The 72,089-nt window shown below is 40.8% G+C and overlaps 1 protein-coding gene across 2 annotated transcripts; it reads right to left on the bottom strand.

The window, feature by feature from the left end:
• Positions 1 to 20,509: 20,509 nt before the first annotated feature.
• Positions 20,510 to 69,133, bottom strand: tbx15 (T-box transcription factor 15). Of its 2 annotated transcripts, none has more exons than XM_084363020.1 (8): positions 68,669 to 69,133; positions 60,419 to 60,626; positions 56,027 to 56,128; positions 45,171 to 45,342; positions 35,691 to 35,858; positions 35,029 to 35,093; positions 27,699 to 27,796; positions 20,510 to 22,422 (listed from the first exon to the last, which is right to left on the bottom strand). In XM_084363020.1, the coding sequence occupies exons 1-8, from the start codon at positions 68,853 to 68,855 to the stop codon at positions 21,590 to 21,592; spliced, it is 1,833 nt and encodes a 610-aa protein (XP_084219146.1). In that variant the 5' UTR covers positions 68,856 to 69,133; the 3' UTR covers positions 20,510 to 21,589. The 2 variants fall into 2 exon arrangements, with proteins under 2 accessions (XP_084219146.1, XP_084219147.1); XM_084363021.1 differs by having other exon boundaries at positions 68,976 to 69,133.
• Positions 69,134 to 72,089: the final 2,956 nt, after the last annotated feature.

The raw sequence follows: 72,089 nt of genomic DNA, 5'->3' as shown, positions 1-72,089 counted from the left end.
CACTCCTCTCCTCCTCCTCTCCCCTCACCCTTCTTGTCTTCCCATCAGTAGTTGAACAGCTCGACTGGGTTTGGAATAGCACCAGTGACCCCTGGGGCAAAAGTCTGCAGATCCCGTCACGGCCCCCCAGAGCCGTGCCCCCTGTGATTTATATATCTGCTCTGAATTTACAGCTTGTGAAATAGTCTCCGTTAACAGCAGGACGAGAGAGAATGGGGAACCTGGGTGGTGTGAGCTGGAGGAACAATTGGCCAGTGCACTGTGACACAGATTAGTGCGCCTCTATGTGTGTGTGTGTGTGTGTCTGTGTGTGTGTGTGTGAATGTTTATTTGTATATGCACTTAACAAGGCATATTTTAGGTTGTACATCAGTACAATTATGTGAATTACATACCGTGTACACACAATGGGTGTACGTTGGTGCATGAGCACAAGAAAGTCTATGGTGAAGTGTTTAACATTCATGATGAGGCTGTTCAGATGTGTTTTCATGTGTAGATTCATTCAGTGAATGACATATGTCTGCACTGTAAGCGTATATCTCTGCGTGTGTGTGTGTATGTTTGTGTGTGTGTACATTCCCCAGTCCGAGCACCTGGTGCGGAGGAGAGCTTATAAATTCCCACGATAAGGAGAGGGGAAGTGTCACATAGCTTGGTGTCATTTTTTTAAGATGTGAGGAAATGCCGCCCAGCTTGATTTCCCTTTGAAATACAGAAACACTGATAAGGAGTAAGTTTCCCATGATGCATCATTTAATGATGTCTCAGAAACGTTTCTACTCAACAGAGACTTTGCATGGGTTTTGCTTGCTTATCCCTTGCCCACTGGTTCATATATACAAGAAAACATAGTCACAAAGAGGGGAGTGTATGGCCTGTCTTTTATCTGAACAACAATAAGACATTGTCTAGTCTTTACAACCACACAGTCTGAACCTTCTCTGGTGTTAAAGAGTGTGTTAAGGTTGCAATGATCCTCAGAGCCACTCAACAGATGGACCAACAATGATTCAGAATTTAAAATTTACATTTCAGTAAATCTTTACCACTGAATGATGACAGCAAAGCGTGAATAATAGAGACATAGTTTAATTAACAGTTTTGTAGAAAACTATGATAGTCTGGATCATTGATTGTATAAAACATGGACTCCACTGGTTTCAAAAAGAAGTCTGATTGTATGTAAGCTTACGAGAAAATGACCCTTATTCTCACTTGATTCATTACGACAGTAAATAGTTTCCTAATGAGTTAATGGTCTCGATCACTAGATTCAAGTCTTCTCCAATCCAGCATGATGTTCATTTTGTAAATTTTGGTCTCATTTCGAGTAAAATAAACAATAAAGGAGGATGAGCTCTCCGGCATGGCTTGTTGCTGTCAGCTGTCACTTTTTAATCAAAGTTTGTTTGAATGTGGGAAAAAAAGTTCATATTCAAATTGTTATGACCTGTTTGAATTCTATTTACAGTATAAGTACAGCAGTTCAAAGTAGTTTGTCTTGTGGTCCAGTGCTCGTAACGTTGTGTTGATTTCTACAAAAAAGGAGGAGCAAACTGTCCTGAGCAGACAGTCATTGAATTCTTTGCTTGTCATTTCAAAGTAGATCAAAATTGATTTTGGAAAAATTGACAGCTCTAATAAACACAAGTGTAAGATTATATAAAAGCATGGATGTGTTACATAATGACACAGAGTTGGCCTTTAGGTACATGCACTTTATATTGTAATTCTCATAGTATTGTAAAGATAAAACAAAAAATCGACCTGATGACGTGACATGATGTCTGGCAGGGAGAAACTCTATCATCTCTGCTCCCAGCCTTGACTTTGTATCGTGAAACCAAAAATTTCACAGTTATTTCCCAAATGCTGCTTCCTAAAATAACCCCCCCACCCTACCCTCCCCCTGATGGTCTGTCTGGGGGCCTCCTGTAAAACTGCCTCCCCACATAACTGCACTGCCACACAGCTCTCCTGGTATTGATGACACTCCTATTAAAAGAGATGTCCAACACATAATCTCCTCATTAATTGGTTGTCAGGCAAGATATTTTGTCATTTCATTCCCTGGTCAACTGAGACATTGCTCTACATGTAATCTCTAAATCAGTCTATTCATCAGAGGAGGTTTCCATGTAAATGATAGGTTTAGATGTGTGGGGGATGGGTGGATCAGAGAGATTAGGGGCCACTGAAAAGGCAACCTGGCTCATCATTGGATAATTAGTCTTAGATAATCAACATGGACTGACACGTGCACAGTAATATGCACAGCAATGGGCTCCACACACAGCAAGCAATGTTCATTGTAACAAGGGTGAATGGGTTTATTTTGACGAGTTCCCTTCCTCATGAAACTAGTACAAATTGGCATGTAGTGTGATATTTAAGGGACAATGCCTATATTGGATGATGCTGCACCATAAGATGTGTGTCCAGTGCCCTTATATTGAGAGAAAGCGTGCAAGGGTTGAGGGTGGTGGATGGATGTGTCGCACATTGCCTTTCATACAGGAGACAGAGTTTGCATTCCATCGCAGATGTGTTTTGTCTTTTTGTGAACCATAAACAATCCCTTCTATTACTCTCAGAAATTGTTTGAATTCCCTATCTTGAACCACAAACTAACTTTATTTGCCATATCCTCAAACTGTTTGTAACCCTGCCTACCCATCACTCCCAATCCATCAAATGCCTAAGGTTCAAATAAAGGTGTACAATGTTACATGATTTATAATCACATTACAACCTTAGTGTGACTTTGCAAAATCTCATCTCAAATAATTAATTTCAGCAACAGCATGGGAAAAAGGACTGGATCTCTGAAGACTCTTACTTCTGACTTGTCTGCACACAACGTTGACCAAAACCTGCCTCATAAAGTTCTTCTGCATGTGTGTTATACAATGTTAAAGTCCATCCTGTCCTCCTCTCTACATAAAAGGTTAGAGGTCCTCATATTTTTAGTCATACAAAGATTGAAAAACTATGATTGGCCCCAATTCCAATATAGTGTACAACACCTGGAGACGCTGTCTTCAGTTTGTGGCCCAACAGGTAAATTAAGTCTCCAGCTTAACGTCAGTGAGGGAGTTTTATTATATTATACAAGAGCTTCAAGCATTTATTTTAGATAAATGAGATGTATAAACTTTTAAGTACATCATGAAAAACAAAGATTTCATTGTATGTATGCTAGTGACACAGAGGTTTTCTCATTATCTATTGAGTACAAACATTATGATTGGTTCTGTTGAAGCTCTGTTTATTCTGCGTAATTCAACTTAAGGCCAAAAGTGTAAAATATCCAAACAACATCATCCCAGAAAAGCCATTTAGATTTGTTCAGCTGTTGGCATGGAAACAGTCAGTGGGGATATTTAGCAGAACCAGGCTTCATGTTGATTTTGCTGCTTTACTAATAATGAAAGCTTGTTTTTTATAAGCGAGAAAATACACAATCTGGTTTTAATTAGTGTAGAAATAAAGCAGAAGCTGTTTAACAAAGGCTTTTATTTTCCGAAGAATGGAGTGAGATTAGACTATGTAAACAAATTAGTGTAGATATAAAGTCATGTCAGGGTTGAACTAAACTGACCAACTAAATCTTCAAATGAATTTTTAAATTTCTGTCAATTATATTCTAGCCTTTTTGGGCTCAAACTGATTTGACTATCCACATCTGGTTGGATCGGACATGAGAGAGATCTCCAGCAGTTGGACTTTTTTCAGTGTTTCTGCTGTAACTTTCCCATCGCATGTCTGTGCACTTGACAGTTCAAGTAATTTAACTTAACTTTTCATTTATTTCAAGGAACATTACAGGATACATAACCGTCATCGAAGTTGAAACATAAAACAGAATGTGATGTTTTGATTATTGTTTTTGACACATACTCAACTGAAAACAGTACAAAGACTACATATTTAATGTTTTATCTCATCAACATGATTTGTGTAAGTATTTGCTCATTCTGAGTTTGATCCCATGAACACGTTTCAAACTAGTTGGGACAGGAGCAACTAATGCTCCGCAAACACCTGTGTGGAACATTTCACAGGTAAACAGGTTAATTGGTAACAGATGATGGAAAGGGGCATCCTCGAAGGGCTCAGTTGTTCACAAGCAGGGATGGGGCGAGGTTCAACACCTGATTGTATAAAGGAGATGACTACATGGGCTCAGGAGCACCTCGTTAAACTATTTTCTGAAAACACGGTTCATTTGCAAATGACTGCATTCTGATTTAATTAAATCTATACACAGCGTCCCAACTTTTTTAGAATCAGGGTTGTAAAATATGGTTCTTTCAATCACAAGAAGTTTGCAACAGCTCAGGGCAGACTATGCTGGTCGAGTAGAAGAGTAACGGGTGGTCAATCTACAAATAGGTGCTAAGTGAGAAACAAGACAAACTTCTGCCAGAAGTCCTGAGTAGAGACTAAAGACTAAAAGTGGTTTCATTAAAGTATAAATTGAATTTCTCAACAAGGCAACACACAGCAGCAAGTCTGAGTGGGAATGTTGTAGCATGGTGCGTATTAGCGTTGGTGGGAAATGGATCCTTTGTGATGAAAGTAAGAGGTAAACAAACAAACGATTTTGCCGAATGTCATCATCTCCCCGCTGCGCGTTTGTCGGTGGGGGTCAAAGGGGTAGGAGGGAAAACAGGAGTGGAAATGTCATAAATCAGACGGATTTTAGAATCTGATGACAAACCTAATTCCTGTCTGAAAAGAGCCGAGCCGTCCCCCCCTGACTGTCATCGAAGCTGGCCTATAAACATCGCAGCTGTCACCCAAGCTCGCCTGGACTGCGAAGGACATGCCATCGTGCCTCTCACATGCTCTTTGCGTGGGCCAATTCTGGACTGGAGGGGCCGGCGAATTCCACTTTGCATTTTGTCACATTCGGCCGCAGTGGGGGCTGGCCCAGGACCCTGCCACCCCCACTACCACCACCACCACCTCCACCCACTATCCCCTGTCATGTCTGACCATCTGTTGAAGGGCATTTACTCCTTCAAAATCACTTTATCCTTCTATCACTCCTAAAACAGGTTGTGAAGCCTTAAAAAAGGAAATCTGAATAAGGGGCTGGGGGATAGGCGGGTAAAAAGCACAGGGTGGTGATGGGTGAGAGAGGAGAGTCGGGGGAGGCACACCGTGCTAAATGTTGTCACTGCGAAAGGTGAGTAGAGGAGCTTTGGAGGCCATTTTCCACTCAACAAACGCTCTGCCTGCCCCTCCCCACACACACACCCCCGACCGACCCCCACCACCCCAACACACACAGGCAGTGGTAACTAGATAGCTCCCAGTGTGCCTGCTCTGTAACTTATACAACTAAAGCTTGCAACTCACTCACTAGAGATAAAAAAAAAAAAGAAATATAAAATTACACTGGGACATCCAGGCATCTGAGGAGCACGTCACACTGTTCCAAAACTGTTGCATTAACTTTCACCTACAGCAAGATGAGACACTTTACTGCTTTATAGCACAGGGACATGCAGGATATATTGGCACCGTTGTAGTCTTTGCCAACTCCTCCTGATACATTATCCGATACAAATTTTATATCAATTCATTTCCTCCTGATTTTCACATTTAATCATACATTGAAAGTGCTAATGGTTTGGCTCAGACACAATCTAAGTTTCTGGGCACAGACAAGAAATAAAGCCCATACTTATCCACATATATTTATAATGCATTCAGTACAATTATTTAAGAATCAACAGTCAATTTATAATTTCTCTGCAGCATGTTGGCAGTTGTTGGCTCATACTTTTAGTACTTAACATTCATATGAATAGTTTGCAGCTGTTTACAGGAAACAATTGCTCCGATGAGCCAAATATAAAGTATCTGGGCAAGACTTTTCTACTGAGCGACTGCCAAATCAATAATCCGAGGATAAAAATGTAAAATGTCTCGAGCCTTAGAAATAGCCTTCCATGTAAAATGTGGGATACTGTAGATCAGGCAGCTTAACACCAACAAGCTTTCTGGACACTTTAATTGTATGGTGCTGCCAGTTCTGGACACCTGTTCAGAGATTATCAAATCAAGTAATAACATTTAAGGTGAGTCTGTGAAGGAAACTGGACTTGCTTGAGGTTTTTGAAGACATTTCAGCTTCTGACACGAAAGGCTTCTTCAGGGAAGCTGATGACTGTCTCTACCACCGAGCATCATGGGCTGACTGCACAAACCAAACCAGTTGAGCTCCCTAGAGAGGTGCAGTAGTTGCTGTTGTCAGTGAATGTCAGCTTATTAGCATTAATAGTACCCAGATATTTCTCACACTGAACCTGTTCATGATCTGACACTTAATTACTGTCTAAATGGGCATGTACTGTGATAGTGGGCAGCCTCACCATGACTGAGTCATCTGCAAACTTGAGAATGTGCCTACGAGGATGGGCACCACTGTATTAGTCAGTGTACAGTATGTATAAGATAAGCCACAGGCCACTCTGTATCAATCCAGTGGAGGAAAACGTATCAGACATGGTGCCATTTACCCTGACACAATAAGCGTGCATATACTGGACCCTCAATGTGTAACTGTTTGATGCTGAGCAGGAAGTGTGCAGTCAGTTTTTGGAGCTTTTCTGTTCCTGTAAATGATTCTACGAGAGCGGTGAGAGTGAACCAAAACAGTACATTTACGGACCGACAGCTAGGCCATTAGCTGAGACTGAGCTGAGAGGAGAGAGACCGTTTCCACAATGTAACAGCAGAGTTTTCACATTGTTGTTTGATCCATTGTTAGTATAAAATATCACTTATATCTGTTTGAACAAAGAACAACACAGTTAACAGTGCTCGCAGTACATCACAGCGACGTTGTGCTGACAGCTACAGTCACTTCAGACTGCAGACAATTTATGGTTATTGATTTGCATTGAAGAGATATGTGAAATCAGCAAACACGTTCATTTCCATTGTCTGTTATGTTTAAAGATGTATAGATAAATAGATTATAAAAAGATATATAGTTGATCACCCCAGGAGATGCTGATTGTGATTGGTTTTATATTTGCTCTTTGCTGATACTGTGCACTGACTCTGACAGAGCTTACAACAAACGTGAAAACAAAACAACTTCAAGAGATAACTGATGATTTTAACTAAAGCGTTTAACTAGCAAAACACAAGTTGACTTTTATTATGAAGGAGGCTAGTCGCGGGATATACAATATGTTCAGTGGATCAATGTTAATATATCTAGGAGCAGTTTTATACAGTCTATGTGAGAAATGGAACAAGAAGGAGCTGTTAGATGAGGAGCAGGTGACAGGCTGCACACCTCCAACTTCTCAGTGAGGTAACAAACTCCTTTTCTCTCAATAACATTATCAGTTTCCCAGTTAGCATTTGGTTTAAATCAGAAATATTGCCAAATACAGTAGGTGCTTTTTATTCTCGCTTTGACAAAAACATCCTCCACCAGTATCTTGTTGTCAACTGTCCTTACGTGATAAGTGAAATGTGACTCCTGCGACTCTGCTGCAAGTAGCACACACCTTCACTTTATAACTGTAGCATTGGTCAAAAAGCAAAATGATGGTGGGAGCAGTGGGCAAGTAATGTAATCAGTGTATGCCTGAACACAGTGTAACACCGGTAACACCAGCTACCGCTGCTAGCATAGTCTCAATAATGTTCAGGGAAAATTCAATTCCTTTGTAGGCTGGTCAATTTCTTATATAAGGACACCTCTTAGGGTATTATTGCTAACTTTCTTATACATTGCGCTGTCGAGTTTTCTCTGTTAATGTCTGTATGTACAGTGTATAATGCAATGTATGCATAGCCTCCTCTGCTTTTAATACATAACTCTATAGAGCAGGAAAAATGAATTCACTGTACCTAAAATCTTGACTACATTAAAAGACCTATTCATAAGAAAAATTGATATTTGAGTCTCACTCCCAACTCAGGACACCTTGGGATGGCGGCCGACCCGTCGCACAATCCCAAAGCAGCAGGTTTAACAAGTTGGGAAACCAAGAGCGTCATTATTTGACGAGTTGGGAATGAGACTCAAAAATCAACATTTCTTACAAGTTGTTGTAGTGAGTGTTGTCGTGATTTTAGCTAACTTCCTGTCCATTTTGCAACTAGCAATCCCCTTCCTTTTTGTGTGTTTTTCCTTGATTGGCCTGTTTGGTAGTATAAGCCGTCACTGGGAGTGCTGGTATTGGAAGCTTTCCCTGTTCCACTATTGCCAGTGTGAGTACCAGAACAGCAGGATCCTGCTCTCAGCATGTTTCCCGAGCAGACAGGACAGTCTATTTATGGAGTTCTCTGTCCTGATTGGATAAAGTGGGCAGGGATACCAGAACATCTCTTCTCTCTTTCACTACATGAGCAGGAGGAGGAGAGACATGGGTTTCTGACCAAACACTAATAACAATGATTACTGTTGGCATATAGAGCTAATTAACACTCGTTCTGATAAGAAAATAACGACTGTGCTTTTGTTTTTGTTTGGATAATTAGCCTTTACTGGAACAGAGTGTGTGGTTTGAATTCCTGACTAACTGCTGCCCTTGGTTTTCTCCTCCTGATTGGTTTAGACATAAATGGCCACAACAAATCATAAATAAAAGGAAGAGACTTCCTGTCTGATTAAATCAACATGTCGTACTGTATGTGATGCTGTGTGTGTGCTCACCATATGTATGATGACATACAAACACTGTCTTTGTCCGTCTACTGTACTCCCACATACACACACACACACACACACACACACACACACACACTTAAATATGTTTTATGAATGAACATTAAACAGTTTCCATATCTCTTAATACAAGCCACTGAAGGTTTTATTGACCTCCTTCTATAATTTTGGGAGGAGGCCTCGTGGTTGGTTGCAGTAGGAATAAAAACAAATGCAGAGACATTCTTCAAGATCGAAAAAACAAAATTAACAGCAGGTGCTCGCTGACCAGCGTTTAACAAAGCATGTTAGCAAATCGATTTGTATCAACCAGCAATGAAGGTGTGAACAACCGCGGCGACAGAGGAGGCTACATCTAATAGGATCATACTGGAGCCTCCGGGGTCATAAGCGTGTTGACAGTGTTTGTGTAATTACACTCACTACCAGATGGAGGCGACAAAAGTAAGGCGTAATTTCAGATGAATTTCTCCAGTGGATTTTTTTCGTCACTTTGTCATTTTTGTTGTTGTACATACATTTTAGGTAAATGTAACAATACATTTAAATTATCTGAACATTTTATGTATTCAAAAAGTCTCTATCCAATCACAGGTGTTGCATAAGGGGGACCGTTTATTACATTCACTGTGGCTCAGCAGGTAAAGTAGGTTGTCCACTGATCGTAAACTGTCAGCTCATTGCTTTGCTTGTGCATCATAGCTTTCTGCTGTTTGTGAATGAGAGGCACACTGTAAAGCACTTAGGATAGAACAGCTAAATAAATGCAGCCTATTTACATGGCAGTCCACTAGAATCCCTGTAATATTCAAACTATTACAGGAATGCAGCACATTTTCAGATCATGTCATCTTTCTTGTGCCTTCATAGACCCTATTTCTACCTCAATGGTAAGTATCAGCTTTGCTTTATGAAGTTGTGCTTTGCCTGAAATTGAACTGTCAGAAGTATTTAACTTTGCTCAGTGAAAACAAAATGCTGTCCTATAACAGCAGCTTAACATCAACACAACACTTTCTGATATGTGTTTCAAATGAATTAAAGCGTCAAAGTGTTGCAGGAGTTGATGTGTCTGGCCATCTGCACTTTGACCTTAAAGCAGCCCCACAAAATATTTTCTAAATCTCATTTTCCCAAAGTAGGAACTCATCTGTCAACACCTTTCATCTCTCTGTAGCCAAAACAGTGATTATATCAATAGCCTCTGCTGCAACTAATTTAGATAACAGCAACGCGGCAGAGGGAGAATTAAGCACAGAGCTGCTAGAGACGGACAGAGAGAACCAGAGCTCGTCCTGCTCTCTGGCTCCCTCCACCACAGGCTCCATTGTCATATTCGGGAAGGTGATCACAGCGATAGTGTTGTAATTGGCTTTAAGTGGATTAAGTGCCAGGCAGGGTGGAACATCTCTGGCCAGTGATATGCAGTTCAAACACAACCTGTTGCCTGGACTGTGGCTGAGCGAGAGCTCTCAATCTGGACACCAGACATGGCTCACAGCAGTGTCCAGGTCACTGTTCACTATAAAACATGTTGCTCCAGTCCTCTCTCCTGATTGGCTGAGTCACACTTTTGAAGACTTTGTTAAAAAAGCTAATAAGCCCACACCTGTGACCACAAACTGTTCAGTCCTCATACCAGTACTGAAGTGTCCCACAGCAACCACTTTGTTTAGCTGCTGTTTAGGAACTATATGGAATAAATAATAAAGAAGAATAAAGTTCAGTGTTTGGCAGGAAATAATTTGATTAAATGCCTTCAGTGATTTGAATGCAGCAACATGGCTGCTAAGGGTCATAAGGAAGCAGGTTCAGTCTTGTCAGATGCAATATTTAAGTTTTAAAATGGAACAAGTTATCAGGAAAAACACTTCTACAGTAACTATATTCAGGCTTTTGGGTGACTCTCAATGAGGCTAAGAAGACTATAAATGAGCACTGCAGTAGTACCCAAGCCATGAAATCTTGTATCAGTAGCACACAACAAAATCAATTGCTTTTTTATTGTAAAGTGATAAAAACAGCATCTACAGTACAAACACAAGACTCTTGATTTGTTAGCCATGCAGTCAATGTGATTGATAGCTAATCATGAGCAAGGTCACAAACAAAGAATTGCAAAATCTTTTGACGTACTCGTTGAATTTCTACAATAGAAATAAAAGAAAAAGAAGTAGAGCTGTTAGAGCTGCGGGGCATTCACAGTACTCTGACACTTTATAATGACTTGATTTGAAATGGGTGGGTAAGTCGTTGCAACAAACTACAAACACAACTGTGTTATGCAGTCCCAACGTCACAGAGCGATGCTCAATTAAAATCTTCTTTCCATTGGGTCTTTACTGGTGGCTGTAAATTTAACTTGGCATTCCTTTATGGAGCAGGTGTGAGGGATTAGGCTCAGATGTCTCACAAACCCTACATGTTGTGAGACATCTGAACTTGAACTCTTTCACATACAGACGGACTCACACACTGATCTGTGTGAGCGGCAGAGGAGGCCATACATTCATCGCATTATACACTGTACATACAGACATTAACAGAGGAAACTCGACAGCACAATGGAAATAAGACTAAGTTACACTTGCTCTCTCAGCACCTGCTGTCATCACAGAGAGGACGAGTGCTGCTGGTGTAGACCTGCTGCCTGATCAAATCTTTACAGTTTCCTTTAAAAGGTCTTTGACAATAAAGGGAACGCCTCAGACGGATGCTTCGTATCCGCCAGTCTGAGGATACACATATAATGTGTTTTATAGTTATCACATTAGTATTCATAGTCTTACTTAGTATTTGAATTACACATGATGCAGATAATATTTTGTGTATGCTGTGCTCCATTTTATTGTCCATAACCTCCTCTCATCTCCAGAAAACAGCTGCTCCAGAGATAAGTATATACCATGAGTCATTAGCACAAAAGAAGAAGCTGTGGAAGCAGTATCGGTTGAAGATGTCGATACTGATTCTTTATTCATCGTGCATGATCTGATATCGCTTTGTTGGTGTCGTTACTGCAGCATCATAAGTGGTGTTGCTCCAGGAAGATCACTGCAGCTGACCAATCACAGTTGTGTACTGGCATTGCTTTGCGACTTGAAAAAAAGACACACATGGGAGAAGTTATTCTTTCTAACAGAGCTGACATTGCCTGAACCTAACCAAACTGTGACAGAGAGCTGGAAATAAAACAAAACAAAAAAGAAAATAATAAGTGAACTTAGTGTACAAATAATATGAGAGTACAGTCACAAACAGGACACGAACCAACTCTCCTCGGTCAATCCTACGTTTAACCCATTCAGCCACAGCAGCTTTATCTGAATATGGATTTTTGTTTTTTGGTCAGCGGCAATGATGGTCCTGCACAAACATTAACTGTGATGCTGTAAGAACAACACCAACATGGCAATACCAGATCAACCGTCACACTGTAAATGTAGCCATTTTGCCTGCCAACTTGCAACAATCTTGCCCATATGTTAGTTTGGATTATATTTGGGCAAAATGAATTTAAGAAAATAATTAAGGTCAAGTAATGTTGACCTCAGAACACACCATTGAAACGCCCACAAGCAATGAATTCTGATAGAGTAAGTGAAGAGATCACCCTTAATTCATACAATGAAACACTGAAACAGCTTCCACGTGATCTAATCTTACACCATGTTCTGTTTTTGCTTCTGTGTGTCCATGTTTGTGTATTGTAACTAAAAGCTGCAGCCGGTCCACAGCCAGCCTTTGTCCTCCAGCTGTGCATTGCAGGGACTTAAAAGAAGGTTTGGCAGAGTTGAAGCAGTTGGTCAGTGTGAGTTTTTGACACACAGGTTCCAGGAGCTCACTGAACATGTGCAGCCACTCCAAATTCCACCAGGGGAAAAGAGAGAGGACCCCGGCTTCCTGTTTTCCCGTCTCTGCGCACGTCGCAATGCGACCCCGGCCAAGCTTCTGGGCAGCACAATGAGCGCGGGTGTGATTCAGCTTTCAACAGGCCTGTTACCGGGGATTATCCCAGTGTTGTTTAATAGTGTTATCCGGACCACAATAGAATGTTGTTTTATCAGAGTAATAAGTCAGACACTTAGCTCACTGACGGCTTCAGAAATGTCGCTATGAAATTTCTGTGAATCTGTCCCTGGCGTCCGCCCAGCCAGTGCAGGTGAGGTCCATGAGAGAGCACAGCTGCCACTCTCAAACTCGCATTCAGACACGCACCAGCAGGCATGTATGGCCCCCATAGATAGATTGATGGTGGCTGGGGGGAACCGAGGGCTGTGTGGCTGTCCTGAAATCAGGCCAGCTTTAACACAGCGGACACGCTCTCAAGCCCACAGTCATAGTAACATTTTATGTGACAAGCATTATAAAGGTGATTTATAGAACGCATGTGTGTTGGGCTGAATATGTTCCAGAATATTGAGCCAGGGGTATTAGGTCTGCATTTTCAAATCTGCCTGGTTGTTCGCATCGTCCCGACATCGACCGTTAAACAAACTTCCTGTGAAAATAATGAGCGTGGCGAATGGAAAACTCTGAGTGCCCTCTCAGAAGGCCCGACAAGGACAAGGGAAGCACGCTGTTGCAAGTACACACTTATAAGCATTGTTATTTTTATGGGATGGCCTTTCATGTATGGCACTGACCTCTGGCTTGTTCTCCTTTGTACTCTTTCGTTCAGAGCAGACCTGGGCCGTGGTGCCAGTAGAGCTTGGAAAAGGGTTCACAGCTTTGATGTAAAATGCCTACATGATCAGTGAGTGGAGCTTAGTGGGGACAGTTCAGAAGGCTTGAGTGTCAATCATACCATGGTTTCCTCAATCTACTTTCAAATACTGTTGTTCTTGTTTAAACTTTTTTACATTTCTTGTGTCAGGCAACAATCTTTCTGGTAGTTACGCCAACTCTAGTATATCAGTTTTCTTGAGTTAAAGTTCAGCTTTTTACTTTGTTTTTAAGGACACCTGATGGATTGTTTGAACCTTGATTTTGGAGCTAAAGGCCTCAGAGCACCTGGGCCAAAAACTCTTAAAGGAGCAACTTATAAGAATTGCGCATTTTAGTTTAATACATTAAAAAAATGACATTATCAATATGAGATGAGATGTTTATGGAAGTTAGCATGCTAACGAACTAGCCCCGGCCCATGCTCTCACCCTGTGATCCGAGAGCCCATTCCAGGCAAAACTCGAGGGCCACTGGCTCCACAGTTAAATGAGCAATGAGCTAGTTAGCTAATGGTAGCTAGTTACAGCCAAGGATAGCAAGCAAAGAACAGCAGTTTTTGTTTTTAACCTGGTGATATGCTGCCCATGTTTTACAAATGAAACCTTTAAGAACACACTAATACCGCTGCATTTCTGAGAGGAAACATTTTTTTCACAACTTTTTCTGTCTTACTTTAAAGTGGGACCAACATCATTGCTCCTACCGTTACATGCATAGATGCAGTATTACAGCAAATCTTCCTGCTCCACTCACCATTGTAAGGGTTTCAATCCTTTAAATTCACACCGTATTTCCTAGAGATTCAAAGACCAGTATTCAAGCCATCAAATATCAAAGATCGGGGAAGGAAAAAAGTCATGAAACCTAATAGGACCATCGTTAAATCTGTAGTTTTGACTTTAATATCCCCTTATCAGCATCACAAGCCTTCTCTACTTTACAGAAACATGACTTCCATGTACAAGCTCTGATGAACTGGATGTTTGAAATGAAAGCAGGAAAACAAGACATGAATTTACATTAAAATGTCTGAAACTATTTCTTAGATTCCTAGTTCTGACTAAACAAAGTCACATTGTACAATGTACAGATAGAGGTCACACTGAAAAAGCAGGAAATCCAGAGCTCTCATATTTTATTGCCACCGGTTGACAGTCAGATTATGTCAGAGGGCTGAAAACAAGCCACCATTCCTAATGTTCATTTCCCTGCTCGAGGCCTGAGGACACCTGTTTCACTGTGCGGACCCACAACTCAGCCGGCTCTCTTTGTCCCTCTCTGCCCCATCATCCACTCACCCCACCAGGATATGTGTGCTGTCCCACCCCAACCCATTCTTAGCAATCATTCAGTGTCGGACACAATAATACACTTCATGTGTGCATGTATTTGTTAAATGATGGAAGATGGCACACTTCACTTTCAGTCACTGTTGTGTTGTCATAGATGGAAAGCAGGAATATGTCTTACAATACATCAGCAGAGCAGCTTCAGTCCTCCATCTGTGTGTACACAAGATGCATTCAATGTTAAGTGTAGGTCACCAGCATTTAGGCAGAGTTCAACACATAATCACTATGGTTACAGTATGTGCATGAAATGAAAGAAAATATACATCAGTGATTCAAAACACAAGCCATTAATCAGCCTGTGTGAGCAAAGAGGACTCCACCAACTTACCTTTACTAGTGCAAACCCTTCTCACACTCCACCACTCCAGTTCTCACACTTTAAATCAACCCTCCACGGGGTTCTCAACATCCGGGTCACCTGCCCGGTCAGTCACACTATCCGCTGGATCTCTAAGGACCTGACTGCAAACCGCCACACAGCACCGGACCTCTCTCATTTAAACACCGGGGCTTCCCTGTGGGGCATCTTTGTACTCAGCAGGCACAGCACAATGGGACAGCCTGGGCCGAGGGTTTTATCAGAACCACCTGCCCGAGCGGGTCCACCATATCTCAAACATCTTTTTTCCCTCCTGAGGAAGAAGAAAATAATTTAGAGTGTTTCCTGTTGACCTGCATGCCATCGCTGCAGCTTTTCTGAGAGTGTGAGAATATGTGTTTAATGTCTCCTCTCTAAAATGATGAAAACTGTCTGTGTTTTATTCAGTCCTCTGGGGGGATCAGCAGCCTGGTTGTCAGAGGGGTCTTTCTCCTGTTGGTCAATTCTACTTCTCTCCATGATACTGAAAGGGCAGAAAACAGTATCGGCAGCTTGTGAGAAGTGCAAATAGTAAATTGTAAAAGTGTACAGTACTGGTCAGAGCCAGCCCACATAAATCACACTGGCCCTCTTATAGAGGATAAAGATTGAGGTTTGGCATGTATGGAGTAGTATTATGGTTAAGAGTGAGTGTGAGAATGTAGTCGGAACAAAGACTCTGTAGTGAAACAACAGGCTATAGCTCTTTCTTAGCTTCTCACAAACACACAGGAGGCTCCATCATTACAAGCACATTTTATGAGAACAAGAACTGTTTAAGCGTAAATAAAATTGTAGTCAAGATACAAGGTTTAATCAACAACGTGTGCAAAACATGACTGGCAAGAAGTCCACAATAATCTAATTTTCGAGAGTTTAAGTTTGAAAGAGCCTTTACAAAAGATGTTCAATGTGTTTTATATTTTCGGGCAGTGTGGAATTATTTACAATTGAAGAATCATTTTCATATTACTTAACATGAATTTGTTGTATTAAAAATGTGATCCTTATGGGGAATAAATGTTATGCTATTACGATAAATACTGCTATATACTGTCCCATTATAAGTATAACAGATGATATAATGAGTGTGATCATTCAGTATGTTTGGTAACGCCACCAATAGATAGACGACTGAATAGATTGCCAGTGACTCCTAAAACAACATATATCTCTGTCCTGGAACAACATGACCCTTGCAGAAGAGAGAAAGAAAAGAACATTTCTTGGTTAGGTTTTGGAAAACATTGTGGTTTGGCTTAAAATAGCTTCAGTTACTGTTCAGTTACTCCGCTTCCACTCGCCAGCGGTCTCCTGGGTGAAACTCCTGTGCTTGTTTGACCCAATCATCCGTCCCCAACCTACTCTCTATGCAGTATTGTCACTCTTTATACTAACTTGCCTGACTTCCTCTTTTGATTACCTAATAATCGCCACTAGGGTTCAAATTAAATAAGAAAATATGGCTCATACATAATAAGCTGCTTTCACAGTTGACCTACATTCATCACTTTTCTGATGAGGATGGCCTGGTATAAATGAAACATTTTGTTTAAATGTATGTTATATATGGCTCAACCAGAGAGTGACGGGTGCATGAGATTTCCTGCTTACAAGAAGCTGCAAATCTTTTTCTAAATCCTCCTCCTTTCCTTCTCTCATCTGTCCAGTTCAAATCTGTTGTTAATTTACTTTGCCTCAACCGTCCATCTTTCTTAAATCCAGACAGGAAAAAAAGAGAATCTGACCAACTGTATGTAGAGAAGAACAAAAGTTTCATAGTTGGCCATGGTCTGATTTTCTTTTTTGGTATCAAATGTTTTGTCTGCGCTGACTTGGACAAGAAACTTTTGTTCTTATTCCCGTGTGAATAAGTCTGTGTTAGAGAGGACTTTGTGGCTGACTGATCATGACTGCTGGGTGGCAACATCAACAGCAGCTGAATCTTCCAGTCCAAAATGAAAGGTCAACATCAGCAATGACAAGATGATGGCAGGCATCACAGCAAAATTCAGTATGGAACAAACTGCTCTGCATTGATATACTGAGTCTCTGGCATGAATTTAGCCAGTATTATTAGATTTCAGTGTAAAATAGTCAGCTTCTATACAACTCACATTAACAACAATGCTAAAGACAAGCTTATTACTTTTTGTCAGACGATAAATTATGTTACACTGGTTGTTATTATTGTTTGAAGAGTTGATGCTGCCAAAAACTCTTCAAATAATAATAAGCAATGTGTCAAACACTGCAGCCTGGTTAGTGGCCCTACACTTCTAAGTACGATGCTGTAGGCACCCCTCTAGTGCAGTAGTATAAGGCAAAAATAAAAACGTAATGCATTGCTATCAATTGGTATTGCTAACAATGGCTAACCTGGCTGTTTATCCGACTTGTTGTACTGAAACACCATTGACTCAGGTATGATGTCATTCCCAGCTCCAACTTCCGAGGTAAACACACTGGACCTCTGGAGACTGAGGCTTACATTCAGTATGTGACCAAAATCACGGGATGCATAACCCTAACCCATTTGTTTTTAAGTTATGTTACGTTAATAAGTTTATGCATATAAATGATGTAACTCACGCCACTTACGTAATTGCGAACTGTAAGTTACGAGACAGAACAGATTTTTCCAGAAGTATGAACCTAACCTTGTAGCTTCTGAGCCTAAACCTAACCAACTGTTGATGATACTCAAAAGTCATAATATGTCATGATATGTTAAATGTTTTTCAGCAGGCTTTATTTTGAAGGTATAAAACTGACATAGCATGTAATGCATTATCGCTAACTTGACTGCAGAGCCCGTCACATGCAGAACTGACACTAGAGGAGTAGATAGAGTGTCACAGTTTGAAGCTTAAGGCCACTGACCGAGCTGGGAGAGAGAACATCTTGTTTGGGTATATTCAGTCCTCAGGACCTGTATGGCTGTTAGAAAACTGAATTGTGACATTACAAAAAAGTCTTGGAGCTGGAGCATTTGTTACTTTTTTATAATTTTCATTCTTGCTGTTATCTGTCATGATTAAGAATTCATTGAGATCGCAACATTACAACATTTGAATAAAACAATGATTCTGACAGTGTAATTTTGCCTGTAATAAATAAAAGAGAATTGCTGCCAGAGACTAAAATCCACACGCTGATGATTTGTGTTGAGGTTTCTTCTCTAACCGGCTTTAATTTTAATATTATGAGGGGTCAAAACTGTGAGTCACAAAATAATGTCATGCACATGCAGCACGTGATAAGACGATCTATCAGATTGGGTCATTAACTCGGCTTCAGTACATGTCCTCCTTTACTTTGTGAGTCATCATACCTCAGATAAAGAGTACGACTTTCCTTCGGAGATCTGTGACTGTAAAAACATTGGCCACATCACCAGAGTCGGCATGTTTCTTTTTTTTAAGCCTGACATCTGTATCATGACTTTATCAATCCTAAAATAGTTTCAAGATGTTCCTTGAAGGAGAAAAAGAACACTGGCGTACGGCGACTGAAGGTATGTGAAAGCCCTTTGTGAAACAGTGGTGATTTAGTGCTTCAATACACATGTCAGGCACACTGTAACACCTCAGAAAAGTGGGTCTACGTCCCCTGTCAGCAGTAATTTACTGTGAGGATGAGTCAAGCCAAGGAATCTCAAGCATAAGAGAGGAATAAACACAAGAGGGCAATAGTTTACCAGGAATTTCTGATTGGAGTGTCTGATATCAACTCACACTGTGTCGTATCAAAACCAGACTGTCAGATTCATGAAATGAAAGTTTCTCTCCTCTTTAGCGTATGGTCACTGACCCCCCCTTGGCTGGACTTGCGTCCAGTAAAGTTCCCCAGAGAGCGATTCTGAGTCTGTTAAAATGTCTGAGATGTGTTCTGACTGGAAGATCAATGGCTGCGACAGGAGGATTATGGGATACCCTCCAGTCAGCGGGCTGTCACTCAAAATAGGCTCAAAGCGGCAGATTAGGCACCAGATCCCTCTCATCTCTGTCAGAGGATCTCGTTAAAATACCCGGCCCTGTATCTCCGATTGTTCCAGTTTCATGTTTTACAGCAAGCTTGGCCGCACACTGCCGTTAATCAATCAATGGATCGTTTGCATACTTTATTTCTGATGGAGGACGCCACGATGAAAGGCAGAGAGCGGCTGTTAGTCAAGCTCGGCCATTCTTTTCCACTTAAGGACCTGATGGATAGTTTACGGTATAAAAACAGACCTGCTGTGCATTATGTCATACTGCAGCTCTGTAGACCCATGTGCACTACTCCTCTTTACAAATACATCTCCTAATTTAACAGGCCCTGAGGTAAGTTTGCGGTGAAGACGGGTGGGGGTGACATAAGGGGGGACGCAGTGATTTTGAACGCTGCTGGAACAAGAGAGGGAGTGTATATCAGACAAATAACATGAATAATTATTGGAAATAATGTCCAGATAGGTGGAGTGGAGCCAAATTATGAAATCATGAGCCTCGCTCCGGTACATCATCCTGCTCATTATTTGAAGTCATGCTTGGAAAAACAGGTGTTTCCAATACTGGGTCGCTGTCTCCACGGTCCTGCACCCCCTTCATTTTCTGATCAAGGTTCAGATATGATATTTCATGGCTGGAGCCGTACACATGATAGGAAGTGATTGGGGAGAGCCGCTCAGAAGACATCCGTGTAATGGACGCTGATTGGCCCGGGTTAAATCCCTGGAGTCTGTGCCTGTGTAACACGAGGGGGAACCACAAAGCTAGTAATGATCCTAAATGCTGCAAGTTTCCCCTCTCTTGGAGGTTCAAATGATTAGAGGGGGATTTCTGTGTCTCTTTAAACAGGTGCCATATTTATGTGCATCGAGCACAACAGCAGTGCAGCTGAGTGCAGTTGGCACGAGAGCTTTATTCTTCATTCTCCTAATAAACAGAACCAGCAGGGAGAAAATTTGTCTTTTTTTGGGTCGTTTTCTTCCAGTTTGGTTTATGATCGATGTATTGCGTCAGCGTTTGAAGCTCATGCCTGTGATGTGGTGCAGAGCAGATGTGTGCGTTTTATAAGTAGAGAACTCTCTTGTGTGATTAATAATCATGACATCGGCTGGTATTGTTGCCTACAGGCTTTGATTGACAACAGTTTATGTTTGATTTGTTATAGTTAATAGCTGTGATTTACAAAACATCCCGTGTGTAAAGGTATCATTATTTCTGATGATTACCAACAGTAAACACTACAATTAGTTTTGTTTGTGCGCTCCAAATTATTTTCATGTGCAACTCCTGTTAGTTAGTTAAAAAATGTCTTCGTAGCGAATAGCACAGTTTGAAAAGCTCCCGCTAACAAAGAGACAAAATCAAAACAATGTACATGAATTAAAACGTTTATTGAGCTTTTTACGTGCTTGGCACCTGTATTTACATTTTTTAAAATGCCTCAAAAAAGAATTCCTTTGTTATATCCCTTTTTTCACACATTTTTATAACAGATTGGCCTGTAAAATTGTTATATTGCTCAGCACTTAAATACACATCTCTACAACACACCAAAACATACTTTAATTACTCTGTTTTGCTATTGCTTCTTTAATAACTTTTCACACAACAACTTTGAAGCTTATGTTATTGATTGCATTCGCCATCTTATATAAATGCTTAAAAACATAATCCACCCAAAAATAGTGAAGCCATTCCAGTCTTTGAGGATTGTGGGTTTATGAAGTCCTGAACTCTCCTAAAGCTCCCAGCAGGCGTGTGCTGGGAGCTTCTCTCAGTTAACCCAACCTACAGTTCTTTGACTTACTGCATCCACATGTTGTATTGACCCTGTTTGGCACCTCGACCAGATTCTTCATCTCCTGCATGTCTGTGGAGCAGTGAGTCACTCAGTTGTCCAGTTGTCTCTTTCATTCCTGCCAAAACTTCAGACCATGACGGCAAACCACTGACTCCATGACATTTCTAAAATGAAGTTCTTCTGGATCACAGTGAAGATTCTTTGGCTGCATGATGTCATGACCGGATGGCTTTAAAGTCCCAAAAAATCAAGAATGAGTCCCTTGAAAAGTTGCTACTATTGCACCATAACAGATTCACAACTGATAATCTCTTCTTGAACCAGAGCCTGCGGGCTCCTACCTCTCCTTCTTATTACAATCGGAGGAGTTTGCTGTTTCTTTCCTGTTGGGACAGTAAAAGAAGTCAGGTTGCTGTCCCAATTTTTGCTTTATTAACACAAAGATAATTAAATAATAGTATTGACTCCCTTTTTAAAGCTTTGTAAGTGTCGGAGTGTCTTTTAAAAACAAAAACATGAGATGATATCCTTTGTCTGAAAAGTAAAAACACCGGTTCAACATCGACACCAAACCAGGTTCATAGATTAGAAATTTGCTTTTCAGCTGGAAGACTTTAGAACATGGAGGACTCTGAGGTTCGATGCCAGTTTCTACACCATGTGCATGGACATCTGAGAGGAGGAGCCATACTGACGCCCATCACAGGAGCTGCCTCCCTGCTGGCCGCTGGTGGTGTTGCCGATCATGTGCATAGTGTCCATGCTCCCATTGGACAGGTACTGGCGCTCAGCGAAGGCCCCGGCCGGAGACGAGGAGCACAGCAAACCTCCCTGGGGCTTCTCGGGGCTGGCGGCCAAGCGAGGAGAGGTGGGGAAGTTGTATCCGTACAGGTTGTAAGGGTTGTGCAGGGAGAAAGCGTTGTAGGACCCCTGCTGCACATGGTGGTGGCTCCCGCTGAACATGTGGGCGGAGGAAGGGGAGGATCCGGATGAAGAGGACGAAGCAGAGCTGGAGCCACCTCCGGCCTGCATCACGTACTGAAGCTGCGAGGCTGGGAAGGAACCCAGCTGACCACTGTAGGCATCCATCTTGCCTCCAGAGCCGCCGCCACTCCCGCTGCCGGTCAGGGAGGCATGAGCGCTGCCCTGCATGCCAGCAGCAATCAAGGAGGAAGTCCTCTGTGGTAGGAAGGATTCAGAGGGCTGAGCAGAGGCCACAGCACCTCCTGCAGCCTGGAGGCGCCCGTAGGAACTGTCGGCCAGCCCGCCATAACCCTGCAGGGCCGCCATGTTGCTGCGAGCACAGGCGGGATACTCTGAAAGGCCCAGGTTGCAGAGCTGACTTTCCCTGCAGCCAACATTAAAGGTGTTGGGGGCGAGGTGGAAGGTCGGAGGGGAGCAGGAGGGAGACAGGAGGTGTGCCGCACCAGAAGGGGAGGGTGTGCCCGTGCTGGAGGTGGTGGGAGATGTGCCTGTGCTTCCACCTGGAAAACAAAAAATACAGGGAGAATGAAATACAGTGAAAGGTGCTTTTAGTCAAGAGCACTTTTATATGAAAAACATCAGTTACAAGATGAGATCCAGCTGAGTCTAAGTCAGTCACTCAAATACTTTAGCAAGACAAGAGAGAGGTGGACCTCTGACCTAAAATTTACAACATCAAAGTATGTATTGTTGGACAGATGTAATCCATGGAGGTGTCTGTGCGGTTCAACAGAATCATCCAATAGTTGATGAGGAACAAACAATCCCAGAAAAGCCCTCATGAAGTCAGGACAGCTGTCACCATGATGCATAGCACTGTTCATCTCTCATGAGATTTATTTAATCATTCATTGTAAAAAAAAAAGAAAAAAAAAAGAGTCAATTACATGAAAGCAAACTAATCTTTTTTCTTGATGAATACTTTAAGAGCATCTACCATTTCCTCATGTTGGTAAGATTCTTCCATGCTGAAGCAGTGCTGGGCAGTGATGTGTTCTGGGTATAATAAGTGGTCATGATTGATGGTCATACTTCAAATTGTACGACTTAAGCCACAAGGAACTTTAATTTTTTCGGCTAAATGTGGTCCTGAAGACAGTGTTTATATGTCTGTCTGTCTGCCTGCCTGCCTGCCTGCCTGCCTGCCTGCCTGCCTGCCTGCCTGCCTGTCTGTCTGTCTGTCTGTCTGTCTGTTGACAGCACAATAGTGTCACAACTGTCCAAGCTGCAGCCAAGAAACCTTACAGGTGTGTCATTGAGATCAAATGACGGCCGAGTTTAAAGATAGGCGTGTCATCCTCATGAGTACTGAGTGCTTATGTAGTAACTCAGTAATGACTACAGAGTACTCAATGCAGCTGGTGTGATACCTTTACAAGATGGTTTCTAATTTTGTTGTATCCAACCCGGTGGTGGCAGGCATTAAGAACAGCTATATTATATAGAAAAATTAACTGTCTCCTTGTTGATTATGTAGATGATTATATAGAGGCATCAGTGTTACATTGTTTCATTAAAAGTTAAAAGTGATAAAAAGTTATTTTTAAATCAAAGGTTTATTATAGTAGAGAAAATATAAGTTATATGATCTCCTTTCTTTGTATTAATTACTTTTACATAAAATAGCTAAGAAAAGTTTGTATGGGTGTGCAGCTCTCCCTTATAAGACGATTTGATATGTACATAGAGACATGGGCTACAATACGATTCAGGGACGACTCTTTTTATTATGGAACGATTTGATACGATTCGATTCAGTCTGGTTTGGGTACGATACGATACAACCCGATACAATTCTTTGTTTCATGTAGACATTCATTTTCTATTATAAATTAGAGTGGCATTGCTTACCTTTAAATAGATATTTCATAAGACCAGGAAATCCTATGTATTGTTCTTCCTATTGTGTCTATCTTAATCTTAATCTGCTTATACCTCAGTGTATAAAAAACACACCTGTTCATCCTGGATCTGAGGAACAACTATCCTGTTGTCTGGATCTCCATGAGCAGGGTCTCTCTGAGCTGGATCTCTGCATTGGACCTCTCTGAACTGGATGTCCCTGACTGTCTTTAACCTCTGCTTCCTAATAATCAGTGTATAAAATCACACCTGTGATTAACAATCAGACAAACGTTTATCACTGAAAACCATAGACCTTGCAGAGTTGTGGCTGGAAAAAAAACGTTTAAACTCTGTGTCTTTCTCTTGCGTGCTCTTGCCTTGCTCTTGCCCTGCATTGTTTGCATTGGTTTCACCATATAGTCTCACCAGGTGCGGGCTAATTTGTCGTGCTATTACTGTACTTAAACGCTGTTCTACAGAGCTTACAACCAGTCTGCTTTTTGTCCAACATTCCGTCCGTCTTATAAAATCTAAATCTCTTCCAAGCTTTTGGTTTTAGATTTGACGGTGCATTGTAAATCTTGTTGCCATTGTTGGACATGTTGCTTTTGTTTGATTGGCAACACTACGCCAACGTTTCTGTGCCGCAGAATTTTTACGAAGGTTTGAGGAAGAAGCAGCAGAGCAGCTTCACTCAACCAATTCACAACTTTAAAAATTGGGCCTATCGACCGGTTGACAGTACAGTTAGATCGATCCAGAGGTCCACGTATCGGTGTAGTTGTATCTTTAACTTTAAAACTGATTTGAAAGGGTGAATTTTTACACCCCTAGTTGTTTGACTGCAATATTTTAACATCTGTTAAAAAAGCTTTCTCTTTTTTTTTTTTTTTTTTTTTCAGAAAATGTGATATGATGGGAAAGTGACATGAATCCCTGCCTGCTGGCCTCTGACCTCCTTCCTGTGGAGTGTAGCATGAAACAAACAGTTTTTCCCTGTGGGGAGGTAATAGTACGAGCCTCACAGTGCTGGACCTCCACATCCTCTCTACCCTACGGCAGAGCAGGAGTGAAATGTCCTCCACAACTGGTTGGAATGTATAAACCTATTTTTCAAAATGTTTTCTGCTATGTTGACTGAATGAAGCGAGGACTCTTCTCTTACGAAAAAAACAAACTCTTCATGTCTGGATGTTTCTTCTAAGTTTGAGCATGTGTTGTTTCTCTCTTCATAGGGAGCAGGCAGAAGCAGAATGCAGTAGTAATCCCCACAGGGAGCATTTCCCAGCAGCCCACATGCACTGAGTCAGACTATTAAGCAAGCATTCAGTAACATTATGAATTCACCTGCCACCAATTTAACGTATAAACTTGTTGATCCACATGGACTTTTTCAAACTCCTACCCTCGGACTAATTGCAGGGCCTTACTCTTTCTACTGGATTTGAGATCATGAAGTGCGTCGTAAAATATACTGTATGGCTGGTATGTAGGGATAAATATGGATTTAGTTTTGACTGTGTCTGGTCAACAGAGCCGGCCCACATCCCCAGTCCTCTCGTCAATAACAAGCCACGGACCCTGCCTCTGACATCCACTAAGTCAAGCCTTTCAAAATGAAATGATAGCTGTGGGATATCAATCGCATATTTCTCTATTAATGAGAATTTGGCCTGAGTTCATCTTGCCGTTGGATAAATTCAGTTTGAACCAAGAATGAGGAGGAGGCATAACTAAATAATCCCGGACTTGCTTGGCTGGGGTTCTGATTTTGCACCATATGCATTCGATAATATCGCTGCAGCGCTCTGCTCTGCTCGAGGAGATGAGGGGGGGCTTGAGGGAGGGAGAGAAATAAAGAAAAGGGGGAGAAACAGAGAAAGGAAGGTAGATATATCTGAGGAAAAAGAGAGAGAGAAGGGAAGAGAGGACGATAGTTTGATGATGTCATGTTTTCCTCTGGTAAGAAGGGCTCGAGGTGCTTCAGTGCCGAGGGGGAATAGTTGATTACTTGAAGGGAAAAGGGTGTATGTGCCATAAGGCCAAAGGTGCATACACACTTAACGTCACTTTACACACACACACACACACACGCACACACGCGCACACACACGCACGCACACACACACACACACACACGAGTGTCCTGTCAGAGTGACACAGGGTTCACTGGTGGTGCAGGGACTTTGATTAAATCCTAATCACTTTGGAGCAGTTTAATGATAACAAACACATGTCCGCAGCATCACGTCATGCTGACCCCCAAAGGTAACAGAGATAGGGTCGGTGAGGAGTTGCTTTAAAGCACGGTGACCCTCAATATGAGCCATGACTAAGACCGTGTGCCGGTGCTGGAGCTGAGACAAAGGGAGGTGGCCCGACTGACTCGGACTCGTGTCGCGGAGGCGTCCAAAAGCCACAGGGTTTGTTTGACAATTTTACTTTCAAGGGCTGCGAGTGATGTGAAAAGTTCAGCAGACGCCTGCCGATGTGCCAGAGGAGCGTATGGCCAAGCTCAAATGAAGGACAACTATAGCTGATGCAGAGTGTGGTGATATATGCAGGGAAAATATGCAGAGGGAGAGTTCAGGTCGGGACAGCACATGCACCAAGGTCATGCTAATCATCGCTGTACACTACTCTCAGTTAAATTACCAGTTCTCCTTATTATGAAAATACAGTCATCATCTCCTCACCACCATGCCGATGGAAAGTCAGGTGAAGTGTCCACAAAACATTTCTGGAGCTTCACAGCAAAACAGTTTCGCAGCATTCTGCTAAACAACTGAAGTAGCTGGGGACTTGTTTTAAGTGTTTTTTTTTTATGACCATAGTGAATTTTCATTTTTGGGTGAACTTATCCTTTAACTAAAGTTTACAGTAATCAATTACTTTACCTTGTTCCTGACTGTAATAGTCAAGATTTATTGCTGATTTAGCAGCAAAGTGTACACCACATATTCTGATCTAGTTTTCTCCCCCATGTTTTGGGAGGAAAAAGGCAGGAGGAAGGATTGCCTTGAGGTTGAGAAAGGTAGCTGAAAGATCACTGGTTCAATACCCGGCACCAACAAGAGGGTGTATTCCTGCCCTTGAGCAAGGCACCGAACCCCAAAACTCCTCCAGGGGCCCTGCACTGCAGCAACTTGAGCTCTGAACTCTGATAAAATGTATATGTGTTGGGGACTTTGTGTCTTTAACCAGGAAGGATGTGCAAAAAACACATTACAATTGCATTGTGTGCACACCAGTAACAATGAAGTAAACCATAACGTAAAAAACGATGGCGTCATTGGACAGAAAAGCTGTGTTCTGTCAGTAAACAAGGACATAAAAGCAAAAAGCAGCTAACAAATGTGTCGGGGATCATTTATTTTGTTTGCTGTTGTAAATGGTAGTCATCGGGTGCGAGTCAGATCATCAGCTTTCAGAATAAAACAAGAGAGATTTCAGCCAGTCTTCAACAACGATGCCAAGTAGCGATCCATCAAAGTGGAGACGCAGAGAGCAGTTTTTACTTTGAATGTGAGTGATCTGACCCTGACTTTTAAAGCTTTTCTTTGTTTTCATGACTGAATAAACAATCTGACCTTAAAGGACAACACAGTTTCATACTGTTTTACTTTGTTTATATGTGGCGGACCCTGCCACCTTTCTAGCTACAAACAGTGTTACCTTACTTTCCTCTGAGAACAGCTTGTTTATTCACTTATGGGAAAAAAATATATTTCTGGTTTGGTATTATTAACTCATTATTATTGTAAATATCAGAATTCTGAATTTGAATTTCTACTCCAAAACTACATAGTGCCCCTTTAAAGTTGCAATAATATTCTATATCTTATCTTTTCCCATTTATGTGTACAGAAAACATCTCATAGAAAACCCAGGGATATTGAATTAGAAGGTTTGACATGTTGTATTCACACACCTTGCTGTTTCTGCATGTTGGTGAAGTCTTCAAACGTGAGGGTCCTCACAGGAGGTCTCCAGAAAGCATAGGTCTCCATGATCGCCTCAAGGCCAGTCCTGACAAAGAGACACACAGAGAGAGAAACTTCAGAACGCAGAATATGTATGTGTTGACCAGATGACATGAAAACAAAGAGAGAGAGAGAGAGAGTGTTGGGTGGGGTGATATGGAGGGAGGGCCGTCTTAGAATGTATTTTGGATTTTTGGATTTTGTTGCTAGTTTTTAAGCTTTACATGGTTACATGGCTGTTTATATCTATGATCTGAGACTGAAGCCTTAAGTTCTGTTGGCAGATGGGGTCAACCGGGCCCTTTGCTGTGGAGCTCCCTACCCAAAGATCTTTAACAGGCAGAGGCAGCGCTCTCTGATCTGATCAGAAGCATTTGTTTGGATTATCATCTTGTTTTTATTTTGCGCAATGTGGATCTTATTTATTTAGTAACCGTCTGTCGTCCATATTGTACTTATCCAGTCTAATCTTGATTGACAAGAAAACTGAAACATTGAGAGATGGTGCCCTGTGGTAACTCGCCAGGTGGAGCGTGTGCCCCATGTGTGAAGGCAGCAGGGCGGGTCTGGTTCCAGCCTGTAGCTCGTTGCTGCAGGTCTTCCCATCGCTCTCTCTCCACTTTCCCATAAGTCTCGTAGCTGTCCTATCTCAATAAAGACTAAAAGCCCCAAGATAAAACAACACTTAGGAAATACAATGATACAGTTTTGTATAATTTAAATACATTTATTTGTAATTTGTTGCTTTTTTCTGTTATCCTTGTTTAACTGTATAATGAATCGTTTTAGAAAAGTGCTGTTTGAAAATGCACAGTATGTAATTTCTGCCGCTCTTTGTCTGTCAGTTGAAACAAAACAACAGATGTAAGTAGCTTGGGATCATGGAAATCTATCTGACATGACTCAGTCAAAAAAGTTTACAGGCAAGGTAACGTTTTAAAGTTTTGTTCATCTTATGTTCAGATACACATTGTCCACTTCCTTCTTTATTCTCATAGATACCGCTGACAGAAAAGAAGATTTGGGATAAGTCAACAAAATATTTAACAAAGGTTTAGTAATTTTTTGTTTTCTTTACTGCAGAAATGTTGCATATGATATAATTAAATACAAGTTATTTTATATGAATAGTCATGACATATATTACTCATGCATGCGTGTGTGTGTGTGTGTGTGTGTGTGTGTGTGTGTGTGTGTCTGTAATATCGACTGGAAGGATGGATATGGGTGAGAGACTGACTGGATATTTGAGGGTAAGAGCAAAATATTTAAAAGATTAGTTGAATGGAGGGGGGAAGAGATATTGGTGATATTTGTGTGTGTGTGTGTGTGTGTGTGTGTGTGTGAGTGTGTGTGTGTGAATGAGAGAGAGAGAGAGAGAGGTTGGTGTTAAATGAAGCAGACTGAATAAGAGCGTATGAGAAGGAGAGAGAGAGGGAGGGAGAAACTGGAGTCCTGCTCCGAGGAAACTGGAGCCATTAAAAAGGAGCAGGTTTTTACTGTGCACATAAATCTGGGTGACGTTTCATCTTGAATCTGTACACGGTTCTCCTTCCTGCTTGATTTACATCCCTGCACGCCGCTCGGCCCCGTCCCAGGGAAACCAGCGGCCGTCTCTGCTCCCTGTGTTATTTTAGGGCCACTAACTCCCTGGCCGTGGCAGCTCGTTAGTGCACCATGCTAATCGGCCGGACCATCGCCATCACAGCACTCATTCATAGAGTCACTCTGCTGCGGGACCAAAACCCAACAAATGAGCTGTATCCCTCCGCCCGGCCGTAAAGCCGGGTCACCAGACACAACTGACGACACCACCATAACTCAAAGCAGGGGAGACGTCTATATTAAGACGCTATTAAGAAAGTCGGGAAGAGGAAAACAAGTTGGTGCTTAAATTGAGAATTAGCAGTGCAGGTTTGCCCTTTCTATTAATTTTGAATTTCCCCTCAATGTGGAATTAGTTAGTAATGTTTCACAGCAAACAGGCTGCATTCACACTGCTGCCACTTTACTGCTAAAATCCAATGAGAAGCATGTGAGTTTTTTGATGACTGTTTGTTACTAATATCCGACACTAATATAAACTGAGTACTGCTCAGAAGACACGTGGCAGAGCAACAAAAACAAAAGATGTCACACCTGTTGAGATGTTTGCCTGGTTTTCCAACACTTTAAGCTGCAGCTGCTGCCTTCAACTTTTGCAATTGGCTGAACTGAAAGAGCATTCCTATGAAGCCAAACTGTTTTATTATAGACTATAAATCATTTTATCAACCGGGTAGAAAAGATGTCAAGCAACATTTGCGTTATTTCAAGGTAATTGATCTTGATTACTTTCAATATACAAATAAATGTTTCATTTTTTATTTTGTTAATTGGTTAAAGGTGCTGTCTTCACTGCACAATTTATCTTCTGACACTTTAAACTAGTTGGCATTAAGGCAGATTATTGCACTAGTACTAGTGTTGTAAAAAGTCAAAAGTCATTCTTCAGTAAAAGTAAAGATATTGTGTTAAAATGTACTTAATGTACTTAAATATCTAAAAGTACATTTTTACTCCTTATACTCATTGAATTTTATTGTTTTAATTGTTCTTTCTTTCCATTCCTATGGACCCTCTTGTGAGTCTGAAATAAAGTTAGAATTGACTTCAATTGAATTGAATTGAATTGAAATATTCCAGTAAAGTACAAGTACCTCCAAATTTTACTTCAGTACAGTACTTGAGTAAAGTTACATTCCATCACTGACTTGTACAGTGTACATGTAGATTACACATTAATTTTGCAACTTGAAGCTTACTTTTTGCGTTGTTCAGCCCTGCCTGCTCAGACCAATGACTAGATGAGTTTGTTGTCATGGCAACAACACACTTTTTCAATTCAATGAGCTAACTGTATCTTCTGCATTATTTTTTTTTAAACCTTTTTATGTGTTAACCTTTGATACCACTCCTTACAAGTGATCAAAAAAAATAATCACTGTTCAAACCCACTGAACTGGACTTGAATTTGAGTCAAGAATCAAAGATTTCCAAACACGCCAGATATGTTGACATGCTGCTACAGGAAAATGAAAACGATGCACATCTGATCTAACTGCGCTGCCAAAAAGTCTTGGCCTTAAATTCAGTGGATATGAATGTGATACTTCAGCGCAGTATACAGATAAAGAATGTATCTGACGATGTCAGACAGGATGGAAAGATGTTCTCTCTTCCTTTTTCCTACACTTTTTCATTACACGTTCCCCTCAGTCACATATCTTGGCTCCTATGCGTTCACATATCTTCACGTCTCAAACTATTATCCTATCAGTTTATGATTGGTTATATCTACTGGTCTACACATGACATGATAAAAATGACTACTTGATTCTGTGACCCGGCAGCTGCAACCAGTAACAACAGAACAAAAGGAAGCAGCAGAAAAGTGACAGATGAGAGAGAAGACACAGCACTCGCTCATGGCTCACATCAAAACATCTTGGCGAGGATCCACAGTAGGTTTACAGAACGTGACTGCCTGTCTTTCTGGATGTCTCGCTCATATATGGACTAAAAAAGTGCACATTCCTAATTGACAGGTAAACCGGACACTCGTGTTTTCACAGGTTCAACTACGTGTGAGCTGGAGGAGTCAGAATTCATTTGACAAAGGCAGTGCATCCAACTCACCCCTCCCTTAATAAAATGTAAAAGCGGATAATATCCACCTCTTGCACACAGGAGCCAATCACAAATCAGACCACCCTTTATTAAACGAACAAGCTGCACTGAAGCTGATGCTTACACCCACTGCTGTGCATCAACATGCTCATATTTTTGGCAAACATGTAACATAACCGTTTGCAACTAATGAATGTGAACGCGATCGTCATTAACTCTTGCAAGAGTTAACATCACTTGCAAGTACGACAAGGCATAATGAAATGGACCAGTTGAACATATTTCAACTAATAAAAGTAGCAAGAAAAACAAGATGCACAGGCGTACCGTACCATAAGAAAACAATGGCTTTGCTGGCAACACATTTAAGCCACTTAGCTTCTAATAAAGGCTGTCAGTCAGAAACAACCTCTGATTGGTCAACAGCCACAAGACACCACTGGATATTTCTGGACATGGGACCACTGTGTTTCAAAATCTTTGTCAGCTTGAGACCTCTGGATTCTTTGAAGGAGACCTGAGGGGCTGGGGAACTAAAGCCAGTCACCACCACTGAGCCTCCATCAGTGATGATGTTAGAGGGCTGTGTTGCTTTTATTTCTTATACATTTTATTCTTTTGAATTTATTTTAAAATCTTTTTTTCTTGCTTTGCTTTCAATGCTCTCACTTTTTGCACCATATTTATTTTTGTGTATCTTTTATTTCAAAAAAGTATATATAACTTACATATAAGTTATATGTAACTTTATTGTATAACAATTTTTTTCATTATTAATGCTCATCCCCATATTTCAAGACAGAATCTTAGTAATCATCATCAGCATTGTTTTATTATCCTAGAGCAGTCTGAACTGAAAATGTGCAGGTTTTTATTCATTCAAAATCACATCTGAGCCACATTGAAGAAAAAAAAACTTTCAGCTGTGATGTGAAATCTAATTTAAAAATAATATACACAGTATGTACAAATACATTTTACGATCACTAGACACCCTTATATCCAGAGCGACCTACTGTATGTGAGCAATTTAACTCTTAAATCACCATAATTATGCAAAAGCAGCAGGATGAAGGTCAAAGGTCAGAGCCTCAGCTCTCTAACAATATTCAGGAACGATCAAAGACAAAGAGCCGCTCTAGACACAGAGAATGGATTTTAAAATATTGAGAAAGGGTTTTTAAGGTGACAGAAGCTGAGCTCTGAACAGAACAAATCCTAACAGGGCCGAAAGGAAGGCACCACGAGCGATATGTGAGGATAAATTCATACTCTCTGTCTCGGGACAAATAGCTCATTCTCCCTTATCTTTTCATCTGTAGCTTTTCTGCAATGAAATTCTAATGCCAGTTCATAAATCAAACGGTCTATTGTTTGAAAAACGAAAAAAGATGTCTCAAATATCTGTGTGCCAATAATGCAGACCAGATGATGGGGCTGCTTTCATGTTCGGAGGCGTCTGGTGGTTCAGAACACCCCCTCTCCTTCCTCCTCTCCTCCACCAAAGCTATATGTGATAATTCAGAGACTGACAGAGAGAGAGACGAATCAAGAGAAAGGAGAGACAGAGGGAAGGAAAGAAGGAAGGAGGACAGTATGGAGGAAACTTAAAGAAAGCAACAAGCAAGAAAGGAGAGACAGTGAGGGCTTGTCTTTACACACAAAATCAAACATGTTTAATTATTCTGTTAGCTGTCTCTTAAAGTATGTGATGACCAGTACATGACTTAGCACTCAAAAATGTCAACAGCCAATAGAAGTGCTGTCTCTGGCTGACATCAGCACAGCTGTAATGATAACACAGTTGATGCAACGGCTAACAGAGCGACGAAAGGGTCGGACCAGGCGGGTTGTGTGTGTGCTGTCACACAGTTGGATGGTGACAGCAAAACAGTGCAACACCCTGTCTGTCTCTGTCTGCATGGTGTGTGTGTGTGTATGTGTGTGTGTGGTGTTTGCTAGCCTATATGCATCTTAAAGAATCTTGTTTGAGTCTTATAATGACTGAGAGGTTGTTTTTTGTTTGTTTGTTTTTTCAGGTTTGTTCTTTGGAAGTGTAAACTTCAGACAGAGTGTCAATAATCCTGTGAGCATCTATTTGGTAACTTTTAGCTCAAACTGTAACTTTTAGCTCACTGTCTCATGTCATTGTGGTCCACACGACAGGGTTGAAATTAGAGGGGTTGCCTCCTCACACTTTACACCCTGTCATGAGAACTCACAGGTGTCTGCGTGTGTTTTGAGATTTAAATGGAAAATCATAATTTGTAATTTGTGTTATAATTCAGTGCCATGTAAAGTGTTTTATTTCCAGTGTCCTCAGTTAGGACTGTAGTGGGTATTTTTTCTGTCTAGAACACTGTCTCGTAGCGCAGCATCACATTGCCATTTGTAAAAACTGCCACGACCTCAGATATGAGTAATACGGGTTTTGAATTGCCTGTTGAAAGAATAAACATGTACGAGTCATTACTGATTAAAAGCTGTTTCTGTTGTCCATTTTACAAGAAATTCAGTCAGTCTTTGAGTTTGCTGGGCCGCTAGTGCTGTGATGGCAAGTTTACAAGGAGGACGTATTTTGGTCATTTGGCGAACAAGAGGGAATGGCCCCCCTCCCACGCCCCCCCTAAAATCACCTACCCCCTGTAATAGTGTAGTAATGACTGCTGAGTAGTACTGGGCTGGAACGTCTACATGTTGATGGATCGGCTGGTGTGATCGCATCGCAAGATTGTCTTAAATTTAGTCGGTAGCAGGTCGTAAATATGTGTTGCAGTCATGTATGAAGTTTTATGTATCAGGTGTGTAAAAAAAACATGTATTAGACAGGAACAATGGAGTCACCAGGAAACGCAATGACAATCACAAATTTAAGATCCATGAGCAGCTCACTGTAGATGTTGTGGATGCAGAAAATGTTAAGATAATATTATTCAACCATTAAAGCAAATGTGTCAGCAGTGTGTGTAAAAGTTGGCTAAGATTTAAGCTGGATGTATGCTTGTGTGTTACGGTTTAGCAATGGTACTGTACGTAGAAACATCATGTGCCTACCTGCACATTGTCTAAATGTCACCATGAGTTGGAGCAACCTTGTTGATGTATCTTGTTCTCTTACAAGACTTTGACGCCGGTTGAAAAATGTTGTCAGAGAAACCACATCAAGAAGCTTCGATGCAAACTTTCTGCTGGCTTCAACCATCACATTATACCACACTAAATGAAGTTTCTCTCGAGTCATGTGGTGCCAATACAACAAACAACTGGTGAAATCGGATGCTGATCTAATGAATGAATCCCCACTTCTGGTGTCTACATTTTAATGCATGAACAGTGTTTTCATTTTGAGACTTTATGAACATTTCACGAGATGAATGAGAGAGAGGGAAGGTTTATAAGTGACCCCGTCCACCCTGACTCTCTGTAAGTCTGTGCTGCAGATCTGAATTGTTCCTCCTGAGCAACAGACAAAGCAGCTGTTTTTATATGGAGCAGCATATGGTACTAAGTGCTATCTTCAGAGGATTATTTCCATATTAAAAAAAAGACACATTAAATTGTAACAGGCTGCGGCTGCTCAGTCAGTAGAGTGATGGCGTGGTAATGTACCTGTTTCTGCCAGAGTCCCGGAATCCTTTGGCGAACGGGTTGCGATCGATCTTTAGTCTGGTGATCTGCAGACAAGAAAAACATGGAAAGGAGATGTTTGTGATTAGAGCAGCTTAACGTGAATTTGTTTTGTTTTTATTCAAATCACTCAGTTATGCCAATATGTTGCAATCAATTATGGGGATTCTTAAAGCTGCAAGCCACCCGTTGTTTTCTGGACAACAACATAATTGGTTCCTACCATGTCAATTGCCAATTGGCTCCATAATTCAAATGGTTAGTTTGAAGAATTAAAGTGGTTGCATTCTGGGAAATTTAATAAAAGGAAATTTTACAAGCGCCACCTGAGAGCTGTTCTAGGAAGACGATGCCCTCCTCAATGTAGTTACAAGGCAATCTTGTTGAGACTGAGGCTCTATATTAATTTAACTTTGGCATTCAAAGCTGCTTGTAAAAGTGCTCATGATTTTGATCACACGCACCAAAATCTGTAGTGACTGGTAAAATAATCAGGCATTCTGCAGGAAATTAAAAAAAAAAGATTATGCAAAATGAATTTGGCAAGGGTTGTTTAAATTTGCACCAATTGTTGGGACTACAGGATCCCACATTTGTGGGGACTAATTGATGCTATTCTTCCGTGAGGAAATAAAATAAGAGACCTGTTGGTTCTGGTAGGCGGTGACGGTGGTGAAGACAGTCTCAGGGAAGCTGAAGGTCTTAACTCCCTCCCCACTGGGCACCGCCTTGTTTGGAGACAGTTCGCTGCTGAAGTCCTTCCTGATGACGTGGACTCGAGGCTGATACTTGTGCATGGAGTGGAGGATGATCTGAAAAAATATGAAAGGGCAGAAGGTGAAGTGGAGCTAATATTGTTACTTTATTTGTAATGATGGTGTGATCAGGACATAACATTTTCCAGCCCTCGCGATCTATTTTTAGTGCTTATAAATTTAAAAATACCCAGTGATAACATAGAAAGTGCAGATTCTGATATTTCTTTTATGGCAGGTTGACAAAGAAAGATTTCAAACTTCCAAAGAAAGAAAGTGAATTTGACAAATGAATGCCCTCTTAAGTTTAGTCATTTATTCTAACACATTCTCAGTCTGTGACTATAAGCCTCGAACTATGACACTCTACCATCAGTTCTGTATGTGAATGGCTCCGTGCTTAAGTTAGCAAAAATACGTTACATGCAACATCTGGTTAGACTCAAAATAAAGCTTGCTGACAAAATGTTGCGGTTTGGTTAGGTCTAGGCACAAACAATACTTGGTTAGGTTTAGGAAAAGAGCATACTACAGGTTAACATAATTACATTCAGTCACCTAACCTATCTGGACTCTCTCTTCTCACACACCTGACCCGAGGGGAAAAGTCCTTTGTATGACCCGTCCCACCACCTTGACCACCCCGACTCGCTGTTTATGAGTTTATTATTATTACTTAACATAAAGGTCCTTATAATCAGCATTAGTTAATAGGTAATATAGGATGAGACAATAAAGCATTGTTAGTTGAATAGTTATCTATTAATAAGTGCATTATAAAGGATCTTTTAACCTAACAAGGTGCTGTTCTCACTTGAGATCTGGTAGCTTCAAAAAGCAAAGTTAACTGCTAATAAATGCAATAAAGGCTAATGAATAAAGTATTATTAATTTTAATAAAGCAACAAAATGCTTAGTAAAAGTGTAATCACGTTTAAGTTAGTTAAACTCCATAAATGTGTTTGTAATGCTATCATAAACAATTCTAATAAACTCATAAGGACTTTATAAACACTATTAAGCAGTCAATAAACTGTGCCGATTAATGTCTTATAATATACCAATAAGCATGTGTATTATGCTATAATTAACACTTATATAGTCTTAATAATGTTAATCAGCATCTAATAAGGACTTATAAGGGCCTTATTACTTATTAAGGAACACTTATTAAAAAAGATCTTCATGTGTGACTGTGTCTCAAAACTCTCAGTTTAAGACAAAACACAAAACCTGCAGCCTCAGTTTTCCTCTCTGCAAACACACAATACATACAAGTCCTCAGTAACATCAATTAGACTCATTCTGTCAGGGCGACGTGTCATTAAGAGGAAACGAGTTCACACTGCAGTGATGCTCGCAGGAGGGCCGAGGATTATTTCACAGCAGAGCGGAGGCGTCAGACGGTGTCGGCCCCAGCCTCGCCTCGGGGCCTCGGTCTGCTCTTGATTAATCTGAGAGTGAGAAAACCAACCCAGAGCCAAACACCCCGACCCACCCAACCCCCCGCTCTGCTGAGACTGAGGGGGTCATTTCAAACCAGGGCCGTGGGGGGAACTGTTCTGAGTATCAGAAACATTACATTTAACATTCCAGGCCTCAAGTCACACACACGCACAAACATACACACACACCAACACCATACACCAATAATGACTGGACTGCAGCATGGACACACACAGATGCATGCTGTAATCTACAATCCTTGTTTTTTAAACGTTTTGTCTCCATCTGTGTTGCTCAGCACTAATTTCTGTGATGTTTTCAGCACATTATATCCTGAGATCACCTGTCAATCAAACTTTGTGGGCGGGGCTGTGGTGTCTTTTTTCCCCGGGTGCTCACCAAATGTTAGGCAAAACTGCGTTTTCCCAAAGAAACAAAAGTCTCCTGGCTGCATGTCTTGGCATCAGTTTTACACAAGGGAAGACATACTTTCAAATTTTGTGGCTTGTTTTCCTGCTGCTGCTCTCTCAATTGGTTAAACAGCATTTCAAAAATGGAAATTTCAGAATAAAAGTAGCCTGTCACACATCAAGGTTTCAAAATAATGCAGTGCAGATTTGTCTCTTCGTGTCGACTCTTTGAGGATATGGTTTTTCATTCTAAATCATTCTGTTCAGCCATTGTAGCCTTAAGTGTTCAAGCAGAATCCACTTCTTTTTAAATCTTTCCTAAAACCGTTGCTATAGAGGGAAAAGTGTAACACGTACAGTGTTAGTTGATTTTTGCCAGAAAAGAGCTTAAAAAAAAGAGCTGGATTAGCAAATAGAAAAGTTTTCACGAAGTGGATGCAGGTTGAATCGCTGTCATGTTTTAGTAACAGAAATGTTACACACACACACACACACACACACACACACACACACACACACACACTCTCACACACAGCTGCCTTATGGCCCAGAGGAGTCATGCTTGCAGTCCCTGGTCGGCCTGAGGTGATGTAAAGTCAAAGCGGATCACACATCGACGTGCTGAGCTGAGAGGGCAGCCAGAGGACATCAGCCGACAGTTGTTCACGCTCAAATACAATTAGGCTTAATAAGTGATGTTTTCAGTTTCATGGTTGGTAATGACGTTCTTTTCATCCCCTTTGAAAATCATCTGGACATTCACACCAGAAAGACACCAACACATCCCTCATAACAGATGTTGTGTGTATCTCCATAAAGTCAAATCACACCAGACTTTGTTTACAAAGCACATTTTACACGACAGTGTGGCTGAAATTGATTTTCAAACATAGTTAAAAACACTTTGATGACCATAAAATGTGGTGATCAAAGCAAAGAATCCCACAGGCTGGTTTAAACTGTCAAATTACTGGAGAAACTGCATCCTGTTACAGCCAGCAACAATGAGGACTCGTCACTTTGGGTCATGGCTGGTGACAGTAATGATATCACATCATGTGAAAAACTTGCATCTCTAAACTTCCAGACTCCCTACTGAAGGAAAAACAGGCAAATGTTTAAAGCAGACTGTGTAGAAAATTCTTCAGCGGAGCTCTGAATGAACGGCATTGATACATTACAATGCAACGGATCATTAACAACAAAGCAACTATAAAACAAAAGAAAAGTCACAAAAAAATGTTGGCTATTCCAGCCTGCCTCAGTCTTTTATTAGGTTTTCCCATGGACCAGCGAGGACAGGCAGGAAATAGACGACAGGCCAGAGCGACAGCATGAGGCAGATCTGAACCCACGAGGACCAGAGGCACACGGGTCCGGCGTCACACGGACAAAAACGTTTCAAGTGCCGTTAGTTTACAGTATGACATCCTGTGTGAGACCCCAAATGACGTCAAGCTGCTTGATTTTGTTTCAGCTGATGTACGACACAAAGTCCTGATGCAAATGTTGCCTAAAGCAAAAAAGTTACATCCGTCAGGTGATCTTTGAATTTTTTACTTTAAATTCAACCAGTTTGTGGTGTCAGTGCCACGATGGTAGAGGAAGAATTCTATACAAGAAATTGTGAATTATTATCAGTATCAAGTAATTAACTTTTGTATATACATTTGGGCTGTTAAATTCAGAAGTGTATGTGATGGATGTATGGAAAAATGAATCAGTAATACGTTATAAGATGAAAAGTTTGTTGATATGACAAGATATTTTCACGTTATCACAAACTTTTCTTGTTATTCGATTGTCTTATGTTTTTGTGTTGTTTTGTTTGTTTTTCATCTCTGTAAGTTTTTTATTTCTTCCTAAAATTTAGTGTATTTAATTTCTCTATGAACGTGGTGTATCCCTAGTACTTTATGTAATAAAATTTAATTAAATAAAAAGATTTCCCCAAAGAAACCAAAAAAAATGTCTTGTTATAACAATATACCATTTACTTTGTCATAACATAAAACATTTTACATTTTAACAAAATATTTCCACATTATGTTACCGCGTTTTACCGTCAAACGTGTCATGTAGTAATATGCATCATCCCATTAAAACATGAAACATTTCATGTTATAAGATAACTAGCATATATTACATTGTTATAATGTTAATAATGTTTGTATCATGTGATAATTAGAAAATATATTATAATAATGTAAAAAGCATATTGTAACAATAAACCTTTCACTTTTCTACTATACGCTGCTGTAGTTTGAAACATGTAAATTACAGAAATTGATGATTTTAACAACTGAAGTGCAGAGGTTAAGTGCTTTTTCAATCATCATAAATAAAAGTAATCAGTCAACCAATAATAACTATGTGTTATAATTTATAAACTGATCGTTGGATTAGTGTGTAAAAAACATTTCATCTCCTAAGGAACTTGTGTGTTTACGTCTGGATTGGTGTTGAAGTATAAAGTAGATTTAAATGTAAATACTAAAAAGCTGTCATTCGGGGATTTTTTCAGATTTTTGCTATAAACATACAACTTTCCGCCAAAGTCAGAACAGTTTGTGTTCATGCACTAGAGAGATTTCTGGTTTGAGGTGAGCGGGGGTCAGACCGTGATGTATAACTGTCATGTCCTTTCATACACCAATCTCTGGTTTTAATCAGAATCTGTTGAGTTTGTTCAGAGTTGTTTGTTCAGCGTCAATCAGAACCCACACAGTGTTTTTCAGCGAACACTCACACAGCAGATCAGCTGTGTGAGCTGTGTGTTGGTAAATAATACCAAATGATATTTTCAAGTTTAAATTTAATTGTTGCTTATTTAGTCATGATATTCAGTGTTATTTTTAAGGGTGTTAAGCAGATTACTTTTTCTTTTTTACACCAAAGGAGAGAGAGCAGAGACATGGATTTGCTTACCAACAAATGTTTTACTAAGAAGACCGTTTAAATTTGTAAAAATCTCTAAATGTAATTTTTATGTCGCAGAAGTGCAGTACATAATTAAACCCACAAATCTAATTTCATAAACCAAACCAGTTTATCAGTCTGGATGACACTGTGCCGTCTGAGACATAATAAATATTGTTTTTCCTCACACACTCTGCTCCTGTTGTGCGCTGTGACGTCGTATGATTCATGACATGTACGGTGTCTGTTTCTGATGAGGCAGACATTTCGCGACACCACAAGTCAGAAGGATGAGCGAGAAGTGGTGAGGTTTCCCACACAGGAAGCTCCAAAATTAATTTCCTTTGGCCTCTAAACCCCATCCAGGGAGACAAAGCCCTTAAACTGAACAGTTGGAGAGGAAAGACAACCTCCCCTCACTCTGAGAGAGAGAGCTCTGCATGTGAATTCTCGCCCACTGACACCCATATGTTATTACATTTGTCACCACTGAGCTGATGAGCTCATCTGCAGATCTGTGACAGAGCAGGAACCTGCCCGCACCTCGCTGTGCTGAACTGGACGCCGCCATTTTGTCGTACCACTGGATAAATCGCTACACCATGTTTTTAATCATCGCATTAATGGCGAGCTCTGAGAAGAAATCGATTTGCAGCAGCTCCTCATGCTCTTTTCAACAGTATCTCAGATCATAGCAATCAAAGCAGTCCTCTCTATTATATTTGGACAGTCATGACAGGAGGCACTGTGCCATCTTCTACTGTTTCAACATTCAGATTATGTGATCAAATAAAAATGAGAGCGGATCATCTCCTGCTTTCACCAACTCTCCATCAGCACATGGAGTTCATACAAAGCTGAGACCTGGATTTGCTATTAATTCAACCTGCTTTAATTTCCACAAAAGCCTTAATGAGACTGAAAGTGATGCTCTGAGTAGATTTACACATTTTGTGGAAAACACTATATAAAGGGAGCTTATTTTTCAGATTGTTATGGTGTCTAAATGCTATACTTTGCAAGTTTAATGTTATACTTTGTGACAGTCTTGGGATTTTAAGGTTGTTGTGGTTGACATGTTAGCAAAACAACAGAAATGAAAATGAAAATTTAGTAAGTAGCTCAGGACGCATTTTTAATTAGAAAGAACAACAACAATATATATATATATATATATATACACATATATATACATACATATATATATATATATATACATATATATAAATGACTTCATACAGCTCGGCTGGTGTAATCCAAGTTTCCAACAGCCCAGAGATCCAAAATGTATTTGAAAAGACGTCATGTACACCCTCGACATGTGGTCCAGCATGTGCACCCCCTTCAGACACTTTCATCTTGGCAGCTACAGTGAATATTTTATCTTTTTAGAAAAGGGTGTAAATAATGTTTTTTCAAACATTTTTGGATCTCTGGACTTGTGGCGACTTGGATTACACCGGACGAGCTGTATGAAGCCATTTTACATTTCTTGTTTGTTTTTTTACGTTTTAAAACAAGTTGTTAAGGAGAACGTTGCAGTGCTGTTCTGCTGTGAAGCTCCAGAAAAGTTTTGTGGATGGCGAAAAACTTCACCTAACTTTCCATGGTCATAGGGGTGAGTAGATAATGACTGAATTTTCATTTTTGGGTGAACTTTTCCTTAAAGCTGTTTTTCTTTCCCGCTAATGAATTAAAGTTCAATATACACTTTCCTTTTACACTCTGATGGGGTTTCTACCTATTCCTGACAAAAATAACCTTAGCTTTAGCTTGCTAATGCTCGGCGACATTTCATTACATACTTACAGCCACTTGGTCATTTTTTAAAGGGATTATCAGAGTTTATACACTGGAACTGGTTGACTGTAGGAGCTGCAGTTCTGCTGTATGACCATTATTGTATAGTTTTGTCTTTTCTATAACATTTATTTAAACATTATTTTATAGTTTTTTATATGGTATTTTCTTAGCTTTCATTGCAGGTTTAAACATCAGGGACCAATCAAAAGCTAAGCTGTATTCTTCCAATTAATATTGTCCCTTTCCCATGAAACCCATTTCTAACTATGGACGAGTATAAAGTGCAAATAAGGGACTCACTTTAGCTTGCTGCCCACTTGCTGATTATACATAAGGAAGGCAGTAAATCAAACAAATTGTGGTCTAACTTGTTGCATTACAGTTAAATATTTCACCTATGAAAGCCACATTACACATTTAGAGCAGCCAAGAACCAATAAGAGACTTACTTTAGCTCACCACCTCTGTTAACTGGCTACAAGCAAGGCAGTAAATCAGGCAGATTGTGGTCAGACTCAAATTTTAGCTCAGTGGTGTGGCTGCTGGAGCACACTACAAATCAAATTCAATCATTAAGTGCCTTTAACGAAACCATTTTATTACTAAATGCTTTACAGAGCCATGGAGGAAATGAATATTATATATTAAAACAAGGGCACGGGTTCAAATCCCAGAGCTCTAATATCTCTCCACGCTAATCCTCAAACCTAATAATATTCAGACAGGGTGGACCGTCTTCAAAAGGAAACAGTCAGACTGTGGGAGGGCCGTATGTGGCAGAGCAGTCTGTCACGTATTGCAGAAAATCTAATCTGAACAAGTCTCATGGCTCTGTGGTCCATGAAAGCATGAAGTCCATGAAGGATGGTGTCAACTTTCCCTTCAAGGAAATGCATCAAAAACATCTCAGTCCAAAATCTGCCTCAGAGCTGCCTGCATGTCCACAGCACCATGGAGTTACACGGAGCACAAAAATTAAACTAACGTATAACAACTTTAACATGTAAACCCGAGGTTGAGATAACTATCATCTCTGTTACAGGACGCCATCTATATTCAGTAATTAAAAAACAAATACTGACATCTGATTGGTCTGTCGCTCCAGGGGTTTAACATGTTGAAAAATATGAAAATGTTCAGCATAAAACATATTCAATAAAAGACTATATTGTCTGATGGGGTCATAATTTAACATACTTGTTAAATAATGCATGAACAAGCAACACAGGATGAGGAAATGTGAGTATTAAATAGAGTGGGTGATGTGACCAAAACCTATGTGATCAAACCCAGTATATGTAACTTTATATTGAAGTAATTGTATATTTCACGATACAGTAATGAAGAACATACTGTTCTGTACTTCATCACATTTAATTATTGTCTTACAACTTACATACAAACAAAACCAACTGTCTCACATCAGAGCACACTTGAGTTAAATACAAAAGACTCAAAACTGTGAAACCAACAATCCTTCAAAATGGAAACTTTAAGCCCAGTTCAGACCAAAGATTCATGACGTGAAGAACCCGTTTTAAAACATTGCTGGGGAAAGTTGCAGTGGTATGAACTTGTCCAACTCAGGTTGGCCCGAGCCAGCTGACCAGCCTGTCGAGTCACTATTGGCTGGCTTTAGAACATAATGCATATCGCCTGGTTCAACAGCCAATCAGCGCCTCGTAGCGTTAGCTGATGAAGTCGGTTTTAAACTGTCAGCTGGTCGAAATGGCGCTTTTGGTCGGAGAAACAAAACAAAAATAAAGGACAGCACTCCCATCAAACTGTTTATTCTTGCATCACAGACTTTTTTCAGTTTGTTGGGGTAACAGCTGTTTCTGTATGACACAAGCTTTAGGTTTAAATCTACTGCTTAACTGACGGCTTCACTGCTTTTCCTCCACTGTCACTCTCTGTAGCTCGCTCTCTCTCACTCACCCAAACCACACACTCACTAAGCACACACTTTTCATTTTTGCTGCTTCATCGTTAGTAGAAATGCGACTGTAGCAAGTAACTCACTATCACTGTGCTCATTCATACTTTAAGACGCTACAAATTATATCCAGCTATAAATATTATGAGTTATGAGTTATTGCTCTTGAGATTAAACGTTGCTCTTTTTAGTCGTATTGGTTTTCACAACGCTGCAGACTGGAAAGAATTGCAAGTAGTTGCAAGTTTTAACTCATCTCATCACAAATCTTTCATCGTAACAGAGCTTTAAGTTCCAAATGAGAAAAAATCATTTAAAGAGTTATGTATTTTAAGGACTTCAGTCAGCGCAATATAAAAATCATTAGCATTCATCCACCAACTATCACTCTAACATCACGTGAGATCATGGTAAGCAGCCCGGATCATATTACCGTGTGAGGCAGCTGGACTCTCAAGATCACACAAGAATCCAGCCCTGAACTGCTGATTAACCTGCCCTGAAAATATATATTGAGACACGAAGGGACAGCTCCTGCAGGGCAAACTGTGGTGCCAGATCTCAACTGGGAGACGCATTTCTACTACTGCATTGCATATATTGTCCAGTGATAGCACTACATATGATATAAACCCATACAGGAAATTTTTGTTTTTCATTAGTTATCTTCTGTTGTTTGTGTGTTAATATTTTGTAGGGTGCAACTTAAAGTATTGAATAGTGTTGTCCAGTCAATGCATTCATGAAGCAATGTGTAATTTATCATTCATGTTTCCTTGTCACGATGAAAGATGTAGTAACAGTATGTACAAACATTCACAGTTCTGAAGATAAAGAGAAAAAAAGGTCCCTTACATGTCCCTGGTCGTCCAGCTCGTTGTTGGTGAGTTTGAGCTTGTCGAAGCTGACCACCTGTCTCATCCAGGTGTCTCCTGAGGCCAGAGAGTCCGGGTGGATGTAGGCCCGCGGAGGCACAGGGGAGTCTGCGTTTCCTGCCACCATCCACTTGGAGCTGTGGTACACGTATCTGAAAGACAAGAACAGGGAACCTGGCTTAAGCACTGACACACCTCAAATCAGGTGAAGCAATACATAAGACATCAGATTCTGAGAGTTGGACACCCTGAAAGTAAAATCAAATTTTATGACATCCATCAAATCAGACTGAGAGAAGCTGTAGCGAAAAGAATGCAAATCATTAGCATGCTTTTTTTTTTTTTTTTTCTTTTTCTGCCCAACACTAAAAGTGATCTGGTACCACTTTTAAGTTCTATTGTAAAGATTTTACAAATTAAACTTGAGCCAAAATACATTAGGGTCAGGTAAATCACCACCTGAACCTAGATTAGAAATAGACAGGTAGCACATAACAAGGAGCTGGTTAGCGTCTTCATTTAATAATTGGAGGACAACTGTGAACACAATTTTAAAAAAATAAAGAATAACTTATTTAATCACAAATCAAGAGTTAGAATATTTGAAAAAGTGGAATAAATGGATTGAATTTGTTGAACACAATTAATTAATATTGACGGAGTCAGCAGAGAAGAGTTTGAAGAGTTTTTTTTATTTTTAGTTAATCTTGTATTTGTGTGTATGTATGTGCAGGTGACATGTTCATATGTAAATGTCTGTATGGATACTCTATATGTAACCACCAAACTAACTTACTTTACTTTTCTCAATGTTTTCTCTAATTTACTTCATTATCATTTTGATTATTAGGAGTAGTAATTTAAATATTAGTATGTTTTTTCTTTAATATAAAGGGTATGAATATTGTAAGAATGAACAAAATCATGTTATTAAATGTAAATGCATCCAAAGTATAAAAAAAGATAAAGGTGAACATGATCTGCTCACAAAATAAGCTGAACAACCTCTTTTTTTACATATATATTTTGTTGTATACAGTCATATATCCAAATTACTGTCTTCTGCATTCCCAATCTGTTGAAAACTTTAGTTATATTTCAAATGTTAATACAAACTGAAGAAGCATAATGCCATCCTACGACAAAGTTTTCATTTTTCTCTTATGCATGTACAGTATCACTCCGATGACAACCATGAGGTTACTTCAGGGTTAAATGTGTTATCATACTATAAAAGTCATATGAATTTCAAAAAGGCTGGAGCGCCTCTGCTTTATTCACTCGGCTGGAAAACAAACTCCAAAACACTCGACCATGTTGCCACAACACCGGCTTTTAAGACTCAGCTGTTGTTTTTTCATTGTGCTTGAAATTTCGAACAAGAGAAACATAAAATATTCCATATGTAGTCACACACTCAGCGGCATAGTTTCAATCAAGACCGGCCATAATATTTGATGATGTTATGTGCGAGTTTGGGGTACTTCAGGCCGTCCCGCCCATTAAACAGCAGGGAGAGAGAGAGCGGGGAGAGAGAGAGCGAGAAGGGACTCACACACAGTGTTTTTTTTTAAATATGAAAAGCAAATAAAAGACAAAAGGGAAGAAAGAAATAAAGGAAATAAAAATGCAAAACTGGAAGGAACAAAGAAGAAAATGAAGACGTGCTTGCACAGAGGAAGTCATCAAGATGAAGACAGTCGGACAGAGTCATCGAGAAAGATAAAGGAGAGAATGAGTGAGATCATGTCGATGAACGGAAAGAGAAAAAATGGTGGAATGGGAGACAGAAACACAGAATGCGAGAGCGAGGTTGAGAGTAAGTGGAGGAGAGCAAGTGTGAAGCACAGCTGTTTGCCTTTAGTTCTGGCCCTGCACTCAGTTGAAAGTGTTTTTATCTGTAGCAACTCTGCCAAAGTCATCACTCACTCCTGAAACATGGACAAAACTCTCATTTGGTCCTTTTGTTATTGCCTCCGATGGCTGCACCACCCCATTACATACACACACACTCACACTCACACTCACACTCACACTCACACACTATGTATAATTACATTATAATATAAGCAATAATATGTGTGTGTGTGTGTGTGTGTGTGTGTGTGCATATATGTATATATAGGTAACGTAGTCTCTCTCTGCTACAAAAAAACATACACATTTAAATAGCATCCGGGATGTTGACAGACACCCTGTGGCGGCCATATTGGAGGTAAAGTCTGCTGTATGTGAACAGCTGAGTGTGTTTTTAACATTATTTTTGTAAAAGAATCTACAGTATTAGAGCAGGTATGTTACTGAAAATAGTCTTCAAGCCAGCCCGAAATCCCAAAGACCCAAGAATTAGATTAATCAGGTTTCATGTCTACACTTTTTGCCCAGACTTCAATTTAGAACATAACATTACAAAAACATCACATCAAATCTTGGCTGCGATGTGTTGGAGATGTGGCCTGTCATTTTAAGAGAGTTTGTTCGAGGCTGTGTCACATGTTCACTCCTCCCTATACATTAGAGCCTCAGTAGTTTACAATGAGCAATGACATTTAGAAAACTTGATGAACCATCATCATTATTTTGCATCATCACAAAGAGGCATAGTGTTACACAGTTACACAGAACCATCTGGGATGTCGCCCATAGAAAGTGTTTGGAAAAGGGCAGGCTCTTTCAAAAAATCCTTCGCCTGTGATTGGATCATCCATCTGGCTATCACTGTCCGTCACAGACTCATTTCCACCAATCAGAGACAAGTGACCATTTTCTGAAATTTCTGGCACCTGCAAAAATGCAGCACATTGCATTGTGGGATTAATCGACCTCATGTGCATCTCTGTAGTTTTTATTTGCTTTGTTGCCACAGAAACAAGAAACAACTCTTACGGGGAATATTACACGTCTAAAGAGGTTTTTAATGTTGGTATGGTTAAAACCCAATTGATTTATTTAATGAGAGATTATCACAGGGAGTGTGAGAGGCACACACTGTAAACTGCAGGCAGCATCTGCAAACGGCCTGTTAATGCAACCACACAACCAAGAGCTTTTATTTGGTGTTTCTCTCCTTCTTTTGTTTGTTACACAATATACAGTGTAGTCATCACCTGTACGACCTCTACGATGGCGCTACAGGTGTTCCTGGAGGCTTTGCCACAACCACATGGTGAGTTGTCTTAATAAGCACATTTGGGTTTTTATTCTCACCAGCACAATCTTTTTTGTCTGTCAGTGTATTGTGTCTTACTGTTTTTTTTTTATTTGTTCAAATAAAGATAGCCAATATTGGAAGGCCATAAATATTCAGGAATTTTCTGCTGTCCCACCCCGGCCCTCACTGGTGTGGTGTTTCTGCATCTTTCCCATAATTCACAGTGTAGGTGTTACCAGAGAGGTCTTGTTCTGTGAAATGTATCTTTCTGTCTGTGTGCTCTTTTATTTATTTAAGACATGTTGGCTGTTGCTGCACATGCTGAGTTTATTTCAAATAGACTGGAAATGAGAAACACACACTTCCTGTGTATCAGGAAGGAGCGACCACACAGCAAGTGTTCATTTAAAGCAGGGGTCTGCAGCGTCTGTCAGGCCAAGGGCCCTTTAGCTGATAGAGAGATCAAGCAGAGACCTCCCACTAAATATATTAAATTAGATTATGATGCATACCCTATAATAACGTGCAGCTAACTGGCCAGTATGTTTCAAAAATGCATAGTTAACCACACATTCTCATCCCAAGTTATCAAATAATGACGCCACTTTGTAGCACCCTTCAGTGTCTCAAACAGACACATAATGGACCCAGGAGTGTCTGTGTGCGATGCAAAAGTCTTCCTATCAGGAAACTTTACACCAAGGGACATGACAAAATGTTGATATTCAACAACCAGGGAATGAGACCGGCCTGAGGTAGCTAGCTAGTCTGCTGTTATGGCAGGCACAGAGATTTAGCGTACAGCTAGGTTAGCACGTTCACGTAATTTGCATTTGTAATCATGGGTAGACTATAATCAACGTTGTGTTTATTTTAACAAAAATAATTATTGCTAGTCATATGTTGGATTCATGTTAATGTGTATTTTCATTTTATTTGAAAAAATAAAATCTTTCAAAATGTTTTTGAACAATATTCGGTGGCCCCCCTGCAGTAACTCTGAGGACAACCTGGGGTTTGCGGACCCTCTGTTGAAGACCCAGGATTTTAAAGGAACTGGTCTGTGCAGCATATGACACCCTCCATAATAAGACCCTCAATACAGATAAAGAAAAACTCCCCCTGAAATCCACTTGATTCATATACTAAAGTGGTATATACGTAAATTATATAGAGACGTTAAATAGCCATACACATTTATTTGAAAATGTCTTACACTGTTAAATAGTAAAACATGGGGCAACTAACTACAAAAAGAACACTTAACTACCTGTTCCTCATTTTTACTATAATAATACCAAGCACACACCTCCACACACAGCTCTGACTTTTGACCTTAACACACTCGCATGAATATACAGCCACAAAGGGTACCAGGCGTTTCTGTAATTTCCTGTTTGGAGTGCTGTTTAGGGTTACGCTCAGCGTAGCAGGGAAAGTGTTAAGGAACCAGGAAACTTTAGCCCCAAACAGGACTGGAAATCTGATTAGTCGCCTCGCTTTCATCTTCCATAAATCTGCCATCTGGCACCGGCACGATCAATAAAGACCGGACTTTATGTGACACTCTTACTGGACAGATGGGGGGGGGGATCCCTACTCAGCCAACTGCAAACCACACAGCTGAATAATCCAAACTGCAATGCACACTGTAATAATTCCCTCTTTCTTCCTCTCACATACACACAATTACACCCACTGGGATAAACACACACACCAATCAGAGAGCAAAAACAGGTTGTCAATGTGTGTGTGGATGTGTGTGTTCTCAGCTCATCACACATATACTGTAACACAGGCAGGCATGCACATTAAAACACACACACATTCACACACTTGCCAAACCCAGGCTGTATATTGGGTTACTGTACTGACAGAGTAAATATTGCTATTGAATTACCATTCAGGGTTGACTGGTGTGTGTGTTCAGAGTTTGCGAGAGAAGACCAACAGCTTTGTGTGAGCATGTGTGTGCAATCTTAAATTCTTCTACATATGAGGACCAAATGTCCTCTCACAAAGAGAGATAGATTAGATTGTGCTGGTCCTCATCTCTACAAAGATGCACTTTAAGACAAGGATTAATCTTTATAGGATCAAGGTTAGAACCCTAAAGTTGTCTTAGGGTTAGAGTTCAATGATTGTCCTCACAAGTAGAGAAACATGAATGCCAATGGGTGTGTTTCTGTGTCTTTTATCTGAATTTAAGTGTGTGTTTCTTGTTGGAAGTTGGTCCTTAGGTGTGTGTGTGTGTGTGTGTGTGTGTGTGTGTGTGTGTGTGTGTGTGTGTGTGTGTGTGTGTGTGTGTGTGATCCTTTCATCCGATATTTACAAAGACCAAATGTCTTGAAAAGGTGAAATAGAAAAATTAAATCACATCTCATACTCATTCCTATATGAGTTTATTGGATGAAGGTTGGAATTAGGATTAGGGTGAGGTCAGTGTAAATGTATGTTAAAGGACCAATTTGTAAAAAAGTTGATAGAAAAGTCTAAATTGTTGGTGTCTGGCCCAACCTACCAACCCAAAGCATCAATATTTGACGAGATGGGAATCAGACTCAACAATCTTACATATTGGACATTTAAGAAGTGGGGTTAAGGACAAGATCGGGGTTAGGAGCTGGGGAATGTTTGTCCCCTTTCACGGTGTTCTCAATTGTGTCTGAATACCAGGTGCATGTGCTCTTGTCTTTCTATACTGAATGAGAAATTTTTTCAAAGTGACAAATCAGTGAGTTCCTATTTACACAGAGTCTGTTTCAAATTATGACTTGAGGTCATTGGATCAAGGTTAGAATTAAGATGGCCGCCCACCACTGAGTCCAGTTCTGCTCCAGGTTTCTGCCTGTTAAAAGGCAGTTTGGTCTCGCTACTGTCGCCAAGTGCTCGCTAATGGGGGAAATGTTGGGTCTCTAATCCATTCAAGTTGGGATACCGAGTAAAATATAAAGAAAGTGGAATGTAATGTTCTAATCCTTTTTGGTATAAACTCAATTAAAAACAGGACAAAGACGATAAACTTAATGTTTGATCTTACCAACTTCATTGATTTTTGTGAGTATCAGCTCATTCTGAATTTGAAGCCAGGAATGCAAATTTAAACATGTTGGGACAGGAGCAACAAAAGACTGGGGAAGTTGTGTAATGCTCCAAAAACACCTGTTTGGAACATTTGTCAGGTAAACCGGTTCATTAGTAACAGCTGATAGTATCATGACTGGGTGTGAGAGGGGCATCCTCGAAAGGCTCAGTCGTTCACAAGCAAGGATGGGGTGAGGTTCAACACTTGGTCAAACACGATTGTATGAAGGAGATGACTACATGGGCTCAGGAACACTTTGTAAAACTGTTGAATGTCCTCAAAAAACAGATAAAAAGGAGAAATAAATGAAATTTGATGTAATTTTTCCACTCTTCACTTCTGTAGAGGGCCAGTTCAAGTTCACAACTTGAATTCACTGGATTAAGGTTAGAAGTACAAAACATAACGAAATGCTCGTAAATGTGTTTGTGTGTGTTTATCCCTTTTGACTGTGTGTATGTGTGTGTGTGTGTGTGTGTTAAAGCAGAACGACAACATGCTCTGGCACACAGTTGGAGGAATGAGGTATTTTTGAGGAGCCAGACAGCTCCACGTTCAGCGGCTCGAGCTCGGAGCAAACCGAGCGACTGTCCACATAAAAGAAGTGTAATATATGGAGATTTAATGAGCGCGGTACCAATGAGACGTTCCTAAAGAGGGGCAGGGATCCCAAGTAAAGCAAGTCGATTCCAATAAAGACCGTGTTTCCAGACCCCAAACTCCCGAGGACTGTGAGACACACCAGTGACAGCTCCCAGCTCAGTTTGCAAAGGCCTGTGGTAAATTCCCCAGCCAGGAAGAAAATCCTATTTAATTTTACAAGACCTTCTGGCCTCTAAAAATCCTCCATGATGTCTTGGTTCGCTGGTGGGAGAGCGGGGAGAGGTGGCAGGGCAGAACGTCTGCTGCGCACTGGTGGAAAACTTTACATCAATAAACAACCATATGAAGTGAAGGATGCAGGAGGCTCAACTACATACAAACAAAGCAGAAGTCACTTCATATTTATAAGATGTTTTCATACAGACTTTAATTTCTTTCTGACAAATTTCTTTTTTTTCCTTAATAAATCTGACTTGACTTGACACGAGGGGGAAGAGCCTTTATTCTCCATTTCCTACAGAGATGACAGGGCTTTGTTTTGCTGGAGGAGTGGGGCCGTAGCTGTGGCAGGCTCAGCCTTTAATCTAGTCACTCTCACACAGCAAGGCATGAAAACAAAAAAACTAACTCCCTGTAAACATGTTTTATGTCTTGAACTTTAAAAAACCTTCAAATATGCTCACCAGCTGCCAAGAAAGGCCATGTAGGCCTTTAAAACACACACACACACACACACACACACACAGAACTTGTTGCCCAGTGGTGTTCAAAGACATGCATCCATGTTATTTTCTGGATTTTTCTGGATATGTGTTTTTTGGGATAGTTAATAGGTCTGGTGTTACTCAGCTTCAGTGTGGGTATAGATTTGTATTTAGGGTTTTTGAGAATGTATAAATGTATTCTTCATCAGAGTTTAATTAAAGAGCAAACACAACAATCCTTTAGGGTGGATGACTACAATGAAATCAATGCTATACTGCAAGTAAAAGACCTGCATTCAAATTTTATTTCAAGATGATATCAATAATTTTAAAAGTAAACATTTTGTGTGTTTCCATTCCTTTATGATATAACATAAAGGCTGTCTTCACTGTGGCATTTATCTGTATCACAGGTGTAAACAAGCTATTTAGCTTTAATGTACTAAAACAGCTGTCAATCAAATTGAGTGATATCAGGTTTCGATTCTGTATTTAGAAGCCTTAAATACTCAACAGACTGCCAAATATAAATATAAAGCCCTGATCATACTCCATTATGGACACAGACTTGCACACAGACAGCGGACATGCTTTTATACATCCTACAATTTGGGCTACAACATAGGATAATATAATGAACGAATCAAGTGTTCAGTTTACGTTTGTAATGTGTGTGCAGTTGACACGCTTGTAGTGCAGAAGGTCACCCTGTGTGGACACATGCACCCGGTCATAAATAATGGGGAGCGCACAGACATCTGCACAGGGGTCACCAGGACCCTCCTGGACTCGGGCAAATGTCAACATTTCTTTGAGGCAGACCCTTGCAGCCGCGTGGCAGCAGAACCTTTGGACTGGCCCCAACTTATTGTTGGTCGTTTGTATGGGATGTGTTGACAATAACCACGAGAATTACTGCCAACCAGTCAAGTTGCACTTTCCACCCATATCTGTGCAGACTCATATAATATGTGCACTCTGAAGGAATATAATAAAAGGTATTCACAGTCTTCACTTAGAGACTGTTTTAACAGAGGAGTACAGAGGACTGATAGAAAGCTTCATCACATGGTGCAACGACAGTCACCAAAGATCAATATCAGCAAAACCCGTGAGCTTGTGCTGGATTACTGCTGTAACTGTGACTGTGTAAATTATTGAGAGAAACAAAAACAGTCAAATTCCTTGTATGTGCTCACGTGTTTCACCAATAAAGCATCGCATTTTAAAGTGTGGATGCTTCACATACATGTTCAACCTGGCAGCACAGAAGATCTCTACAATCAGCACAGTTTAAAGGTGCACATCCAAGATTGTTGTCACTTGTTCAGTATCTGACCAAATGTAAAATATGGTCACAATCATGGAGTCATGGTGTTGGATAATGGCCAGAAAAGTGTTTTTACAGAACATTATGATGTCACAGAGAAGCTGACCTTTAACCTTTGGGATATAAAATGTCATAATTTTATCCTGTTAAACACTGGTGTGACATTTTACTATAATTACTGTATGAATTGTGGAATTTAGGGTTGCAGCAGTATACCAGTTTTAAGGTGTACTGTGGTATAAAAACTGGCGGTTATTGAGAGAGTTTTTTATTTACTTTGTCAGGCAGAAAATTCAGTCAGTGAAGATCTTTCTCTTCTGATCAGAATTTATCTCCCAAAACTACAGAGTGCACCTTTAATGTATGACCAAAAACAAATTATAATCAGTTCATTCTTGAGTCCAAGTGGACGTTTTATTGCCAAATTTGAAAAAAAAATCCGTTCAGACTTCACTGACATATGAACTAAAAAAGAAAAGGACAGACAGACGGACAGACAACCCAAAAACATAATGCCTCAAGCCACGGCTGTCGCCTCCATTGAAGCGTAATAAAAGGGTAATTGGAACTTAAATCATTCATTTTAAATTAAAGGGTTTAAAAAAAAAAAACTGCCTACTGGCAGCTTTGATACAAAAACAGCAGCTTCAGGTTTCTCTTTTTTAACTGTAATGAGGCAGCTCTGGGTTATTTGCCACATTATCACTTCATCAGACACAGTAACAGCCTGTATCTGCATCAGCATCTATAAACCCGGATGCAGCCGCTGAATACACAGGTAAACACATTTCTCTCTTCGTCTTAATCTCACTTCCTCATTTCTGTCATGATACCTAAAAGTATTAAACTGAGCCATAAAAGTAACCGCAGTCAAACCCTCCAGCAGCAGGTATATGTGCTGCATCACAAATCTCTCCGTCGCGACTTTGTTTTTTTCCCCGTTTCCGTCATTAGACCTGAATGTTGAGAGTTATCCTATTTGCAGGCAGCCTCTGGCTCTGCTGCTCAGCCTGTGGGATGATGAATACTTTTCAATCTCCTCTCTCTGGCTCTGACTTCAGGGACCAGTACTGTCGGCCAGGATATCAGTCTTATTGCATATCCAGAGAGATCCATCATATACAAGCCTTCCACCAGCACATGCACTCTTTAATCACATTCGCTTCACTTCACTGATGCAAATGATGGGAGTAACTAGGTTTTTTGTGTTGCCAAGAAGAAGAAGAAGAAGAAGAGGAAGAGGAAGAAGAAGAAGAAGACAGGAACACCAGTCATAGTAGTTATGAGAAATCTGAAAAATGAAAGAGGCTGGAGGATCTTTGGTCCAAATCCTGTTACGTACAACTCGAACATGAGAAATGGCATGCAGATGAGAATAATCCAACTAGGTCAATATGTTTATGCTCGAGCCGACATTTGAGATCCATCCAGGAAAACACAGCTTTGTGTCCAGCTGCAGCGGCGGGAGAGTTGGGGGGGGCTTGCTCACACAGATATGGCTGTGCATGTGCATATTATGTACAGCTGTGCATTTATTAAAAGGATTTCTTAGAAGTGCTGTTGTCTCACTGAAGTGGCTGAAAGCTGTTGTTTTGTGCTGGTGTGCAGCATCTGTATATTTGACATTCTTTCATGTACGTGAAAAAACGCAGTTACTCAGCGTTTTCTCCGCGGTTTAATTTTTGTCCTGGCTGAGAGGCAACTGAAACAGCATTTAGGTCATCGCGGGACATTAACCTTCCCACCGAAACCCAAAAGAATGAAATCATTTTGGGTTAGCAGCAGTTTAGTGGAGGAACTCTGGGATGCATCTCTGCATGTGGACGGTCAGTGAATGGTGAGGAACGTAACTAAAATGTGCAAAGAAGTTTTTACACTTTTTTTTTCTGTGACTGCCTTCAGAGAGGAACCTCCGCCAGCACAGCCACTCACTCCCAGTCATACATTAGTGTGAAGGAGGTACCTGTATCTCTTGTTGTCCACGGGCACGATGTCCATGGCGATGTAGTACTGCTGGTGAGGGTCCAGACCGGCGATCTTTACTCGCATGGCAGGAAACATCCTCCTGAAGGGGTGAAAGACAACACACACTGATGAATCCGATCAGCTAAAACTTGTTTCTGTCCCTGTCATTCTGTTCTGTCAATTAAGAATGTCCATAAATAACATTTAAAAAAAACATCTGAAAGTAACTATTGAATTTAAAAAATTAAAATAATCGATTCAGGTGAAACACAGCTGCCAAAAAGTCCTCTGAAACACTGAAACCAGCAGCTGTAAGATGGCAGATTGACCCCCAACACTAATAGTATTTAGAGGCAGTGGTGGAAGAAGAGTTCGGTTCCTTTACATGAGTAAAAGTATTGATACCTACGCTGTGAAAATGTCACACTGCAACTAAGTCCTGCATTCAAAACCTTACTTAAATAAAAGTATGTAAGTAGTATCAGTAAAATACTAAAATACTGGATTAATATTACTGCTGCATTCTTGTGTATGTGTCATTTTACTGCTGTAAATGTTTAATGGTGAGCTCATTTTAACTCCTTTATACTGTTGGTGAGTTTAATCTACAGCGATGCTTCATATTCTATGAGATCATCACATGTTTAGCGTCACTGTGCAGCTGTGGGACGATGCACATTCAGCTAATCCAAGACGGTTTTTAAGTATATGTTTAGCTCAAGAATTAGGGGAATTTTCTTAACATATAAAGGAACATTAATGCTTTTCACTTTAAGAGACTGTTACATAGCCGCATTCAGTTAGTTTAGGAGAATTAAAAAATATGTGTACAATCAACTCAAATCAGATAAAATAAGAGATTTCATGTCAGTTTTCTGCTGTTTTCAAGGAGGAAACTGAGGCCAAAATAAAAATAGTAAAACTAGTATTGTATTGAGGCAAGTGTTTCCCTTCTTGTCACAATAAGAGTTTTGATGATGACAAACACAAAAATGCTGAGAAATAACACGGGAAAAGGAAAACACAGTGAAAAACAACAGTTTACAGGGGAAAAAGAATTATTTCTCTAACTAATGGATGTGAGAGGGGGAAAAGTATATAGTAGTATCGGTCATGTACACGACCTGAATTATCTTTTACATTAAAAAACCTAAAAAACTATCAACATTCAAATTATTTATACTGATTGAAAATACTTTAATTTGTGCCATTTTACACCAGGTCACCCTATCACACACTAAATCACAAGAGAAATTCCTAACTAGCAAAGACCATTACAAGTGTTTCCAGCGGATGAAAAGCCTCTGAGCTGCAGGTCGTCACTCTGAGCGATCATTTATATCAAGGTTTAATACTGTAGATGTCTGCAAGCTACACAGTAGACTGATACATGATCATAACTACTGAAATTACTGGTAAATGACAAACTATGCTGGGATGTAACTGAGTACATTTAGTCAAGTACTGTACTTTTTGATATAATTGTACTTTAAATGAGGATTTCCATTTTATGTTATTATATACCTTTACTACAAGTCAGAGGGAACCAATGTACTTTACTTTTTAACACTTACAGTTACTTTTACTTAAATATGTGATATTCTTATATGATATAATGCAGTACTACACTACCAATCTGCACAGTAGTGAACACAGTATCTAAAATGTGCTGTACATTGAGGAACAACATTAAAATCTCTTCATAAGTGATAAAAAGGAACAACATAATATGCCATAACACTGTGAAAGGTGCGTTCTGCATGATTAGGACTGAAACTTTTGATTCTTTTTCTAAAGTAAATGATCTAAAAACTTCTTCCACCACTGACGACAAAACTATAGCTGTGTCTTCATCACTCGATACACACTTAATGAAAATCAAACTGGTGACATTTCACAACCAGTTATAAAAAACATTTTTAAATATTAGCTGCATTTTTTATCCTTAACGCCAGCACTGAGTCAGGCTTTAATCGCTGACATGAGGAGGGGGCCACGTCGCTCATCTGAACAGCCTCCAGACTGATGTAAACACACTGATGTTTGTGCAGCGCTGAGTGAGCCCATCATACAGACAGCACACACACACACACACACACACACACACACACACACACACACACACGCATTTTTAGTCTGTTCATTGAAAGGGTCCTACTATGGAAATTAAAAAATATACAAATTAGAACATTTAAACCATCATGGAAATTAATTTTCTAGGTGCATTTCTGCGTTTGGTTTGGAGGCAGTTTCACGTTAACGGCGACTGAAATCCAGCCAGACGTTTTGCAGCTTATAAAGTGTAAAGTCTCCTCTCAGTGCGTTAACCACCGTTGAATCAGAGGAGATTCAGCCCTTTCCAACTAGAGTTTGGTATTTTAATATATTACGTATAATGCTTCCACAACAACGTTATCTGACACCGAGCCTTGGTGAGTTCTCTGTCATTACTTAAAAACATTTTATCATGTTGATTTTCTCTTTTCACAGTGTGAAAAATCCTCCCAGTCTCTCGACCCAGCTCATCTTCATCTTCATCATTTCAGCAGAGGGAGATCCTTCGATCCATAATGTCAGGTTGCTGTGACCTCTGACCTTTGCCTTTTGCACAATTAAGTTTTCATCATGTGGTTGTCGAATGTATTTTTATCACAACACTTTAAAACAGTTTAAAGTGTATTTATAGATGTATAAACAAATATATTTTTCTTCTTGAAATATTTTAAGCAGGCAGCTCCTCCCATTCTGAAGCTGCCGGCTGAAACTTTAAGCTCATGCAAACCTCATGAAAATTAAAGTCTAAAAAAAGAGAAAAAAAAACATCTATATTAACGGTGTATATGTGGAGAGGGAGACATTTCAACTTAATTTCTCATTTTGCACTTCAAACGCCGCATTTTTCCCTTTTCATTTAAAGCTCGTAAATCCGGGCCTGCCTAATGAGAAAAGAGGGCTGTGCGCTCGCTCCCCTGCTCCTCTGGATTTATGGGCTTATTATGAGCAGGCCGTGAAATACGCACGGCGACGGTCGTGTCCGCCTCCATTCTGCTTCAGCGCAAACTGATTGTTGCCCTATTTATGAGCTGATTACCAATTTAAACTCAATTCATAAAAAAACAGCCGAGTGTAGTCCAGAAGGAGCGGAGAGCGACATCTGAGCTCATTTCATCAGAGAAGAGACGAGAAACTGAAACACGAGTTTAGTCTCGTTTGAAGCTGCGCACAGAAAAATAAATATTTATTTTATTTATCAAAAAATAAATAAGAATATTTATTTTTGTTGGGTGAGCTGGCCTGAAATACAAAGATCTGCCACATATATTTCATACATCACAAACTAATACAATTAAATGATTGTGTGTTTAGGTCATCAGGTGTCATTTTAGCCATTTTTCGAGACGAAATATTCCGCACATAAAACGCCTCATTGTCCTCCACAGAGACTAAACACACGTTATCAAGCGCCTCCGCTGGATCGTCTTTGTAAATAACTACAAAGTAAACACAAGTGACAACAATCCACAACTGCTTCTTCAGTTTTGTCCTGGAAATATAATAATCCTGAAGAAGTTCAAACACCCCGTGATGATCAAGAAACTTTTGATCCAATAAACTTTTTTTTTTCTAAAAGTAAACTTTAGTTGTAAATGTAAAGATTTATCTCACCTCACTGACGTTTAATAATTTAAGCACTAAAGAATCAACATGATAATAAAGATCCTGTCGCGGTGAACACTGGGCCTGATGTCAGTCTCGCTGACTGCTGTGGACAGAGGAGGGTGTTGGTGGAAATGTGCGGCGCGGGGAGCGGAGCAGGCTGCGGGAAAAGGTCCTTCCTGCGGGATCCGCAGGTCAACTCCTGCGCTCGCTCTGAGGTTGGACTGTTGGCCCGAGAGAGCGAGAAAAATCCGGAACATGTTACAGAAAGATTAATTAGAAGCAGCTCTGCTTGTTCTCCGACATCAGGAATAACCTGCCGCGTCATGAAGGCCTGAACACAACAGAGCGGCCTGCATGTGCAACACATTAACACCCTCCAAACAGAGCTCAGAGGTGTGTGTGTGTGTGTGTGTGTGTGTGCCTGCAGATTTTAGGTCTGATTAAGAATGTGTGTCTGAGTGTTGATCTGTGTTTTGTCATAATCTGACCTCATTGGAATTGTTTTATTTTTTTATTTTAATCACTCATTGATGAGGATCACACTTGGCTGTTTCTCATCGCCTAATATGAAAAAAAAAAAAAGCCGTTGCGCGTAAAAGTTCGCAAATCGCCTTTAACGCACAGTTAGCGCACAGTCTGTTTGCGCCATGCGTCTGCCGCAGAGCCACACGCAGACCGTCTGACCTACTTCCAGCAGCTGTACGTGTGCGCGCTTGTGCGTCCGGCCTACCTGCCCGCCTTGGTGATGATCATCTCCGTGCCGATGTCATGGAAGCGCTTCCACAGGTCTGCGCACTGCAGCTCCACCTGGATCTCCTCCATGGAGGCCGGCGGAGACGGCTCGCAGGGGCCGGGGGCCAGTTCGTCAGGCGAGCCGAAGGAGCACGACGTCCTTTCGGCCAGACCCTCTCCGTCGGAGCCGGGACTCGCCTCCGAGTCTGAGGGGAAAATGAGGGAGATGATGAGAAGGCAGCTCTCAAACAGTGGAATTATACGCTTTACGCAGGAAACTTGGCACGGTGAGAAAGTACAGCGGTTCTCTCCGCTGACTCCAAATCACCTGCCGTCTGCCGGGCCTGGCTCAGCTCGTCATGGAGTTCTGGGTTTGTGTCAAAAGCAGAATAAATGCTGCGTAAAGCCTTTGAAACGCGACGTAGAAAGTATTAAAGTTTAAATTGGGCCACACAATGAAGAATTCCGACGGGAAGCATTCGGCAAACGAAGTTTCCCCCTCGAGTTCTCCTTCTGGACCAAGTTTACAGACTGACCAGTCAGAGTCATCAACACGGTCACAACGTTAGAGCAGATAGAAACGTTCCCTCCATCCTGAATCTAATCCAGACCTACATGAGAGCTTTCCATCAGTCTGAGCTCCCAGACACCAACCAGCGTGACCTCAGCCTCCTTCACATTTTTTGAATTCACTTTATTTTAATGCAAAAAATGTCCAGGCCGTGGCAGGGTGGACAAAATAACTGGAACATTTACAATTTTATACCTGTGAACTATTTATTTTAAACCAAGGCTGAACAAAGTGAGGCCTGTAGGCCAAAGTTGGCCCACCATAAGGTTTAATTTGGCCGCTGGGTTAACATAAAAAATATATAACAATTTTAACCTTTTTGTTTAATGTGTAGATTGATTGTTAATATTTTTTATGATCTGAGGATGGCATGCAGAGTGACACTTTGTAGGGGAAGCCAGTCAATTAAGGGAACTTGTGGTACCATTTTACTTCTTAACTATACAAACAATATGTGTTTGCTTTCTGCTCGTGATGCACAATTAAGTTTAATCTTTGGCCCTCTAAGGAAACAGTCGGGCACCCTGCTTCAAACTGAAACAGGAAATTAGAAATTACACCAGATTCTAAATCCGAGACGCTTTTTATTTTTTGCCAATTAATAAAAAAACTTTTAAACATCCAAACCCACTTCTTCTGAACAATTTCACACCAATGAATTATTTTTCACTCAGACCTTTAAATATTTTTTAGCACATCTGGTGTTATTTATTTAATTTTTTTTTTTTTTTAAAAGGAAACTTTTTGGATTAAATATCCAAATGCATCATAGTTTTTCCAGCTGGGATGTAAAAACTTTAGTGCTCAACACCTCAAAACTGCACATTACCCCGACAAAACTCTCATAAGATCACCACATGCTATCTCTTATTTCACTTTTCTCAGAAATAGTTTATAGCTGAATATCCTCCACCCCCTCCTACACCACCGCCACCACCCAAAAAATAAAAAAGAATCTAATAATGTATTATTTATTGGGGGCCCTGACACGAGGAGGTTGACTTGGCAGACTAAGGGCACACAAATATGGTTATGCAAATGCAGAGCTGCTGAGCGACTGGACAGCGTCCCAGGCGAAACCGCCGCAGCGCACGCCGAGCCAACCCGGCTGGAAACAAGAGCACGGGGAGGATAGATGGAGATAGGAAGAGCGGAGGGAGGAGGAGGAGAAGAGAAAGGGTGGAGGGCTGTAATAATGACCACAGAGAGACAGAGACAGACTTTCCATCATCTACTTGGGAGATCCTTCCAGTGTCGCTGCAGCCAGCGAGGACTGTCACACATGATTACTCTCCCCTTCCTCTACTTTTGATTGTTCACACACATGCAGATACACACTCGGACAGTCTATCAGGCAGTCAGCTGCCCCTCGCTCTCTATTAGAAACACTTAGTACACATACAGCTAGTGTTAGAGGAAGAGGACAGGGCCAACGGCTCCAATCACAACCCAAAAACTAAAAGCCTGCACTGTTGTGTTGTAATCTTCAGATGGGACCAATAAAATGAGATCATGTAAACAGAAAGTAATTCAGCATCCAAATGAGTAAGATTAGGGATTGTTCCTCAGACTTTGCTAATAGAACATTTATTTACCGTATACAGACAATAGCCTACATGCAGGGTATATACAGCGCTGTAAAAAGTCAACTTTACTTTGACTTTAAAGTAAAGATATCATGTAAAAATATGACTTTGGTTAAAGGGAAATTCAGCCAGACGAATAGCACTCTGATATTAAATGTATTTAAGTATCTAAAGTAATTTTTTTTTTTCTCCGAATGAACATACCTTAGTATCAAAAGTACAAGTAAAAGTAAACTACACATTTATTCACACATGTTCTGTATACTAGGGGTCTATAAATTATCGGCCTGAACAATTACTGGATCTGATATTCAGCTCTAATGCAGCATGCAATCTGCAAAGTAATTAGTAAATACAGTTACAAAATAAATGAAGTGGAGTAAAAAGTACAATATTTGCTTTTAAATTGTAGTGCAGTGGAACTATTAAGCAGCAGAAAATGGAAGTACTTGCGAAAAGTTCTAAAAAGTTCTAATATGAATACCACAACCCCCTTTAGACCTGTGTTCTGATCATTTGTTCCCCAAGTTTTATAGAACATGTGATGTTATTAAAAATTGTGCTTTTGAGGAGATTTAAAAATTGTGAAATAGCCTAAAAATATTGCGATATTATTTTAAGGCTGTATTATCCAGCTGCAGCCAACATTTTTCTCATTTGATGTTCAGTAACTGTGAATATTTATCATTTGATGGCCCAAAATAAGTGTCTTCTACCCAAATAAAAATTCATCTTAAATAATGTCTTCAATGTACAGATTGTGGCTGTTACAATATTACGTAACATTATATATTATATAATAATAATTGGTTGATTTTTCACGGTGACAGGCACTAGATTTGACACTCCATAAAAAATGTCAAATTTCTGGCATCCAATCTGAAATCTGCTTAAATATTTGCACCCAACGCAGCCTGAAAAGCCACATTGAGCAGCCGCATATCTCCGACAGGCATCTAAAACTGGATGTTGTGTGAAACTGAGGCGTTCAGAGGAAACAGACGCATTCCAGAGAGCCAACGCGCCCGACTACATAAGATAATTTGGCAGGAACGCCTCCGAGATGCAGAGAAGGGAAATGTCGGCCAAGCAGGAGCCTGTTGACTCCACCCGGTCCGCTCTGTCATCAGGGTGAAGGACCTGTCCTCTGCCACTCACCAGCCACACACACACAGATACTTGTACTTCTGTAGTCGTGAGGACCTTAATTGATGTGATGCATTTTTCTAGCCCCTTACCCAAACCTGAACCTGAACCTGAACCCAACCCTCATTCTAGCCTTACGCTGAAAACGGTCTTAAGTCTTAACCTTCAAACAGGCGTCTGAAGCTGCGAGCAACAGCCAACATGTCCTCACTTTACAAAATGTCCTCACTTTACAAAATGTCTTCACGCAGTTGATACTTTTTTTTGGTCCTCACTATGTAGCAAGTGGAAGAATATGCATGAGATTTGTGTGTGTGTGTGTGTGTGTGTGTGTGTGTGTGTGTGTGTGTGTGTGTGTGTGTGCACCGCTGTAACCGCAGTATAGCTGTCATGTGTAGAGTCAAACATGAGGCCTGATGTCAGTGAATTTCTAAAGGTCAAACAAAATGAGGCTGCAGCTCAAACTGGACGTAGCGTTCGGTCAGCTATCACACAGCATCGAGTTTATGTGAAGGTTTTCTTTCAGCATCTTCGCTGGAGCTTCGGTTTAGTTTTATTCAAAGCTGAATGAACACAAACATAATAATAAACAAAAATCTGCCCCCTCAGCAGAACGTTGCCCTGACATCTGCTGTGGTTACACACACACACGCACACACGCACACACACACAGACACACACACACACACACACACACACACAAAGATTCGGGGGCCTGTATCTTGTGGTTTAGGGCTCCCAATCAGTTCATGCCAGGCCTCATTAAAATGAGGCTAACATCCATAGCAGCCCACTAATTGGTCTGAATTGAATCAAGTCAGTTCTGTACATCAGGTCGTCCTCTGTGTCACAGTTCACATGCAGTCACTCACACATCAGCCCCAGACAGCTGGAGAAGGTCTGAAGTAAACTAAAGCATGAAAATATCACGGGGGGGGGGGGCACTTTGAATGAAATTATAAAGGGAAATTTAGTCAGAACAACGATTGAAAATTAAATGTGTATTTTATGAAGTTGTAACAATTTTTATTTGGGGAGAAAATATATATTTAACATTTATAGATTTATATCTCTTTATTTTTACTTTGGATGCCTCTCGTGGGAGGCAGTTTTGATGATGCTGAAGCATAGATTTTAAACTTGGAGCTGCAGATAGATGTGGAAAACTGGACTCATCCTGGGAGTCATCTTTATCATTACTCTGACATGCAGCTGCAACTGCTTTTACTGCGGTAGCAGGTAGAAATTCTTCACTTGATTTAAAATGTGTAATTTTCTTTTAAGATGTCTCAAACAGAGAGGATTAATCTCTCAGACCTCTGATTTTCCATCGTTCCGAACATTTTGTACAGCCAGCCGTTGTTCGAACCTTCAGAACTTTATTTTAATGCAAAAAGTTTCCAAACATACCGAATATTACAGGCTGAAACTGTGATGATTTCATATCATCTGCAATGTTTCAATTTGCTGTGGTGGAGCAGCAATAAAAAAAAGTGTCCTGTCTTGGATCTGAATATTTGAAGGCGTATATGCTCCGCAAACATTCAATGAAGTGTTACACGCAGATACAGAATGTGCAGTATACTGTATGTGATACTTTTTAACTGCGTGGAAATGTTTTTGTTTACTTATTTGAATGTCAAGGGGCAGTTTTCAGGGATATCAAAAGTTTAAGAGGTTAACAAATGAGCAGAAGTTCTACTCTAATAGTTATTATATATATATCACATGTTAAGTTAATGTATTAATATTATAATTGTAGAGAAATAGCCAATGTTCTCTCTGATGGTCCTGTTTGCTTTTGTAGACCAAATAGTGGCACCGGTATAAAATTGAGACTGTTTCATAACCAGTTAAAAACTCCTTCAAGGGGGTTTAATGAAGCTGCAGCAGGTTCCTGAAATGGACAGTAGCAACGTGTCAATCCATGAAATCACCGAGTAACCCAATCTACACAATGAGAGCACCTGTTTCCACACTGATGGAGACTCAGGCACGAAGGAAGCAGTAAAAGCTTCAATCCAGCTCATACACACATCTCTATTATCAGCCTGCGCGATAATAAAGTGGACGGAGAAATGACGGCTCACACATGCACTGTGGAGGGACGAGCGTTTAAATAATTTTAGTATCAGTACAATATTATACAGTAATATTAATTGTGTCTTAATTAACAGATTCCCGGGGAGACGTCAGGCGTTTGGAGTGAATTATTTGTGTGCGTAATCTGTGCGTAAAAGCGAAAAGTGTCAGCTTGTAAATCACATAGTTTGGGTCAGGCCTTTTATAAATAGCATTCGATATTAAGTTATACAAGATGTAGTGCGTCTTGTTAACTGTTGACTTAAAGGGTAAATATTATGGAGACCTGGTTGTAGTAGTTTTGTGGGGTCTAACAAAACTACTTTTCTGTGCTAACTGAGCTGTTCAGCTCGTCCAGGCAGGCCGTTAAATGCGAGCCTGGTTCAGAGCCCGAGCCTCTCTCAGTCCTGCCCTTGTCTTTGAGGCTAATAAACGTGTTATACGACCAACCAGCTTCCAGACTTGCCTGGAGTTGAGTAAAAATAAAATCACTCCGTTAAGGATTCCTCTAAACCACATAATCTGACCACAGAGACTCGCTGTTCTCGGTCACCGCCGCACGACGCGCCAAAGCGGAGGCTTTAGGACCCGAGCAGGACCCGCTGAACCTGCCAGGAACCCGCCTGCTAATGAGCGGGACCAGGGGGGGCGAGGAACCGGGAACTGGGTAATTCATTCAGCCACAAATCCTAAAACTCCCCGGACAAAACCGGTAGATGATGAACAGAAAGACGTTTCTGCCCCACGGATCCAAAGAGCATTAGAGAGACTGCCTGCAGGGCTGTTTAATGACGCCTTCTCTAAATCTGTTGATTATCTTTGACCTTTTAAAACACACTAACGGGCTGTTTACCATTGAAATCAAGGCTTAGTTTCACCTCCCTCACACTGCAGACTGTTCTGTGATTTAATGTCAGCGACAACAACAATCTTCGCAAAAGCGATCAAAAGAAATCACCTTCTTTAAATCCCCTTGGTGAGGTGGAAGTTAACTTCCCTCTTCTTTTCTCACGCGTTGAAGTTCTGCTTTCTAGTGACCTTCAGTTTCAGAGCGGGGGAGCCGCGCGTAAGGCGCTGCGCCCCGGAGGTCAGACTGCAGCAGGCGGCGAGACTCAGCCTCGGCCTGAGGGTGTCTGAGCAGCGCGCAGAGGTACGCTTCATTTCTGTCTGTCTCTACATTCCTGCAAAGGTTTTGCTTTGCTGCACATATGAGATAATATCGATTGTGTATTTCAAACCCAATTTAATATTTAATTATTAAAAACTGGACTCATTTGGATCCAAAATCCCCAGGAAGATTATTTTAACCAATTAAAAGTTCTGCAAGAAAATGACTAAAGTTAAACATTGTCTTGTTTCAACTCACTACTTGAATTTCAAACAAAAATGAACTTGTAGGAATGACTCAAGCCGCGCAGCTTCAGTATCTGTAGGTTTAAAAGGGAAGTCTGGACATGTTTCCGCTCAAAGCACCGACTTCAAAAATCACTGCAGCTCTGATAAAGTCGCTCCTGAGCGGCGCAGCAGGTTTGTCAGCTCTGTATGATCAGTTCATGACTCCACACTGATGACCAAAATGAAAGCGGAGGCAGCCAGAGTACTTTTACACCTGCAGCTAACTCACAAAACAGAGCACTGCTGCAGTTCATGTGCTGAAAATTCAATTAACGTGAAGTTCACGTCAATCGGCCGTGAATTGTAAAATATCACTTATAACAACAATGTTGTTATAAGTGATTTTTTTATATAAAAATTGTAGTTGCTACTAAAAATGCTTGTTTAAAAATTCGCTAACACATGCTTATAATAAAGAAATTAAATACAGAAAAGATTAAATTAATTAATGAATTCACTTTTTTAAACCTGTTTTAATACAGATGTCTTTTAATTCCTGGATGTTTCTCTTGTAAATATGATTTGACATTTTTTATTAAATGTGTTTGTTTGGAAACATGCCCTGCGTTCCCAATATTGCAGCTCATAATTTATTCATATTTTACACAAAGGTTGCCTGATTATTGATTTTTTTATTTTATTTATTCATACAGAAAATTACAATATTTTATTTCTTACAAATCTATGCACTGATGACACATTTTCCTCGACTGAAGTCTCAAACTGTTTCACCGCTCACACCTGCACAGTACTGGATGTTCAGCTTGTGGCGCGACACGGACGCGTGATTATAATTGTGCGCAGGGACTGAGCAGCTTGCAAAAGGTTTAAATTTGTTTCAGACGCATCAGGTCATTTACTTCATGCCAGTGGAGCTTGGTACAGCAGAGCGAGGCCTCGCTGCAGCCTCAGCCACAGTGCGCGCACACAGCGCCCCGGCAGCAACACAACATCACGCTTTGACTCATTGTTTTCTTTCTGTCACTAATAAATCCAGCAGTCCGGAGTCAAAACCTGGACAGGTCAACCCGCAGTGACAAACAGACCCGTCTAATTATTTCACGTGTTCAGTCTAAAATCTTAATGAACTTGTTTTGATCAGTTGGTGTGTTGCTGACATACATGAGCTCCTTAATGTAATTTTCTTGATGCATATCTAGTGTGATGTCCCTGACAGTACACCGGTATGACTGACTCTCTACAGGCCCGAACCATCAGCTGTGTAAGCTGCAGCTACAACAGTAAAACTTTCTTTTAGTGTGGCAGCGCTGCAGCAGAGCGGACTCTCTCAGTGGGTTTATAGAACTCCACATTCACATGAGCCCGTGGAGCTCACAGCTACATGCCCTGTCGAGGGTTGGGTCATTGAAAATGGAGCCATGTTTTGACTCGTCGGTGTGCATGGCCCTGCAGTGATATAACGGAGATCCGGACATTTGAGCGGTGTAATGCATGTCTGCGCACTGACCCGGGTCCATATCCAGACAGTGCGCCGGGTCCTCTCCGTCCGTGCCGAGGCTCTCCATGGACAACTCCAGCTCCTTCTCCTCCCAGCCTCGGAGCTTCCTCTTCTTGTTGGAGCCGATCAGGGCTTCCACGGAAAAAGCGTGGGCTCTCGAGCTCAGAGCTGCGGCAGATCGCCTCCTCTCACTCATTTCTCTCAAATCCACCCGACGGGGGGGACGCGGCGAAAAACCCACTCCGTCCGTCCAACGCAGTGGAGCAAAACAGTAAAAAATGCACACGTCAGTGTTTACAGCGGGACGCAAACTCACCAAGTGTCCAAAGTAATCCCAACTGTGACTAGTAACGCTGCGTCAAACTTTGGACGGCAGACTGTGCCATCCCGGCTGCGCGTGAGATCAAGTCCGGGAGGAGTGATAGTTTTGATGCGGTCTGTCTCTCAGTCCTTCCACTCCGCGGCTTTCTTTTTCTCTTTCTGTCCCCCGAACTTCTCTCTGATTGATACTCACTTCTGGAGGAGTCTTTTTTTTTTTCAGGCGCAGGGGGCGGCCCTCCTGCGCCCTGTCAAACCCGCGCATCCAATGAGAAGTGAGGAAAGACAGCGACACAAAGTGTTCCGTCCAATGGCAGCGGAGGGAGACGCGCGTCCTGGAAGAGGAACCGTCATCCGGACTGCAGCAGCCTGATGAACTGGCTCCATAATGTAGCCTATGGAAAATACATCAGCCCCTTATCTTCGTCTCATTAAACATGTGTCTGATTCACAAGTGAATAATGAACTGATACACAGCGTCAGGCTGAGTGAAGTGATGCACTGATTGACTCACCAGTCACATCCCGCAGCTTCAGCTCTCCTCCTGAAGGTGGATCATCCAGGTTCAGGAGTGTCAGCCGACGCCCCGGCCTCATGGCGCACATCCCAAAGTCATTTTAATATCCGTCTTTTCACCAAGTGTGTCTGAGCCGCTGATTCCATCATTACCAGGGATTGTAGGAAAAGTCACATTACAGCTTCATTGTGTGAGCCAACAGCTGAGGAGGCCGCGCGGAGCTGCAGCAGGACAGGTGGGCTGAGCTCCGGGCTGAAAAGGAACGAGAAGATTAGCGAGTGAAAAGGAGCAGAGCTGCTCGGCTTACTGAGCGATAACTCCGGAGAAACACGCGTTCTGAACAGCAAGTTTAGGGTCCGATCATCAGGAGCGGAGAGAAGGACGAGCTGTCAACCAACGACCTGTCGTCTGTTTATTGTGTTGGCTCTGATTTAATCATCTGTCAACTCATTTATGAATGTATTCAAACATGTTGCAGGTAAAATGACGTTAAAGCAACACAACACACAGACAGTTACTCCATTAATTATTAATACATGCAACTGTTTTAAATATGGGAATTGAATATGTAACGTTTTGCGTTTAATATTGTGTTGGGAAAATAAAAACTGAATATTTTCATTTCGGTCTGATGTAAATATTTTTTCCCAGTGGCAGAGTGAATAAACATATGGCGAGCATGATGTAGAAAACTACTGTTAATATTTAAATTTTAAAAAATAATAATGCTGTCAATCATTGAGTATAATAATAATAATAATAATAATAATAATAATAAAAGGCCTAGAGTCTGGTCACCACCTCTCTCTTTGCTCTGAGCTGCATGCGGTCAGCCTGCAGCTGCGGCTGCAGCGCACACACCGGACAACACACCGGACAACATTTCGGCTGATCACGCAGCGAAAAAAAGATTTCACACATTTCCCGTCTGCGGCAAAACGAAACGATCAGGGAGAAGAGCTGAGGACGTCTGATCCGTCAGAGGAGAGGCGGCTGTTCGCAGCCAGCAGGCCTGAGGTCAACCTGCAGCTCCTGGACCTGCAGCTCTCCACAGGTCACCGCCGTGCGCCGGAATGTTCAAGTGCGCTCCTGGATTAAAACTCACAAACAAGACAGACAGAAGACGGAGACAGAGACAGAGACAGCTAACACAAGTATAATTAAATATAAGAATATAAAAATATGTATTGCGGATTAACTGTCTAAAGGTGAATTAAAGTGTTTGGGTCTAAATTAAATTAAATTCTAGTGAAGTGACTTTCGGTCAGTAACAGCCGCTACAGGTGAATGTGACCTGCGTGCAGATCAGTGCAGGAAATGTTACGGGAGTTCAGAGGCTTTAAAGAGGCACTATGTACTTGTGGAAAGAGAATTTTAATATTTACAATATGAACGAGGTCATAATACAAACTAAGAAAAATGTTATTTTTTTGTGAATTTTAATAAACTTTAATACATTTGAATAAACGCGCTGTTCTCAGAGGAAAACAAGGTCCCAGAACTCTGTTTGAAGCTAGAAAGGTGGCAGGGTCCGCCACATAGAAACAAAGTAAAACAGTATGAACTGTGTTGTCCTTTAAGGTCAGTAGGTTTATTCGGTTTATTCAGTCGTGAAAACAAAGAGAGTTTGAATATTTAGTTTGTTTAGGCAGAAAGAAATCAGCCAGTGAAGATCTTTCTCTTCTCATTAACAGTTCTTCACTAGAACTACAGAGTGCTCCTTTAATATAAATACTGTTCGTGCTAAGACTGTTTGATTTGAGCTTAAAATAATCATTATAATTATTAGTTTGGGGTGAATACGGAGCGTGAAATATTAAGAATATCACTTTCATGGGCTTCACAGAGCGCCGTGCAGACTCTATCCGCGTGTTCTGGAGGATTTTCGTGCGTAAACCTCTGGCAAAGTAAACAAGTGAGCTGAATATCCAGGGTGCAGGGTGGCTTGAAATCCCTGTGAAAGGAAGGAGACTCGTTAAACGCGAGCAGTAAAAGCTAAAACCAACTGTTTGCAGTGTAGATCCCAATTATAGCTCCGATGGCATCTCATTAAGTGAAGCATGAGAGGCGCATCTAAACGTTTTAACTCAATCGTATAAATATCTCCAGAGCTTTGTTTATGTGAGGTATGTTTTATAAAGTTCAATGCGTTCAAATGTTCGCTCTCAAAAACTCGAACTCCATCCAGCAGCAGCAGCTTCTGCGCTGCGGCTCATAAAACGCGCTATTCTTCACAGTTTTGTTTGGTTTTCCGTTTTTTTTTTGTTTGTTTTTTAACAAACTGGGCTTCTCACACTCATAAACCCAAAATGTCTCTGAAGGATCTTTGTTTTGTGACCTCATCCGACCAGACTGACACGTGGAAGAAGGTGGGCGGAAACGGCCCAACGCAACGTTAATGTTCAATTAGTAAAAGGGAGATTCTGACCCCCAGTGACCCCGGGGACCGAGCATGCAGCGGGCAGTAAAGCATCCAGAGTGACAGCAGCTCTCCGGGTGTTTCAGCACCTTCCACCCCGGCCCAAGGACTGCGATCCCCCCGCAGCACTGCGCGCTCTAAATATAGAGCGAAGAGCAACTGCAGGAGCCTCAGAC

This window comes from Pagrus pagrus, assembly GCF_965226575.1.
Source record: "Pagrus pagrus genome assembly, chromosome: 9".
In the NCBI taxonomy this organism is placed as follows: domain Eukaryota; kingdom Metazoa; phylum Chordata; class Actinopteri; order Spariformes; family Sparidae; genus Pagrus; species Pagrus pagrus.
The sequence above is the reverse complement of the archived record's forward strand: the minus strand, read 5'-3'. Positions and strand labels throughout refer to the sequence as shown.

Bases quoted from the DNA above. Each gene is read 5' to 3' on its own strand.
- tbx15 (XM_084363020.1), bottom strand. From the start codon at position 68,855: ATGAGTGAGAGGAGGCGATCTGCCGCAGCTCTGAGCTCGAGAGCCCAC. The intron at 35,094-35,690 runs GTCTCTTATTTT...TCTTGTCTGCAG, and splicing joins CCGCCTACCAGAACCAACAG to ATCACCAGACTAAAGATCGA. The intron at 22,423-27,698 runs GTGTGTGAATAC...TTTGTTTTCCAG, and splicing joins CAACATGCAGAAACAGCAAG to GTGGAAGCACAGGCACATCT.